The sequence below is a fragment of the Dryobates pubescens genome, chromosome 36 (genome assembly GCF_014839835.1).
Source record: "Dryobates pubescens isolate bDryPub1 chromosome 36, bDryPub1.pri, whole genome shotgun sequence".
Taxonomy (NCBI): domain Eukaryota; kingdom Metazoa; phylum Chordata; class Aves; order Piciformes; family Picidae; genus Dryobates; species Dryobates pubescens.
Window position 1 is genome coordinate 2,818,989 of NC_071647.1, and position 66,715 is coordinate 2,885,703.

Here is a 66,715-nt window from a genome sequence, read left to right on the forward strand (position 1 = left end):
GAGCAGGGTGCAGGCAGCCCTCCATCGCCAGGGGCTGGGCTGACTGGGAGCAGGGAGGCTCTGGGGGGCAGTCAGAGCCTCACTGTAGAGGAGCTGCCTTCCCCCACCCCTGCTGGCAATGACTGAAAGAAGAGTTCCCTCTGCTGGGAACTGGCTGAGCCATCAACAGAGTCCCTCTCACCCAGCACCTCCTGACTGCCTCTCCCATGGCTCCAAGTGCCACATCCAAGCCCCTCTTGAACCCCTCCAGGGCTGGGGACTCCACCACCTCCCTGGGCAGCACATCCCAGGGGCCAATCTCTCTTGCTGGGGAAGAACTTTCTCCTCACCTCCAGCCTGACCCTCCCCTGGCACGGCTTGAGACTGTGTCCTCTTGTTCTGGTGCTGGGTGCCTGGGAGAAGAGCCCAACCCCCTCCCCCTGGCCCCAGCCTCCCTTCAGGCAGCTGTGGAGAGCAGGAAGGCCTCCCCTGAGCAATGACACCAGAGGGGCTCAGTCTTCAACACAGGCCTTTAATCCAGGAGCTCTGCACTGAGAGAGCTCTTAACAGAGCAGAGAGGTTGTGCTGCTGCTCCCCCCTGGGCTCAGCCACCTCCCCCCGAGGTCCTGCAGCTGTGGCCCTTGCCTGCCTTTGGGCTTCTCTTTCCTTCCCTACAGACATGAAGCTCTGCTTTGGTCTCCTGTTAAGGCAAGAATGTTTAGTCCTGCTGCTGGGATCCAGCAGTGCAGCTGGGATCACCAGGAGGGGGGGAAACAGAAGAAGGGAAGAGAAAGGAGAAGCCTCAGTGCCACTTCCACCTCAGGCAGTTCCATGTTGAGACAATTCAGTGCTCAGCCCCCCAGCCAAAGCTGAACCAAAGGCCATCCAAATGCTCCCCCCCTGGCATTACCTATCCTGAGGCCAGCTCCAGAGCTCAGCCTGGAGGCACAAGACAATAAGTTAGAGTCCATGGCAGCTGCAGAGACCAAGCAGTCCTCAGTGGGATGTCTTCTTCACTCCCTTCCCAAATCTGGCATCCAGTCCAAGGCCTGCAGAGACACCAGAGGGGATTGCTCTGCCTGCAGGGGTTGGCTTCCCCACTCAGCTCCCAAGGGCAGGGGCTTGGAGGGCACTCAGGGCAGTGACTCACTCTGGAGGGCAACCAAGCTGGGGAAGGGGTCTGGGGAGGAGCAGCTGAGGGAGCTGGGGGTGGGGAGTGTGGAGCAGAGGAGGCTGAGGGAGAGCTCCTTGCTCTCTGCAGCTCCCTGAGAGGAGGCTGGAGCGGGGCTGGGCTCTTCTTCAGGCGACAGGGCAAGGGGCAATGGCCTCAAGCTGCCCCAGGGGAGGGGCAGGCTGGGGATGAGGAACATCCCAGAGGGGTCAGGGACTGGCACAGGCTGCCCAGGGAGGTGGTGGAGTCCCCAGCCCTGGAGGGGCTCAAGAAGCTGTGGCCATGGCACCTGGGGGACTTCAGTGGCCATGGAGGGGTTGGGCTGAAGGGAGACCCTGGAGAGCTTTTCCATCCCAAGCAGCTCCAGGGGTGACCCTGGAGAGCTTTTGCATCCCAAACCACCCCAGGGGTGACCCTGGAGAGCTTTTCCATCCCAAGCCACCCCAGGGGTGACCCTGGAGAGCTTTTCCATCCCAAGCCACCCCAGGGGTGACCCTGGAGAGCTTTTGCATCCCAAACCACCCCAGGGGTGACCCTGGAGAGCTTTTCCATCCCAAGCCACCCCAGGGGTGACCCTGGAGAGCTTTTGCATCCCAAACCACCCCAGGGGTGACCCTGGAGAGCTTTTGCATCCCAAGCAACCCCAGGGGTGACCCTGGAGAGCTTTTGCATCCCAAGCCACCCCAGGGGTGACCCTGGAGAGCTTTTCCCTGCCCTGGCTCCCACCTCACCCTGCAGAGGAGGGAGGCCTCTGGGCTCTGCCTGCCAGACTCACCCAGGAACACCAGGATGGTGCCCACCCACTGCAGGCTGCTGATGGGGTTGGCAAAGAGGATGACAGAGGCCAGGATGGTGAAGAACTTGCGAGTGGTGGTGATGATGGAGCAGGTCAGGGGCCCGAAGTACACCACAGTCATGAAGATAAAGCTCTGCAAGACACAAGCAGGCAGCCCCCTGGCTGGGAAGAGCCCCCCCAGAGCACAGGAGCCCAGCATGGGAGGGGCTGGAAGGCAGCTCCCCCACCCCAGCCCCACTGCTCCAGCAGGGCTCCCACAGCAGCCTGCCCAGGAGCCAGGGGAGAAGACTCCACAACCTCTGGGGGCAGAGCCTGCTCCAGGCCTCCAGCTCCAGGTGATAAGCCACCAAGCCAGAGCTAAATGCTGCTCCCAGCCCTGAGGAGCTGGGCAGGAACTGAGCCCAGGTCTGCTCTGAGGGGTCCTGTACAGGACAAAACCACCTGCAGGGCACAGCAGGGCCAGGGGCAGAGCAGGGGCAGGAGCCAGAGTAGGGCCAGGGGCAGAGCAGGGGCCAGGGGCAGGAGCCAGAGCAGGGGCCAGGGGCAGGAGCCAGAGCAGGGGCCAGGGGCAGGAGCCAGAGCAGGGGCCAGGGGCAGGAGCCAGAGCAGGGGCCAGGGGCAGGAGCCAGAGTAGGGCCAGGGGCAGGAGCCAGAGTAGGGCCAGGGGCAGGAGCCAGAGCGGGGCCAGGGGCAGGAGCCAGAGCAGGGGCCAGGAGCCAGAGCAGGGCCAGGAGCCAGAGCAGGGGCCAGGGGCAGGAGCCAGAGCAGGGGCCAGGGGCAGGAGCCAGAGCAGGGGCCAGGGGCAGGAGCCAGAGCAGGGGCCAGGGGCAGGAGCCAGAGCAGGGGCAGGAGCCAGAGCAGGGCCACCAGCCTTGCCCTGCCCACCCCCCAGGCTGGGCAGACAGCCCTGAGCCCCCCTGGGGGTCACCTACCTGCCCCAGGGCGCTGGTGAGGCCGAAGAGCAGGATGCTGTAGATGATGCTGGGGTAGCGCTCGGTGAAGCTCAGGAACTCCCAGAGCTCCCCAGTGAACAGAATCCCTGCAGGGCAGAGCAGAGCAGGGGCTGCAAGGCACCACAGAGACCATCCAACCCCTTCCCCATGCCCAGGGACCCCTCCCCACAGCCCAGGCTGCTCCAGGCCTCACCCAGCCTGGCCCTGAACAGCTCCAGGCAGGGGGCAGCCACAGCCTCCCCTGGGCAGCCTGCGCCAGGCTCTCCCCAGCCTCACTGCCGACAAGTTCCAGTCTCACTCTGCCCTCTCCCAGCTCAAAGCCACCGTCCCCCAGCCTGGCACCGCAGGCCCCTGTCACAAGCCCCTCCCCAGCTCTCCTGGAGCCCCCTCAGGCACCGCAGGGCTGCTCTGAGCTGTCCCTGGAGCCCTGCAGGCTGAGCAGCCCAACCACCCTCAGCCCGGCCCCACAGGAGAGCTTCCCCAGCCCCCTGCTCCCCCCTGCGCTCTGCCCTGAACCCCTGCACCAGCCCCAGGTCCCTCCTGTGCTGCCAGCCCTGAGCTCAGGGCTCCAGGCCCCAGGGGCAGCCTCGAGCCCGGGCGGTGACTCAGGTTTGCCCCCAGAGGAGCTGCTTGGAGCCAGCAGCTGAGCCCCCAGGGTGGAGAGAGCAGTATTGATCGGCAGCCATCGGCAGCGATCAGCAGCGATCAGCAGCCATCGGCAGCGATCCGTATCGATCAGCAGCCATCGGCAGCGATCCGTATCGATCAGCAGCCATCGGCAGCGATCCGTATCGATCAGCAGCCATCGGCAGCGATCGGCATCGATCGGTATCGATCGGCAGCGATCAGTAGCAATCGGTATCGATCGGTATCGATCGGCAGCGATCAGTAGCAATCGGTATCGATCAGCAGTGATCAGCAGCGATCAGTATTGATCGGCAGCGATCGGCAGCCATCAGTATCGCTCAGCAGTGATCGGCAGCGATCAGTATCAATCAGCATCGATCAGCAGTGATCGGCAGCAATCAGTATCGATCGGCATTGATCAGTATTGACCGGCAGTGATCGGCAGCGATCAGCAGCGATCAGCAGCGATCAGTATCGATCAGCAGCGATCAGTATCGATCAGCAGCGATCAGTATCGATCAGCAGCGATCAGCTCCTGGGTGATCAATGAGAGCAGCCATCAGTCACCAAGTGCAGAGCTCAGCCTGAGCAGGCAGCCCCCGGGCCAGGGCCGCAGCAGCAGCCCAGAGGCAGAGCAGCAGCAGCCCAGGGGCAGCAGCCCAGGGGCAGAGCAGCAGCAGCCCAGGGGCAGCAGCCCAGGGGCAGAGCAGCAGCAGCCCAGGGGCAGCAGCCCAGGGGCAGAGCAGCAGCAGCCCAGGGGCAGAGCAGCAGCAGCCCAGGGGCAGAGCAGCAGCAGCCCAGGGGCAGAGCAGCAGCAGCCCAGGGGCAGAGCAGCAGCAGCAGCAGCAGCCCAGGGGCAGCAGCCCAGGGGCACAGCAGGCTGCTGGGGCAGGGAGAGGACCTCGGAGCGGGGCCCCAAGGCTGGAGCGGCTCCGCGGCAGCGCCCCCTGGCGGCCCGGGGGGAGAGCCGCAGCCGGCGGCAGGGCAGAGCAGCTCCTCCCCCCCGGGCGGCCCCGGCGGCTGGGCCCCGAGCAGGGGGCTCCTTACCGGCCCCCAGGAACAAGGTGGACCAGAGGTTGACGTTGAGCATCATGTGGTTGGAGCCCGTCTGGTAGTGAGCCCTCATGTGGTCCTGGGCCACCCCGGTCAGGCCGTCCAGGGTCAGGGAGAGCAGCTGGGGACAGAGCAGAGAGCAAAGGACAGCTTCAGCCCTCACTGCTGCCCAAGAGCCCCAGGGAGCTCCCCGGGCCAGAGTCACACCGTGCAGGGGGCTGGCAGGGAGCCTCCCAGGGCGTCTTGGCCACCCCCCTGCAGGCAGCAGGGGCAGCTCCAGCCAGGGCAGGCTGCCCAGGGCCACAGCCAGGCTACTCCTGAGAGGCTGCAGGGATGGAGCCTCAGCCCCCTCCCAGGGCAGCCTGTTCAGTGTCTCCCCAGCCCCACTCTGCACAGCTCCCTCCTGATGTCCAGCCTAAACCTGCCCTGCTCCAGCTCCAAGCCACTGCCCCTGCTCCTACCCCCTCAAAGCCCAGTGGCCTCCATGTGAGCACTTCCACCCCAGCAGCAGGGCTCACCTGGGGTACAAAGGACACTTCCTTATCTGTGCTGTGACCTCCTGCCCCTCCCTGTGCCAGCAGGGCTCACCAGGAGCTGCCCTCCCTGTGCCACGAGCTCACCAGGAGCAGCTCTGCCCTCCCTGTGCCAGCAGGGCTCAGTAGGAGCTGCCCTCCCTGTGCCAGCAGAGCTCACCAGGAGCAGCTCTGCCCTCCCTGTGCCAGCAGGGCTCAGTAGGAGCTGCCCTCCCTGTGCCAGCAGAGCTCACCAGGAGCTGCCCTCCCTGTGCCATGAGCTCACCAGGAGCAGCTCTGCCCTCCCTGTGCCAGCAGGGCTCACCAGGAGCAGCTCTGCCCTCCCTGTGCCAGCAGGGCTCACCAGGAGCACCTCTGCCCTCCTGCACCAGCAGGGCTCACCAGGAGCATCTCTGCCCTCCCTGTGCCATGAGCTCACCAGGAGCAGCTCTGCCCTCCCTGTGCCAGCAGGGCTCACCAGGAGCACCTCTGCCCTCCCTGTGCCCTCCTGTGCCAGCAGGGCTCACCAGGAGCATCTCTGCCCTCCCTGTGCCCTCCTGCACCATCAGAGCTCAGCAGGAGCAGCTCTGCCCTCCAGCCCCTCCCTGCACCATCAGAGCTCACCAGGAGCATCTCTGCCCTCCCTGTCCCCTCCTGCACCATCAGAGCCCACCAAGAGCAGCTCTGCCCTCCAGCCCCTCCCTGTGCCAGCAGGGCTCACCAGGAGCAGCTCTCCATAGCCAAAGGTGTGCTCCTCAGGGGCAGCTCCCCTCTGGGGCTTGTAGAGGAAGAGAGCCACCCCGGCCACGATCAGCAGCACGCAGAGGAACTTGGCCAGGGGATATCTCTTGCGCAGCAGAGTCACTCCCAGCAGCATGACTGCAACGAAGCAACAGCACCAACTGCTGCCAGCAGCCCCACTCTGCCCCAGCACAGCACCCCCCACAGCCCACCCCCTGTCCCCACAAGCAGGGGGGAGGGGGAGGAGGCACTGCTGTGACACTGAGGTCCTGCTCCAGGGGGGAAGCAGTGCCCCCAGGCAGGCAGCAGAGGGGCAGGGCCTCACCTGGGATGGGTTTGCAGGACTTGCCCAGCACCTGCCAAAGATAAAGCACCCTGAGCCTCCAGCACAAAGCAGGCCCTCAGCTGGGTGCCCAGGCTGGGGCAGTGCCAAGCCCACCCTGCTGCACCCCCCACTCAACCTCAGCAGGCAGAGTCAGAGGGTGGTTTGGGCTGGAAGGGACCTCCCAAGGTCATCACCCAACCCCTCTCTGCAGTCAGCAGGGGCAGCCTCCACCAGATCAGGTTGCCCAGAGCCTCACCTTGAGCATCTCCACTGCCAGGGCCCCAAGCACCTCCTTGGGCAACCTGTTGCAGTGCCAGGGCCCCAAGCACCTCCTTGGGCAACCTGTTGCAGTGTTCCACCCCCCTCCTGGCAAGGCCAAAATCCCCACCCCAGGGCAGCTGCCAAGCTCACACTGAAGCCTCCCCAAACCCTCCCCCCTCAGCACCAGCTCCCAGAGAGCCACTTCCCATCGTGTCCAGGGGCTGCTGCTCCCACTCTGGAGCACTCTGAGCTCTCCCCACACCCAGCACTGCCTGAACCCAGCCATACAGCCCCAAAAATGGCAGCTACAGGAAGATCAGCACCAAAATCAGGGCTCCTTGCCCCCTCCCCCGTGTTGTTGCACCAACTGGCTCCTCCCTGCTTTTGGGGTACCCTGAGGGTTAGGGGGAGAGCAGAGGGCTAAGTTTTGAGGGCACCACCACCTCCCCCTCACTCCCCACCCCCTCCTGCCCCCCACCTGGGTGGGGTAGCTGACAAACTGCAGGGCTGAGTTGCTGGAAACCATGGCACCCAGGTAGGAAAGGGAGCAGGCAGCGTAGAGCCAGCTCCGGGTGCGATCTGCTTTGACAGCATCGAAAAAACGGATCACTGGGGAGAGACAGAGGGAGAAAAACAACAAGAAGAGAGCAGGGAGAGTCAGGAAGGCTGCAACGCAAAAAAAGCCCCCGCGAAAGGCACCGCAAAGCACAACCGAAGGCGACGCTCTGCAGCGAGAGGGACTCCAACCGACACCCCCCCGCCCCCTTCCAAAGCTCCCCCCCGGCCCAAGGGCAAGCAGCCGAGCGAGCAGCCCCAGCGCAGGACTCACGGAGCTTGGCGAAGGCAGCGTTGATCACGCACTGGATGAAGACCAGCGTCAGGGCGTACTTGAACTTCTCCTGCTTCGCTCCGTCGCCGTAGCGACCCCGTGTGCTGTCAGAGCCGGGGGGAAACGCGGTCAAAACCAGCGGAGGGCACCGGAGCAGCTTCTCCGGGGCACAACAGGGGCGGACGGGACGGGTTCCCCCCACCCCGTTCGCTCCCCGCTCCACGCCGGGTCGCTCACTCACATAGTTTCCTGCAGGATACCGTAGTAGAAGTAGCAGGCGAAGACGCCCAGGAAGCAGACGGGCAGGCGGAGGCGCTCCGGGAGCATGGCACCGTTCGCTTTCGTTCCCATAGCGGCGGCGGCGGCGGCAGCGCGGCCGCTCAGCGCCGGGGCCACGTCCAGCACCACATCCCGCAGCGAGCCCGGCGGCGGCAGCGGCGGCGGCGGCGGCGAGGGCTGCCTCATACGCCCGACCTGCGCCCGCCCGCCGCTCAGGGCCCATCCGGCCTGACCGCCGCAGTGCCGGATCCGCCGCGGGTCAGGGGTGAGTGGGCAAAGCTGGGGAGCGAGCGGGAGCCCCCGGAAGAGGCACGAAGAGACTGTTCGTGGCCACCTCGGTGCGGCCTCCCCCGCGGCTCCATCGCGGTTAGGGCGGCGGGGCACCCCTGGGAACAGGCAGCACTTGGGGCAGCCCCATGCTGGGGTCCTTCGTTGAGCGCGGCCACCGAAGTGACGCGACCCGATGTGGAGCGCGGAGATTGGCTGCGCTCCGGGGGCGGGGCTAAAAGGGGGTATGTGGTTGGCGCTCGCGCCGCCGTCAGCGACTCGGGCTGGCGGTGCGCATGCCCAGGCCTGCAGCACCCTCCAGCAGCGCCGCGCAGGTCCTACCGCCCGCCCGCCCCCGGCCTCTGCCCCGCAGCCCGGCGCTGCCGGGGGCTCCTTCCCACCGCCGCAGCTGTGCCCCGGGGCTGCGGAAGCCCGCGCCCGAGGGGCCGGAGGAAGGAGCCGCTTAGGGCTGGAGGCGTTTCCCTTCAGCCGGCGCCGTCTCCTTTCCGCGGCCCCACGGAGCAGGAGGCAGAGCCTCCCCCCGCGGGAGCAGCGCAGCTGCTGCCAGGCCCCGGGCTGGGGGCTCAGCCTGCACCCTCCTGCCCAGCCCCGGCAGCCCGGGCCGCGCTCTCAGCCCCTCATTGGCTCTTAAAGCCAGCAGCCCTCCCGCTTCCCCAGAGGCCCTGCTGCAGCTCTTCCGGGTGGAAGAGACTTTCCTGAACGAGCCCAACCACGAACCTTTGCTGCCAGCTCAGCTCCAACCCACGGCCCTCAGCACCACAGCTCCGACACCCCTCCAGGGCTGGGGACCCCACCACTGCCTTGGGCTGCCTGTTCCAGACCTTGACAACCCTCAAGGGGAAGAAATTGTTCCTCAAGCCCAACCCAAACCTCTCCTGGGGCAACTTGAGGCCATTTCCTCCCATCCTGTCCTGCGGGAGAGGAGACCAAGACCCTGCCTCCTTCCAGCTTCCTCTTGGGGAGCTGCAGAGAGCAATGAGCTCTGCCCTCAGCCTCCTTTTCTCCAGGCTGAACACCCTGAGCTGCTCCTCTCCAGCCCCTTCCCTGGACCCCCTCCCCCACCTTTCTCCCAGACCCTGGCAGGCTGCACCCCTGCTAACCTCTGCAGGCCTCCAGCCTCCCTCTCTCCAGTGAATCCCAAAGAACTATTTTGAATGCCTGAAATATTTATTTTTGCTTCCTTCTAGCTGGCAAACAAAAAGCAACCAAACCCAACCCCCCCCCCTCCTCAAAACCCCCCCAACCAACCCCTCTCTGACCACAGGAGCTCCAAAGCTGCCCTCTCTCCTCTCAGCTCTGCCCTCCAGCCACAAAATACAAACTCCAGAACAGCTGCAAAAATAGTGTCTTTGGAAGAAAATAGAGTTTCTACATCTGGGTACAAGAAAATAGGCCTCAGATCCAGCCAGAGCCTTGGCCCCACGACACAGAGCCAGAGAGCTGCTGCCAGGAGGCTTTGCAATCAACCCTTCCCCCCCACCCCCCACCATGTGCTTTGCTTCCCCCACTCTAAGGCACTGTGCTGAGCTGCTCCTCACAGCCCTGGCCAGCCACAGCTCCACCATCAGAGCCCAGTCCTGCCCTCTCCAGCCACCCTCCCACCCCCCTGGAGCCAGCCCCAGGCCACCCAAGGCTGACACAGCTGGAAGCAGCAAGGAGCTTCCCTCCAGCAGCAGCAGCAGCACCCCCCCTGGAGCAGGGATCTTTGTGCTGGGACAGTTGTGGCTGCCTCCTCCTCTCTGCAGCATGGATGAGGCACCTGGAAAACCTCTGGGAGAGCTGGCAGGCAGCTCAGGGCTGATGCCAACCTTCACCCTCAAGCTCTGCAGAGCTGATCTGTGGGCTCCTACATTTAGTCACCTGCACTGCTCGCTTCACACAGGTGCCTTGAAGCCCCAGGCTTGGCTGAGGGGCGAAGGGGAGGCCTGGTCAGGGACTCCCCACCCTGCTCTGTGCCCTGAGGGAGATGAGTTGCTGAGCAGTGCAAGAGGCACAGCATCTCCTGCACCAATATCCCCAAGAGCAGTTGTCCTCCAGGCCCCTTCTCCCCTCTTCCCCCTCCCCAGGGTTCAGCCATCCCCACGGGCTGCTGAGGAAGCCCCACCTGAACTCTCCCAGTGCAACCAGCTCAGAGAGCCATGGAGCAGGAGCCTGCTCCCCTCCCCCAGCACAACACTCCCACAGGGAACAAAGCCAGCCCAGGGAAGTGCTGGGAGCAGGGGAGGGCTCCCTGGGCTGTCCCACAGCACTCTCTGTGCTTCCCAGTTTCTCGGAGGAAGCCTCCTGCGGCTCTCAGTCCCAGCGCCGCCTCTCAGGTGCTACCTCCCCAGCTCTGCTGCCCCCAGGCTGGCAGAGATGGATGCCCTGAGGAGCCAGAGCTGCTGGCTGAGCTTTGCCCCAGGCTTCAGACCACCAGGGAGCTGTGGAAGACGACGCTGTCCTCGGGCTGGCTCCGCTTCCAGCGCTCGTAGCTCAGCGCCGGAGGCTCGGAGCCCTCGCTCAGGCTCTCCCCCACGGCATCCTGCCGTGCTCCGAGGAAAGGGCTGGGGGCAGGGGGCTGGCAGGAGGGAAAAGTGCCCATGCCAGGGCTGGCAGAAGCTGGGAAGCCCCTGAAGAGGAAGCCCACGTTTGGGAAGAGAGGCTTGACCAGGCTGACAGGGCAGAAGGCAGAGCCGGTGGGGTTGAAGTGCACTTTGTTCTTGTCGGGGCAGGAGGGCTGGAAAGGTTGCTCAGGGCTGGGGGAGCTGCAGGAGACACAGGGGGGGGGACACGGTTAGGAACACCCCCAAGGACACTGAGCACCCACAGGGAGAACACCTGGAGCTGAGCACTCTGACAGAACTGCCTGAGCTGCAGGGCTCCTGAGGTGCAGAGCAGCAGGAAAAGCCTCTTCTGGCAGCAGGCTGGGTCACAGCAGCAGCCCAGCAGGGTGGAGGTGGCAAGGGACCTCTTGGAGATCACCCAGTCCAACCCCCCTGGCAGAGCAGGGGCACCCACAGCAGCTGGCACAGGATGGCACCCAGGGGGGGTTTGGAATGGCTCCAGAGCACCTCTCTGGGCAGCCTGCTGCAGGCCTCCATCAGCCTTCAGGAAGTTCCTCCTGCTGTTCAGATGAACTTCCTAAGCTCAAGCCTGTGCCTGTTCCCTCCTCCTGTCGCTGGGCACCACTGAACAGAGCCTGCTCCCACCCTCCTGCCCCCCACCCTGGCAGTGTTTGCTCCTGGGATGCTGCCCAAGAGATTCCCCAGGGCCTGGGAAGGAGCAGGGGTGCCAGGATCCTCCCAAGCCTCAGGCTCTGCCCTTCGGCTTTCAGGTCCCAAAGCAGCCAGCAGCCCCTGGAGGCTCCCCCCAGAGGCTGCACCCAGCTCTCAGGACAGGCTCAGGGCGCAAACTGCAGCAAGCAGAGGCCCTGGCTGCCCCCAGCCCAGCCCCCCTGCCAGGGCCCAGCCTGCCAGGGGCTGCTGCCACACTCACCAGGCCTCCTCGAAGGCCCTGACCCTCTCGCAGCCCTCGGGAGGTTCCCTCTTGAAGACATAGCTGTGGTTGGGCCGGGGGGAGGCGGCGAAGGCCAGGACTGGAGAGGGGCTGCCCCCCTCTGCTGGGGAAGCAAAGAGAGCTTGAGAAGGGCCTGACAGGGAGCCACAGCAAGGCTCTCACTCAGCACACACACACAGAGCCTTCAGCCCCTGAGGCTGCAGGACCCCAAAGCCACAGCTGTGGAGCTCCCAGCCGGCCTCCTCCAGCGGAAAGCGACCGCCCGGGAGGCAGCTCCTGGAGCTGCAGGGAGCCACGGAGCTGGCAGCCTCCCCCTCACCTCAGCTGCACCTCCCAACCAACCCAGCACAGCACAGGGAGGAGCCACTGCCCAGGGCTTGCCACAGCCCTGCCCTCCAGCCCCTCTGCCTTCAGCCTTTACCTTTCTCCTTGGGGTCTGGCTGCGCCTCCTCCACCGCCGAGGAGGCCTCCGCTGCCCCCAGCCTGCCTGGGGCGTGGGGAGAGAGCTGGAGAGGCACAGAGGGGGAAGGAGAGAGGGAGAGGCTGCTGCAGCTGCCACTGCTGGGCTCCAGGCTCAGGGACACATCTGCAGAGCCTCTCTGGGCAGGTGCTGGAGCTCTGTGGCCATCTGGGACATCCAGGATCTAGGGGAGGAGGCAGAGTGTGAGGAGCGAGGAAGCTGCCAGCAGGGAAGAGGTTTAGCACCCCCAGAGAGCAGCTCCTGGGGGGGCAGGGCCCAGAGCTGGGGGGGCAGAGCCTCCAGCTCAGCAGGAGGCAGCTGTGTGCAGCCAGCAGGATGCCAGCCCTGCTGCAGCCCAGCAGGCAGCTCCTGAGCTGCCTGGGACCACCTCTGCCACAGCTGCACAGCACAAAGCAGCCTCTGGGGGCCAGCCCCAGGTAGCCTGAAAGCTGGCAGGGTGGTGTCACCCACCCCAGGGTCACAGCACCAGGATGTGCTGAGGGAAGCCAGCAGCCACTGCACCCAGTGTGGAGAGCCCCAGGCCTCAAGCTAGACCCAGAGCAACCTCCCCAGGCAAGAAACAGTCCCAGGCAGGGCCTTAGAGAGCTCCAGGCCTGAAGCTAGACCCAGAGCAACCTCCCCAGGCAGGGTCTGAGAGAGCTCCAGGCCTGAAGCTAGACCCAGAGCAACCTCCCCAGACAGGGCCTTAGAGAGCTCCAGGCCTCAAGCTAGACCCAGAGCAACCTCCCCAGGCAAGAAGCAGCCCCAGGCAGGGTCTTAGAGAGGACTTCCAAGCCCCCCCAGCAGGTCCAGGGCCATCCTGTGAGCTCCACTTACCCTCAGCAGCTCTTCCTCTCCCTGCCCCTTGACAAATGCTTCCTCCAGCTCCTGGTTCAGCCCTTCCAGGCTCCTGTGCAAGCAGGGGCTGAGCCTCCACATGGGGGATGGAGAAAGGAAGCCTGAGGGACAGTCCTGTCACAAGGCAGAAGCAAGGCAGTCAGGGCTCTGTCTGCACCAACTCAGCAGTCACAGCTCCCCCAGAGCCTTCCAGGAAGCCAAGGGGGGAGGACTGACAGCAGTGCAGGGCAGAGCACAGGGACACAGCCTCCTCCCACCAGCCCAGGCTGCCCAAGGCCTGGCCTAGGTTTCCTCCCCAGGCTTCCTGCTGCTTTCACAGGGTGCACATTCATCTCTTCCCCCCTGTTTTGGGGTCTGCTCCCCAACCAGGGTGGGATGGAAGCCACAAGCAGATGCTGAAGTCTCACACTGAGGAGGTTGGGAGGAGAACAAAACTTCTCCCTTCTCAGACTTGAGAGCAGAAGGGCTGAGAAGAGGCTGGAGCCCTGCCCAAAGGAGTTTGCCCTCCAGCTGCCCAGCAGAGGGGCTGAGGGCAGAGCAGGGGGAGAGGTGAACCTACCCTGAGTGGTGGCAGCACAGTGTGGTCACCCTGCAGCCGAGAGCCCTTCTGGGCTTTGCTGCTTCTGCCACTCAGCTTCGTCCTCTGCAGCTGCTGCCTCAGCTTGGCAACCTGGCAAAGAAAGGCTCAGCTCCAGAGCCAGGCAAGGAGCACAGCACCAGCACAGAGCCTGCCTTGGCTCTCTCCTCCCCCTCTCTCCCAGCCCACAGGGGAGTGCCACAATAGAGAGAGTCAGAGTCCCCCCAGCAGCAGCAGCTCCCCAGGGATGCTGCAGAGGCACTCCCAAGGCCTCATCACCAAGTCCCCCTTTGGAGGGTGGCCAGGAGCCCTTCCTGAGGAGGATCTGGGGTTGTCTCCTGCCTACAGAGCATGAGAAACCAGGGCCTGCCTGGCACCAGATCCACCACAGTGCAGTGGCTTCACTGGAGCCACCTGAGCACAGCTGCCTGCTGGGGGAAGCCAAGGAGATCAGCCTCTAGCTGAGCCACAGGGTGCTAGGGATGACAACAAAAGGGCTTTGGCCTCATCTTCCCTAGCATCCTGTCCTCCCACTGCCCTCCCATGCAAAGCAGGAGCCTCCTCCTGTCCCTCAGCAGCTGCCCAGAGCCTGCCCCAGCAGGGGGAGGAGGCTGCTTTACCTCTGTGCCCTCCACTGCCCTCCCATGCAAAGCAGGAGCCTCCTCCTGTACCTCAGCAGCTGCCCCAGAGCTTGCTTATGCAGCTGGGAGGAGGCTGCTTTACCTCTAGTGCCCTGCCATGTGAAGCAGGAGCCCCCTTCTGCCCCCCAGCAGCTGCCCTAGCAGGGGGAGGGGGCTGCTTACCTCTGTGCCCTGCCCCTCAGCAGCTGCCCCAGAGCCTGCTCCAGCAGGGGGAGGGGGCTGCTTTACCTCTGTGCTCTCCCATGTGAAGCAGGAGCCCCCTCCTGCCCCCCAGCAGCTGCCCCAGCAGGGGCAGGGGGCTGCTTACCTCTGTGCCCTGCCCCTCAGCAGCTGCCCAGCAGCTGGTTCATGCAGGGGGGAAGGGGCTGCTTACCTCTGTGCCCTACCTTGCCAAGCAGGAGCCCCCTCCTGGCCCCCAGCAGCTGCCCCAGCAGGGGGAGGGGGCTGCTTACCTCTGTGCCCTGCCCCTCAGCAGCTGCCCCAGCAGCCTGCTCCAGCAGTGGGAGGGGGCTGCTTTACCTCTATGCTCTCCCATGTGAAGCAGGAGCCCCCTCCTGTGCCCCAGCAGCTGCCCCAGCAGGGGCAGGGGGCTGCTCACCTCTGTGCCCTGCCCCCCAGCAGGGGCAGGGGGCTGCTCACCTCTGCGCCCTGCCCCCCAGCAGGGGCAGGGGGCTGCTTACCTCTGTGCCCTGCCCCCCAGCAGGGGCAGGGGGCTGCTCACCTCTGCGCCCTGCCCCCCAGCAGGGGCAGGGGGCTGCTCACCTCTGCGCCCTGCCCCCCAGCAGGGGCAGGGGGCTGCTCACCTCTGTGCCCTGCCCCCCAGCAGGGGCAGGGGGCTGCTCACCTCTGTGCCCTGCCCCCCAGCAGGGGCAGGGGGCTGCTTACCTCTGCGCGGTGCTCGGCGCTGCCCCAGGAGGCGGAGCGCCGGTGAGCGCCGCCCGGCCCCGCCGCCGCCCGGCCCCAGGCCGCCGGAGTCTGCAGGGAGGGGAAGGAGCGCAGCTGGCACCGCTGGCACCGCTGGCACCGCTGCCACAGCCCCGGCAGCGCTGCCCACAGGCTGCCCCTGCAGCCCTCCCACCCCCCAGGCTCACAGCACCCTCAGGGAGGTGGCACCGAGGGGCTGGGAGCGGAGCCCCGCGGAGGGCTTGGGCTGGAAGGCAGCTGAGAGATCCTCCAGCTGCAAGGCCCTGCCAGGGGCAGGGACCCCAGGCCTCATCCAGCCTGGCTCAGAGGCCTCACAGCTCCTCTGGGCAACCTCTTCCAGTGCCTCACCACCCTCCCAGAGAAGAACTTCCTCCTAAGAGCCAATCTCAGGCCAGCTTCTTCCAGCTTGAGGCCATCGCCTCTCATCCTGCAGCAGCGGCAGGGAGCTCATCCTGCCCTGTGCTCAGCACTGCTCAGGACACACCTGGAGTCCTGTGCCCAGTTCTGGGCCTCTCAGGTTAGGAAAGAGGTTGAGCTGCTGGAAGGTGTCCAGAGAAGGGCAACACAGCTGGGGAGGGGTCTGGAGCACAGCCCTGGGAGGAGAGGCTGAGGGAGCTGGGGTTGCTTAGCCTGCAGAAGAGGAGGCTCAGGGGAGACCTTCTTGCTCTCTGCAACTGCCTGCAGGGAGGCTGGAGCCAGGTGGGGGTTGGGCTCTTCTCCCAGCACCAGAACAAGAGGACACAGTCTCAAGCTGTGCCAGGGGAGGTTTAGGCTGGAGGTGAGGAAGTTCTTCCCAGCCAGAGAGCTTGGCCATGGGAATGTGCTGCCCAGGGAGGTGGTGGAGTCCCCATCCCTGGAGGGGTTTAGGAAGAGCCTGGCTGAGGCCCTTGGTGCCATGGCTGAGCTGATCAGATGGTGCTGGGTGCCAGGTTGGGCTGGATGAGCTCTGAGGTCTTTTCCAACCTGGTTAACTCTGTTCTGTTCCACCCTGGCACTCTCTGCCTTGGCCACCAGGCCCTGCCCAGCAGTCAGTGGCTTCATCACCACAGGCACTTGGGGGAGAGGAGAGAAGCCAAAGCAGTGCTGTGGAGAAGCCAAGCCCCAGGCAGGCTGCAGGCACTGAGTGCACCCAGAGGAAGAGCCCTGCCCAGGCCTGAGAGCACAGCCTGCAGCCCCCAGCTGCAGCCCCAGCCCCTGCCTGCCCCCAGCTGCAGCCCCAGCCCCTGCCTGACCTGCTGCTGCAGCCCCAGCCCCAGCCTGCCCCCAGCTGCAGCCCCAGCCCCTGCCTGCCCTGCTGCCCCCAGCTGCAGCCCCTGCCTGCCCTGCTGCCCCCAGCTGCAGCCCCTGCCTGCCCTGCTGCCCCCAGCTGCAGCCCCAGCCCCAGCCTGCCCTGCTGCCCCCAGCTGCAGCCCCAGCCCCTGCCTGCCCTGCTGCCCCCAGCTGCAGCCCCAGCCCCTGCCTGCCCTGCTGCCCCCAGCTGCAGCCCCAGCCCCTGCCTGCCCTGCTGCCCCCAGCTGCAGCCCCAGCCCCTGCCTGCCCTGCTGCCCCCAGCTGCAGCCCCAGCCCCTGCCTGCCCTGCTGCCCCCAGCTGCAGCCCCAGCCCCTGCCTGCCCTGCAGCCCCCAGCTGCAGCCCCAGCCCCTGCCTGCCCTGCAGCCCCCAGCTGCAGCCCCAGCCCCTGCCTGCCCTGCACACACACACTGGGAGAGCCCAGGGGCTGCTCCAGCCCCCAGCCCTGCCCTGCAGGGCTCAGCCCCAGCCCCCCAGCTGCTTTCAGGCAGTGCCTATCCATGGAGATCAGCAAGGGCTGCTAATCTGATCAGCAGAGGGTGTGAGCTTCCTGCCACTGAACTCAGCTCTCTCCCACAGGCTCTGGGATCTCAGCAGTCCCAAGGCACATCGTTCCCTCCCCCCAAACATCACATTTCAACCCCCTGCCAGGCCTGTGGGAGGCTCTGGATGAAGCTTCCAGCCCCAGGCTGCCAGGAGGTGCAAGGGCCTGAGAACAGTTCCTCTCCTGATCTCCCCAGAGGCTGCTGCAAGAGCAGCAGCTGCTTCCAGCTCCCCTCCTGAGTCACAGGGGTGGCAGCAGCCTCTCCTCCCCCAACAGGCTTTAAAGTCTATGTGAACTGAAGGAAGAAAGCAGGCTGGCCACAGAGCTGCCAGGTCTCCCCTCCTGCAAAGGGTCCCAGGTGATTTCCAGGCAGGATTCCAACCCTTGGCAGGCTCTGGGGGAACCCCCTCCTCACACAGTGCTCCCCACAGCCAAAGCCACTCGCTGCCTGGGGCTCCACTGGGCAGTGCCTGTCAGCAGCAGACAGCTCAGAACCTGCTCTGCTCCATTTGCAGCCTCCAGTGTGGTTGGAGAGCAGAAATCCACCTGCTGAGCTCCCAAGTGTTGACTGCAGCCATCCCTGAGCTGTCCCTCAGCCATTCCAGAGCTGAGGAACACAGCAACAGGAGGAGGAACCCCCTGGCAGAGCCCAGCCCTGCAGCTTCAGCACATGGCACAGCTGAGCTCACTTCCTACCTCCAGGACTCAGCTCAGCAACCCAGACCTCATTCTCTGGCCCTCAGCCCAAAGCACTGTGTCATTTGCTGCCCCAGAAGGGAGCTGAGGAGAAGAGGCAAAGGTCTCAGAGCCATGTCCCACACCCCTGGGGGCAGCTGAGCTCCAGCTGCTGCACCACTTTCTCCTCAGCCTGCTGTGAGCCCCAGAGCTCTGCACAACCCCCCTGGGGAGGGAGGGCTGACAAACACCACAAACCCACCCCAAGAAGGCAGTGAAGATGCAAGCTGCAGTAGGAAGGCCTGGAAAGCCCAGAGCACAAACATGTCCCACCTCTGGCAGGCAGGGCAGGAGGAAATGACAGAACCTTTTGTACTAACTGTGGCCAAACCACTTCCTCAGAGAAAGGAGGGAGCCAAAACCCCAAACCACCACCCCCCTCTGCTTTGCACAGCAAGATAAAAGCCCCTGTGGTGCTGCCACCCTCCCCCAAGCACCTGCAGTTCCAGCTCTCACTTAACCACCTTCTGATAGCCAATCTGCAGGGCCCTGCAAAGCAGCTGCTCAGCAGCTGACTGAGGAGGGAAGGGAACAAGTGCTGGCTAGCAAAGCCCCAGGTTTGGCTGAGCAGGAAGCCTGAGGAGTGGCAGAGTCCCGGAGGGTTCTCGGGGGGGGCAGGTTTGGGTCTGCCAGGCAGGGTTTCACTGCCAGCACTCAGCAGCCAAGCCAGTGGGCAGGCAGAGGGCCTGGTGTGTGGGGAGGAGGAGAGCCCTGCTCCCTCCAGGGGTGCAAGGTGAGATCAGCATTTGCAAGGTGGCTGCAGACACCGGGGCCCAGCCTGGGCCATGCCTGCAGGGCAGAGGCTGAGCTCCCCTCCTGCTGCCTGCCCCTGGGGAGGGCAGGAGGTGCTGCTCCCCTCCAAGCCTCTCCCCCAAACTGCTCAGCCCCTGAACAGGAGGGTGAAGTGTGTGCAGAGAGGAAGAGTGTGCTCCCCTGCCCCAGCAAGCCCGTCAGATTCTTCCCCTTCCTTTGCAGCACGGCCCCTGCCCTCCCTCAGCAGCGCTCCTGCCCCGCTGCAGCCCAAGCCAAAGGCAGGCAGGGAATGGCTTGGGAAAAGGACAAGGGAAGCTGGAAGCCAGTGGAGAATTCCCTGCCAGCAGCCCAGTCAGAAAGTGGGGAGCAGCAGAGATCCAACCAGCAAACTGCCCAGGGCTTGGATGTGCCAAAGAAATGGCCGGAGCCAAGGGCTGCTGCCCTCCTCCCCGGGGGCTCTCCCAGCTCTGCAGACAGGCAGCTGCTGCTTGCTGCCACACAGCAATATTTACAGGTTGCTAAGAGTTCCTCGAGGCCTGGAGCCCTTCCACCCCCTGCACTGCTCCTCTCTGACAGCAGGGCCCTCAGCAGAGAGCACCCCTGCCTCCTCCCAGCCCGTGGCACGCAGCCCGTGCCTCTTACATAAGGGCCTGGCCCAGAGCTGCGAGCCAGGGGGAGAGCAAAACAACCAGCCAGCAGCATGGAGCCAAGAGTGGAGGAGAAAGCCAGAGGCCATCTGCCTCCAAACAGGGCCAAGGAAACTCTTAGCACTGCCCCAGAGTGGAAGCCACTGAAGCTGAGAAGCAAAAAGGGGAGGGGGTAGGGGGGGGAGTAATCCCTTCCTAGAAAGTTGCAGCTGGACAGAAGGAAGCTGAACCCTCCCTGCTCACCCCTGGGGCCAGCTCTGCATCCCTCTCCTAGCCCAGAGCCCCCCAGGGCAGCCTGGAGGTGTTTGTACCTGGGTGGCTTTGTCATTCATGCAGGAAGTGGCAGCTCCTTCAGCATCCTTTGGCCACTGCCCCAGCAGGTAGGAGCCCAGGACGGTGTCGAGCGAGGAGGTGCGGCGCACCCGGGGCTGCCAGGGGCAGGAGGCCTTCTCCAGGGCAGCAGCACAGGGAACACTGGCTGGAGAAGAGGGCACAGAGAAGAACAATCAGGACCTCCAGAGCCAGCATCTCAGCAGCAGCCACCACAGCCAATGAGCCAACAGCCACTGCAAAGACGAGCAGCAGCAAACGTGGCCTGGAGGTGTTCAAGGCCAGGCTGGAGGAGGCCTGGCGGGGAGGGGTCCCTGCCCACGGCAGGGGGTTGGAGCTGGGGGGATCTTGAAGGTCCCTTCCAACCCAACCCATCCTATGATACAGCCTGGAGAAGTCCATTTGCTTCAGGGGAACCAGAGGCTTCCAACAAGCAGCCCCTGGAGGTGAGCAGCGTGTGGCCCAGGGGCAGGCAGCACAGCTGCCCCTCTTCTGCAGCCCCCTCCTCACCCTCACAGCTGAGGAAGGCAAAGAAAAGGGGGGTGGGGGGGGGGTGGGGGGTTAAGCCAGAGCCCAAAAAAGGCAAGTTGGAGCCAGCAGCAGAGGCTGTTTGCATTTCAGTTTGATTAGGCATGCAAATCCCCAAGCACATTAGGAACCAGCCCTGTGGCCTCCTGGCAAGGAAGGCAGGCCCAGAGGAACCAGCCCTGTGGCCCAGGCCCAGCTCTGCTCTCCAGGTGCTCACAGGATCCTAGGGTGGGTTGGGTTGGAAGGGGCCTCCAAAGGTCACCCAGCCCACCCCCCCTGCAGTCAGCAGGGCACATCCTCCACTAGATCAGAGCCTTCTTGAGCCTGCCTGTGAGGGTCTCCAGGGCTGGGGCCTCAGCCCCCTCCCTGGGCAGCCTGGGGCAGTGTTCCAGCAGCCTCCTGGGGCAGAACCTGTTCCTCACACCCAACCTCAATCTGCTTTTCTCTCACTGCAGAGCACTGCTCCTCATCCTGGCCCTGCAGGCCTTTGGCAGCAGTCTCTCTGCAGCCTTCCTGTAGCCCCCTTGGGGTACTGGCAGGCTGCTCCAAGGCCTCCCCAGAGCCTTCAGCCCCAAGCTGAACAACCCCAGCTCCCTCAGCCTGGCCCCACAGAGGAGGCTCTCCATGCCTCTGCTCAGGGCCCTCCTCTGGGCCCTCTCCATCAGGTCCATGTCCTTGCTGTGCTGAGGGCTGCAGAGCTGGAGCAGTGCTCTGCTTTCCCCCCCCCAAAACAAGGGCATGGCAGGCAGGCCAAGGCCAGCCCCAAAGTGTGCCACACCAGTCCTGCCTCTGCCAAATGCCTCTGCACAGAGGGGGCTGAGCAGCCACTGCAGGGACAGGGGGTGGGAGCCATCACCTTTCTGGATCAGCTGAACCAGCCACTGGCAGGGGAGGAACTGCAGCTGGAGGTGAGGAAAGGGTGGGAACCAACCCAGAGCCAGGTGGGAGGGGGAGCAGAGCTTCAGGCCCTGCCTGGCAGCCACACCTCCCAAGGCCCACACCGGACTGCAGGCTGATTGTGCTGGGGCCAGCTGGCAGCTGCAGGCCTGGTCCCAGCAGTGCAGGCTCAGCCAGACACCAGCTCGCTGAGGCAACTCCCCAGCACTTCCTCCTGGCCCCCATGGGCTCTGGGGCCTGCCTCCCCAGCAGGCATGACCTCAGCCCTCTCTTCCTCTCACCTTGCTCACCACCACTCAGCTGCTGGCAGGGGAGCTGACTGCTCCTGCCCTGGGCAGCACAGCTCCCCTCCTCTCCCTGCCCTGGGCAGCACAGCTCCCCTCCTCTCCCTGCCCTGGGCAGCACAGCTCCCCTCCTCTCCCCTCCCCTCCTCTCTCTGCCCTGGGCAGCTCCTCTCCTCTCCTCTCCCTGCCCTGGGCAGCTCCTCTCCCAGCACCCCTCTGAGAGTGCCTGCAACCCCCCCAGCAGCTCTCCCAGAGTCCCCTTTGACACAAGCAGCACCCCCTGGCTGACCTGGGGCCCCCACTGTGCTGCAAGCCTTCCATGGGCCCACAGCAGCCCAGAGGGCCCTCGAGAGCAGCCATGCCTGAGCCATGCCTGAGCCATGCCTGAGCCATGCCTGAGCCCCTTTGCTTGGAAGGGACCTGGCAGCTCATCCAGCCCAGCTGTGAGCCCAGCTCACACCAAACCATGGCCCTCAAACATCACCTCCATGGCTCTGACACCCCTCCAGGCATGGGGACTCCACCACTGCCCTGGGCAGCCTCTTCCAGGGCTGGGCAAGAAACTGTTCCTCATCTCCAACTCAAACCTCCCCCGGGGCAGCTGGAGGCTGTCTCTTGTCTTACCACTTGTTCCCTAGGGGGAGAGACCAACCCCCACCTCACCCCCACCTCCTCTCAGGGGGTTGTGGAGAGCAGTGAGGTCTCTCCCCAGCCTCCTTTCCTTCAGTCCCCCTCAGCTGCTGCTCTCCAGACCCCCCCAAGAGCCTCTCCCTGGACCCCTCAATGTCCTTCTCAGAGTGAGAGGCCCCAGACTGAAGGCAGCAGTTGAGATGTGGCTTCCCCAGTGCCCAGCACAGGGATGGATCCTTGCCCTGGTCCTGGCTGATGCAAGCAGAGGAGATGTGGCCTCCCCTGGTGCCTGCCCACCACCTGGAGCCACTGCTGGACCTCTCCAGCAGGCACAGCTCTGCCTGGAACGATTTGGCTTGCTTTCAGGCAGCACCAAGGAGCCCCAAGGGCTGGGGGGGGGGTGCCCTGTGTGAGGGGGCAGAGGCTGCTGCTCAGCCCAGGGCCTCAGGCCCAAGGAGGAGGGTGGCTGAGAGGCAGCAGGGCAGGGTGGAGTGTCCTGTTTACTGCTCAGGGCTGTTATCATGCCTCCAACACAGAGCCAGCACAGCTGCCACCTGGCCCCCAGCACTGGAGCTGCTCCAGGGCAGCTCCACAGCTGACAGAGGGGCAGGTTGTGGCCCTTGCCACAGCCCATGTGCCCCTGGAGCTGCTGCAGATAGCAGAGCCCTCAGCCTATCTCCAGCAGCCATCCCTGCAGCCCCCAGGCACAGCCTGGTGCAGCTCACAAGCAGAAAGTCACAGCCTGCAGAGGAGACTCCAGGGGGACCTCAGAGCTGCCTTAGGTTGGAAGGGACCCCAGGGATCCTCTGCTTCATCCTCCCCACCGTGGGCAGGGACAGCTCTCAAGGAGGCTCAGCTCATCCAGCCTGGCCTTGAGCACCTCCAGGCAGGAGGCAGCCACAGCCTCCCTGGGCAGCCTCTCCCAGGGCCTCACCACCCTCAGGCTGAAGAACTTCTTCCTCAGCTCCAGCCTAAGCCTGCTCTGCCTCAGCTGCAAACCATTCCCCCTTGGCCTGGCTCTGGACACCCTCAGGGCAAGTCCCTCTGCAGCCTTCCTGCAGGATCCCTTCAGCTAGTGGAGGGCAGCTCTGAGGTCCCCCTGGAGCCTCCCCCAGCCCCAACACCCCCAGCTCCCTCAGCCTGTGCTCACAGCAGAGCTGCTCCAGCCCTTGGCTCATCCTTGTGGCCTCCTCTGGACTCTCTCCAGCAGCTCTGTGTCCTTCTCCTGCTGGGGGGCACCAGAACTGGAGGTGAGGTCCCAGCAGAGCAAAGTGGACAAGAGACAGGGGCAGGACTTCCAGAGGATCCCCAGTGCCCCACAAGCCCCAGCAGGGCCTCACCCCTGATCTAAGCTCACTCCACCAGATGATACTTGACCAGAGCACACAGCCCCAAGGGCCAAAAGCACCTCCAGCAGGCAGCAGAAGTGCTGCTGGTGTCAAAGCCCCAACCCCAAAGCCTCAACACCCACAGGCAGCCTCCATGGAGCTGCAGCTTCAGCCCAGCTGCCTGAGAGGCTGCTGCTGAAGGAGGCCCAGAGACAACCCTCAGCCTTCACCCAGTGGCTTTGGGGTTTTTTCCCCACCCCCCAGGAGGGAAGAGATGAAGGGAGATTGTGCCCCCTGATTGCTGTGCTGGGCAGCAGGATTGGTGCTGAGCAGCCCCAGGCTTTGGCACAGCACTGAGAGACACCCTGCAGGGGAAGGAGCTGCCTCTCCCCAGGGCTGTGCCTTCCCCACACTCTTGTGCCCGAAAGAAGGGGCAGAGGATTTGAGAAGCCACCCTGGAGGCCAGCCCCAAGCTTCCTCCTGGCACCCCAAGGTGCTGCTGCTGCTCCAGGAGGGAGCACAGCTCCTCACAGCAGCCCAGAGCAGGGGGCAGGCAATGCACTCATTGGCTCTGGGAATCCCTGGAGGGGAGCAGGGAGCTCATCCTGCCCTGTGCTCAGCACTGCTCAGGACACACCTGGAGTCCTGGCTCCAGTTCTGGGCCTCTCAGGTCAGGAAAGAGGTTGAGCTGCTGGAAGGTGTCCAGAGAAGGGCAACAAAGCTGGGGAGGGGTCTGGGGCACAGCCCTGGGAGGAGAGGCTGAGGGAGCTGGGGTTGCTTAGCCTGCAGAAGAGGAGGCTCAGGGGAGACCTTCTTGCTCTCTGCAACTCCCTGCAGGGAGGTTGGAGCCAGGTGGGGGTTGGGCTCTTCTGCCAGGCACCCAGCACCAGAACAAGAGGCCACAGTCTCAAGCTGTGCCAGGGGAGGTTCAGGCTGGAGGTGAGGAGAAAGTTCTTCCCAGCAAGAGAGATTGGCCCTTGGGATGTGCTGCCCAGGGAGGTGGTGGAGTCCCCATCCCTGGAGGGGTTCAAGAGGGGCTTGGATGTGGCTCCTGGAGCCAGGGTTGAGCTGTCAGGAGGGGCTGGGTTGGACTGGATGATCTCTGAGGTCTTTTCCAACCTTATTGATTCAATGATCACTGGAGAGCACAGCATGGCAGGGGGTGGAAGGGACCTCTGGAGAAGCACAGAATGGGTTGGGTTGGAATGGACCCCACAGCTCAGCCAGTCCCAGCCCCCCCCTGCCATGGGCAGGGACCCCTCCCCCCAGCCCAGCTTGCTCCAGGCCTCATCCAGCCTGGCCCTGAGCACCTCCAGGGCCTACCTCAGGCCTCTGCAGAGGAAGTGCCCCACAGCTCTCAGCATGTGAAGTGCCAAGCCCTTGGCCTCTCAAGCAGCTCTACAACTGAAGGGAAGCTCCCACCCAGGCCAGGATGGGATTTCACAGCTCTCTGCTCATTGCAGGCAAGAGGAGCACAGGGCCACAGCCCTCAGAGCACTGCAATCCACTGCACCTTCTAGGGCAGAAGCAGAAGCTGTGGTTAGACCACAGTGCCCCTCATGAGCCTTGCTCAAACCCTAGCCACAGCCCAAGCAGGCACTGGCTGCTCCCAAAGCACAGCCCTGGGTGGGGGGAAGCCCACAAGGACTCTCATCTGCAGGGCTGTGTCCAGCTAAGGGACCCCCCAGCACAAGGGGGGCATGGACCTGATGGAGAGGGTCCAGAGGAGGCCACAAAGATGATCAGAGGGCTGCAGAGCCTCCCCTGCAGGCACAGGCTGAGAGAGATGAGGATGGGTTAGGTAGTCAGGAGGTGCTGGGTGGCAGGCTGGACTTGATGAGCTCTGAGGCCCTCTCCAACCTCTGTGGAGAAGAGAAGGCTCTGGGGAGCCCTTGGAGCTACCTTTCCCCACCTGAAGGGGAGCCACAGGCAGGCTGGGGAGGGACTGCTCAGAAGGGCCCTGAGGGGATAGGCCAAGGGGGCATGGCTGGGGAGTGGAGCAGGGCAGAGGTAGGTTGGACAGCAGGAGGGAGTTCTGCCCAGGCTGGGGAGAGCCTGGAGCAGGCTGCCCAGGGAGGTGCTGGAGGCCCTGCCCAGCCCTGCAGACGTTCAAGCTCAGGCCCTGGGCTGCCTGCTCTGCTTGGAGATGTCCCTGCTGACTGCAGGGGGCTTGGCTAAGGCCTTGGAGGGTCCTGTCCAACCCAGTGCCATCTGTGAACCCCTAAAGAACCCTTCCCTGCCTGACACAGGGAAGAGCAAGCCACTGAGGGGTGCAAGAGGGGAAAGCCAAGGGGAAAGAGGATCCCAGAGCAGGCTGTGGAGCTGGATTGCCAGCTGGCACAACCCAGCCCCAGGGGCTCCCCAGCTGGCCTAGGAACACAAGGGGAAGAGATTCCCAGCTTTGCAATCACTCCCCTGGTGACAAACTGTCCAGAGCACAGCTGGGGAGGGCTGCCCAAGGGACACAACATCTGCAGAGAGCACTGTGGGGAATCACCAGAGGACACCAACCAGTTCAAGCTGTCCTTTTGGGATGCAGACAACAGTTACACAGCAGCTCCCTCCCACAGGGCTCAGGGCCTGAAGCTGATGGGAGGAGAAGAGCTGAACTCTTCAACTCAGCTGACTTGGAAGCTTGGCTTTGGAACTGAAGAACTTCAACAGCCTCCAAGCCTTTGGGCTTGAAGCCCCACATTAGGCCTCACTTTGGTGGGGTCTCCTCTCTGCCCCACTGCTCCAGGCTGGGAATGCTTCTGGACTGGCTCCATGGTGTCAGAGTGAAGTAAGAACTAAAGGGGGGGAGGTAAAAGAAACCCCAGCCCAAAGCAGCTGGGCAGGCAGCCTCTGCTGAGCACTGAGTGCTTCAGGAGCAAGCAAAAACTTGTTCAAACCTTGCAGCCTCAGGACTTGTTCCCTCTGCTCCTGCAGAAGAGAGGTGACTAAGGAGAGAGCAGGATCACCCATGGCACCCCCAGCAGGAGAGTGAAACCCAAGCAATCAAGACAGAGCTGTGGCTTTGGGGGGTTCCCCCCCTCCCCCCTCTCTCCTATTGTCAGCCTTATGGAAATCAGCTCCTGATAAGCATCTCAGAAGCAAGCTGACTGCAAGAGGCAGGGCTCTCCCTCTCCAGAGGAGCAGCTTTGTGTTCTCAAGCCTTTGAAAGCCTTCCAGGGCAGCCAAAGCAAAGCAGAACCAGAGGAGCACATCCCTGAGAGTGCTGCAGGTCCAGACAAGGTGGAAAGCAAGGGGGGGGAAGGAGGTTTCCTGTCCTTTCAGGGCACAGATCACAGCAACACTTGATGGCCAAGCCTCCTCCCGTGGTCACCTTCAAGGTCAGTTGCAGGAGGGCTTTAGGTTGGACATGAGGAAGAAATCCCCTGCAGTGAGGGTGGGGAGGCACTGCAACAGCTTGCCCAGGGGAGGTGTTCAAGGCCAGGCTGGATGAGGCCTTGAGCAACCTGGGCTGGTGGAAGGTGTCCCTGCCCAGGGCAGGGGGCTGGAGCTGGCTGAGCTTGAAGGTCCCTTCCAGCCAACCCAAAGCATTCTGTGAGCCAATGAAATCTCCCTGGAGGGTCACAGTATCCTAGCACCAGTCAGGGTTGGCAGGGACCACGAGGATCAGCCAGGTCCAACCCCCCTGCCATGGGCAGGGACACCCCACACTAGATCAGGCCTGGCCAGAGCCTCAGCCAGCCTGGGCTTCAACACCTCCAGGCCTCAACCACCTCCCTGGACAACCCATTCCAGGGTCCAACCCAAAGCTACTGAAGCAACTTTGCAGCAAGGGAAAGAAAACCAAACCAACATCAATCACAACATCTAACAAGCCTTCTGAGTCCCTCCCTGGGGCCTCCTCCAGCTGGGAAGCAGCACAGAACAGAATAGACCAGACCAGGTTGGAAGAGACCTTCAAGATCATGGTGTCCAACCCATCAAGCAATCCAACACCACCCAACCAACTAACCCATGGCACCCAGCACCCCAGCAAGTCTCCTCCTGAACACCTCCAGGGCTGGGGACTCCAGCACCTCCCTGGGCAGCACATCCCACTGGCCAATCTCTCTCTCTGTGTAGAACTTCCTCCTCACCTCCAGCCTAAACCTCCCCTGGCACAGCTTGAGACTGTGTCCTCTTGTTCTGGTGCTGAGTGCCTGCCTGGGAGAAGAGACCAACCTCTGCCTGGCTACAACCTCCCTTCAGGTAGTTGTAGAGAGCAACGAGGTCCCCCCTGAGCCTCCTCCAGGCTAAGCAACCCCAGCTCCAAGGAGCTGCTGGCAGCCCTGGGTTACAGCTAAGCCCTCAGCAGTGCATCCAGTGGTGGCACACAGCAGCCTCAGGCTCCAGCAAGCCAGGAGCTGAGCAAACTCTGCACTTCCCATTCCTGAGCCCTCCCAGCCTGAAAGGATGGGCACAGAGCAGGAGAAACTCAGGCATGGGGAGGGGAGGCAGCCTCCCAGAGCCACCCAGCACAGCCTCCTTGCCAAAGGATGCCTGAAGCTCCCAGGCAGCTCAGGTGGATGCTGCCCTTTCAACACCTGAGCTTTGCAGAGGGAGAGCTCAGAGCACCTGGTGCTCCAGGTTATTTCTCTCACAGGCTTAGGCCAAGGATTTGGGTTTGCTTTTGCAGCCAGCCAGTGATCCCCACAGCCAGAGCAGAGCTGCTCAGAGAGCTGCTCCTGTTCCCCCAGCTCCCTCCTCACCCAGCACATGCTGAAAGCTTTGCCATGCTCCATTCAGTGCTCTCAGGTAAGCCCCAGGCTGAAGGAGTCACCAATGAGAACCCAGCCAGGGGCAAGTTTCCAAAGAGCCTCTGCAGCATTCTGCTGTGCACAGGGCTGGTCAAAGAGCACAGCACTGGAATCCCAGCATGGGGAGGGTGGGAAGGGACCTCTGGAGCTCAGCCAGTCCTACCTCCCCACCTAAAGACACCCACAGCAGGCTGCCCAGGGGCACAATGGCCAAGCTGGCTCCCCTTGCACCTTTCCCTGGATCCCAGAGAGGTAGAGGTGGGAAGGGACCTCTGGAGCTCAGCCAGCCCAAGCCCCCTGCCCCAGCAGGGCTCCCACAGCAGCTTGCCCAGGGGCACAATGGCCAAGCTGGCTCCCCTTGCACCTTTCCCTGGATCCCAGCATGGGGAGGGTGGGAAGGGACCTCTGGAGCTCAGCCAGTCCTACCTCCCCACCTAAAGACACCCACAGCAGCTTGCCCAGGGGCACAATGGCCAAGCTGGCTCCCCTTGCACCTTTCCCTGGATCCCAGAGAGGTAGAGGTGGGAAGGGACCTCTGGAGCTCAGCCAGCCCAAGCCCCCTGCCCCAGCAGGGCTCCCCCAGCAGCTTGCCCAGCAGCACAATGCCCTGGGAGGGGTTGGAAGCTCCCCACAGAAGGAGACTCCACAACCTCTCTGGGCAGCCTGCTCCAGGCCTCCAGCACCCTCCCACCAAACAACTTTCTCCTCCTGCTCAGATGGAGCCTCCTGGGTGCCAGTTTGTGCCCACTGCTCCTTGTCCTGTTCCTGGGCCCCAGGTGAGCAGAGTCTGGCCCCAGCCTCTTGCTCCCCCAGCCTTTAAGCTCTGTGCTGAGCACTGCTCAGGTTCCCTCTGCCTGCCCTTCCCCAGCTCCCCTGCTGCAGAGGGAACAAGTCCAACTGACTGCCCAGTCCTATCCCTTCCCCCTGCAAAAGCCTCTTTGCAAATGCCATCCCCAGCGTTTCCAGGCAGGGGGGAAACTTGTTTCACCCACAGAATGTCAGCACAAGCCAAGATCAGCTAGAGATGTGGCCTTTGTTTCCCCTTTCCCACACCCCTATCCAGGGGCTAACAAACTGGGAGCAGCAAGTTTGGGCTGCAGGTCTGATCTGGATCAGCTGAGGGCTGCGAGGCCCTGAATGGGCTCCAATTACCGGGCCAGAAGCTCACTCCCCGTTAAACAAAGCCACCTGCAAAGCTCTGCCTCCAAACCTCAGCCACCCACTGTGCTCTGCACAAAGACTGAGGGGATTCCAGGGGACAGAGGCAGGATGCTTCCTGGCCAGGGCAGCAGCAGGACATCTTCCAAGGCTTTTCCATCCCTCCAGGATTGGTTTTCCCCTCCCCCCCACCTGTGTTTAACCCTTCCACCTCCTCTCAGCCTGCTCACACACAGCAGGAGCTCCAGGCTAAGGCAGGATGAGGTCCTGATGATGGATCCCATGGGGCAGCAGCACCACCTTCCTTTCTCCTGAAGGGCTTTGCTCCCCTCTCCAAACTGAGCAGCTCCTTCTCCAAGGGGGACTCTCTCTCACCACAAACCTCTGTGCCCCTCCTCGCCTCAGCACCCCCTGGAGAAGTGCAGGAGTCAAAACAGCGCCGAAAAGACCTCAGGAGCAGACACCACAAACATCTGGATCCTGATGTCAGTAACCAAAGCCCTCAGGCCCTTTCCTCAGGACACAACCCCCCCATTAAATAGCCACTGCTGAAGCAGAGTGAGGCCTGGAGCCCTAAGCTAAGATGGAAGGGGAGGGCAGGGGGGAGACCTCCACACTCAGCAAAGGGAGTAACAAAATGGTTTGGGTTGGAAGAGACCTTAAGGATCATCTAACTCCCTCCCATCCCCCTGCCATGGGCAGGGGGCACCTCCTAGCAGCCCAAGCTGCTCCAACCTGGCCTTGAGCACCTTTCTCTGCAAGGAGCAGAGAAGACACTGTGAGAGCTCTGCTGCAGCCCTGCCATGCAGGCAGCAAGCCCACAGCACTTCCAGGAGCAGACAACTTCAGCCCTAAAGCCACACTGCCAACAGAGCCCACTCATCTCCCTCCCCCACCAGGCCCAGGACTCATCCAGACACCAAATAAAGATGTCTGGGCAGCCTGCTCACCGAGGGCCTCTAGCAGGAGGCACACAGCAAACCCCCCCTGGACATCTCAAAAGCAGGCAAGTTCAGCAGGCAGGCAGGCACCCAAATCCCATCTGGCTGAGTCAGCTCAGCCAACAGCAACCTCCTGAGCAGCTAAAATGCACCCCAGAGTTGTGGGGAGAGTGGTGAACTCCTCTGGGTTCTGGTCAGGAAAGCTCTGCTGGCACAGAGGCTTCATGTGAAGCCCATGCAGTGCAAGACCAGAGCAAGCCACTCAGGAACCCCAAGTGCCCACAGAGGCTCAGAGCTGAGGACTGCCATGCCTGCACCTCGCTGCTCCTCCTCTCCTGTGCCACATCATCACCCAGGCAGTGTTTGGAAGGCAAACAGACAGTTGGCCTTCCTCCTCCCACTCTGTTCAGAAGGCAGTGGGTAGGTGGCTCCTGGTGCAGCTCTTCATCCCATCTTCACCTACATCCCATTTAGTATGGAATGAGGAGGAGGAAGAGGAGGAGGCTCAACTGATGAAGTGTGCCACAGCTTGGCTTGTCCACCATACTCCATCTTCTCCCTCTCTGAGCCAATGCAGATCACCAAGACTCAGAGCATCCCAGAATCATCATGGTCAAAGGAAGAGCTCCAAGGTGGAGGCCAACTGTGGAACCAACCCTGCCAAGCCACCACTAAACCACACCTACCCAGCCTTTAAATCCTTCCAGGGATGGGGCTGCCCTGGGCCAGGCCTTGATGAGGAGAGAATCTGAGAGGAGGGAATTGGTCCTAACATCCAACCTGAAGCTCCCCTGGGGCTGCAGCTTGAGGCCACGTCCTGCAGTCCTACCACTTGTGCCTCAGGAGAAGAGACCAACCCTTAGCTGGCTCCAGCCTCCTTCCAGAGAGCTGCAGAGAGTCAGGTCTGCCCTCAGCCTCCTTTCCTCCAGACTAACCAACCCCAGCATGGAAGCTCCCTGCCCAACATGTGCCTCTTCTCAGTGGCTTTGGAGGAAGCCACCAAGGCCCCCAGCAGCAGGAGCATTGCCCTTGACCTGTTTAAACCTCAGAACCACCCCCCCAGCTCATCCCACCCCAGGGGACACACAGCAGCCCCCCTGCCAGCCTCCTCTGCCCACCCCAGCAGCTGCCTTCAACCCACCTGACACAAACAGATGGGACAGGGACAGGCCCAGGCTGCACCTGAGGAGCATCAAATGTCAGCACTGTACCTGCTTCATCCCCCCCTCAAACCACATCACTGGAGAGAGAGAAGCAACTCAAAGACCCCCCCCTGACCCCAAAGCCACACAGCAGGCTCACCACTGAGCTGACATCTTGGAGCTCTAAGCAGCAAGTCAAGCCCCTTTCAAACATCCTCAGGCCTCTTTCCTGGCACCCCCCAGCTCTTCTTCTGAACAGAAGCCCTTTGAGAGACTCAGCAGCTGCTCCTCATCTCAATGGGATCCTCTATTATCAGAGCAGCTGCAGGATCAGACCCTGGATCACCCCTCAACTCCCCCCTCTCCCCAAGCCAAGCCAGAACCACAGCAACCCAGCAGCTCAGAGGCAGCAGAGCCAAGCTGTGGTAGAGCAATGGATTTCCACTCTGAGCTCCCCTAAAGGTAGGAGCAGCAGTGTCAGAGGATGACTCACCACCAGGAGCCCAGTTTTCACTCAAACCCTGCCAGTTCACTGCTTGCAGCTCCCACACACACAGGCAGGGAGCAAATGGAGGCTTCCACACAGCAAGGAGGCAGAGAGCAGGGGAAACTTCAACACCTCCCAGAGTGTCCATGAAATGACTATGATCAGGAGGGGAAAAACAACCCAACCTCCTAGAGCCTGAGCAGCTGGGGGGGAACAGAGCCAGGAAGAAATGAAGAGCAGCAATGCTGGTTCATCTCAGCACAGCTCTGAGGGGTTTGCCCTCAGTAAAGCTGCAGTGGTCTTCACCAGGCTCTGGAGCAGGTACAGCCCAAAGCTCTCACACAGCCCAGAGAGCCCTGGCAGGCCTGGCTCTCCTTCCTTTGAGAGCTGCTTCACCTCCTGACATCTGAAGCTCCTGAGGAGCTGCCCTGTTAAGAGCAACTTCACCTCAATTTGGCCTGGCTGCTGAGAGGGGAGCAGCGAGTGGCCCTGGAAAGGATGTATTTCATTAACCTGTTTCAAGTGTAAATGCAGCAAGAAGAAAGCTGTTTAACAGCTTCTCTGCTCAATACCGACCCCGCCAGGGGCAGGAAGGGTCGTACAGCTCAAGCAGTGACGTTCGGGATGCTTCGGGAAGGGCCATTAATCCTCACCGCGGGCCGGGCTGCAGCGCTGCCCTCTGCAAAGCGACCTAAGCGGCTCCTGCCTTCCAGGAGAGCCCAGCCCTGCAGCTGCCACCCTCGCCATCGGCCGGCCCAAAGCTTGTCCAGCGTTTCTCCATGCCCACAAGCCTGTCTGATCTCACGTTTAACCCCCAAAGTCGTTTCACTCGCTAGCTGAATTCCTCCTGGTGATAACGAGCGGCCAAGCAAGGACCTGACATCCAAAAGCAGCCCCGCGAACAGCCAAAGGCAGTTAAGTACCTCAAGAACAGCCAAAGGCAGTTAAGTACCTCAAGAACAGCCAAAGGCAGTTAAGTACCGAAAGAAAAGCCAAAAACTATTATTAGCTCACCCCCCCCCCCCCCCCCCCAAAAAAAAGAAGTTATATTTAAAGAAGCATTCCTGAAGGGGTCAGAAAAATCTCAGTAACGTGATCGAGGGCCGATTGCTATCAGCAGAAATCAAACTATTGCTTCCCGATCAAGCCACATCAGCTGCAGGCAAGCCAGGGCTCGGGTTTTTCGGTGAAATCGCCTCCAAACGGCCAGCTCCTCGCCACAGGAAGCCCCACGCAGCGGGCCAGGGCCAGCCCCGAGGGGAGACCTGGAAGCCCACGGGGCGGAGATCAAAGCCCCTGCCTCGCGTGGGTGACCGTAGCCCACGGGCAGCCTTGTGCGTGGCTCGGCTATTCCGGGGCCGCGTCCCACCGTGTGAAGTTTCCCTTCGCTCATTGTCTTCGGTGTCGTGACCCGCTCCCTCCCAGGTTCGTTTCCCCCCCTCCCCTGCCCCCGGTTCTCGCATTTCTCTTTCACTTCTAGCCAGGTAAGATGAAGGAGGGGAAGCCTCCCGAGCACGCAGCGCTTTTCGCCAAGCCCGGCACTGCCTCGACAGCCCCGAACAGGAGGGAGGTGGTGTCGGTGCGCACAGCACCAGGTGAAGCAGAGCTCAGCCCCATCCCAGCCATTGGGCCCCAGGGCGAAGAGCGCTTCCCGGGGGAGGCACGCTGCGGAGCGGGTCGCACCGGGCCCGGGCCCTAGTAACCAGCGAGGTGGCCCTGGGTGCTGGTTCGGACGCCCGGCCCGGGCCCGTCCATCGACACCGGGGGCAGGGAACACGCGTGTTCCCCACAAACCCGGCTGCGCACCGGCGCTGCCCGCCTCCTCCCGCCGTTACCTGCCCGACCCCCGTCTCCACGGCGCTGCTGGAGCTGGAAGGGGACGGTGGCACGCAGCGGCTGGGGCCCTCCCATCCCGCCGCGGCAGCAGGAGCCGCCGCCCGCCCCCGCCATGCCCGACCCGCACCCGACTCGACTCCGCCGCACTGACCCCCCAGCCCCGCCGCGCCGCTTATCAGCGCTCCGGGGGCGGGCCGGCAAGAGGAACCCGGCGCTCATTGGGTGTCCGCAGCCAACCGATCCGCCCCCCCCGTTACCGGCAGCCAATGAGAGCGTTCTACAAGCACCTCCCCCCGCACGCGCTGCTACAGTAGCTAATCACGAACGCGTTAAGGATTAACAGGCGTCACCCTCCGCGCCACAGCCAATCCCAGAGGAAAGCACCGCCCAAGCCTCGCCCTCTCTCCCGCCCCCGTGGGGGTGGCAGAACCAATCGGAGCAGCCGACAAGCCGACTCTAGTGGGGGAAACCAATCATAAGCCTCCTTAGCACCCCACCCCTTCACCGCGAACACCAATCAGAGGGGCCCCACAGTGGCTGCGGCCCGGTTTCTCTTTCACCTTGGGAGGGAGGAGGCAGGGGGGAGGGGGCGGGGACAGGGACGGGAAAGCTCGGCCCGGTGCTGCCGGTCCCGATACGGCACGGCCCGGCCGTGTCGCCACTCGCCTCGCCGCGGCCTCTTCCCTCCCCAGGGTACAGCAGCAGCAGCAGGAAATGCAAGGCCCAGCCGGCCCAGGCCTTTTTCGGACCCCCGGGGAGGCAGCTAGGCCGCGTTCTGCCCTCCTTCCCCTTCCAGAGACGAAAGAAAAGGGCAGAAAGAAGCGAAACGGCTCCGAAAGAGTCGAGGTGAAGGCGCAGGTCTGCAGCGCTGAGCTCTCGGTCTCCCCTCCCAGGGCCTTAAAGAAGCTTTGGCTATTTTTACAGGTTTCTCCCCCCAGACGTTCTGCCCTAGGCCAAGTGAACGCTGGCAGCTGCTTGCCTTTGAAAGCGAAAAACCTGTTCCAGGAAGTTCTGCTGCAGGTTTTAACTGCGCAAACTTCCACTTTCTGTACCCCTCAGACGCCCAAAATGCAACATCTCTGACCACAGCCCCTCCTGGCCCGAGTTTGGTGTGAAACAGAGCTGGGAACAGGAGAATAAAGACGTTGGGTTTGGTGCTGGGCACAGCGGTGAGCAGCTCTGCCACACACAGGCCTGGGGTGGCAGATGTGGTTCCCTGGGTGGCTGGGCAGGTCCAGGCCCCCTGCAGGGTCTGACCCATCCCCACCAGCCTCAACAGGAGGGGGATGGAGAGCTGGCTTGGGTTCCCTCTTGCCTTGGGTTCCCCACATGCCTCTGACCCAAGTGAGCTTTGCTGAGCTCATGTTTCCAGAACATTCTGTTCCCTTCAGCATCTTGGAGAGGGACCTTTAATAATGGCTTGGAGAGACAAGCTGAGGGCTGATTCAGATTGGAGGTCAGGAAGAAGTTTTTCCCCAGGGGGGTGGTGAGAGCCTGGCACAGGTTGCCCAGGGAGGTGGTGGAAGCCTCAGCCCTGGAGGTGTTTTAAGTCCAGGCTGGATGTGGCTGTGAGCAACCTGCTGTGGTGTGAGATGTCCCTGCCCATGGCAGGGGGGTTGGAGCTGGCTGAGCCTTGAGGTCCCTTCCAACCCTAACCATTCTGTAATGGCTTCAGACTGGAAGAAGTTTGATTTAGATTGGCCCTTAGGAAGAAATTCTTCCCCATAAGGGTGGTGAGGCACTGGAAGAGGTTGTCCAGAGAAGCTGTGGCAGCTCCAAGCCTGGAAAGTGCTCAAAATTGGGCTGGATGAGGCCTTGAGGAAACTGATCTGGTGTGAGGTGTCCCTGCCCAGGGCAGGGGTTGGAACTAGATGATCTTGAAGGTCCCTTCCAAACCCAACCCATTCTGTGGTGGTGTTAACCTGCAGGATTCCCCTGCTGTTAGCAGAGAGGGACAAAACCCCAAGCACACAGGCACAGCCCTGGCTGTGGGCCCAGAGAGGAGGCTGCAGGGGAAGATGGCCTCAGCAGTGATGGTGGTCAAAGCCCTGGACAGGGCCATGGGACAAATGGAGCACACAGGATGCGTGGTCACCACCAAACCATGGCCTTCAGCATCACATCTACACAGCTCTTAAATCCCTCCAGGGATGGAGACTCTACCACTGCCCTGGGCAGCCTGGGCCAGGGTTTAGCAAACCCTTTTTGAGCAGGAATTGTTCCCAGTGTCCAACCTAAAACTGCTTTGGTACAGCTTGAAGCCATTTCCTCTTGTCCTGTTCCTTGGGAGAAGAGACCAATCCCCACCTCACTCCAAGCTCCTTGCAGGGACCAATCCCCACCTCACTCCAAGCTCCTTGCAGGGACCAATCCCCACCTCACTCCAAGCTCCTTGCAGGGAGCTGTAGAGAGCCAGAAGGTCTCCCCTCAGCTTCCTCTTCTCCAGGCTGAACACCCCCAGCTCCTTCAACTGCTCCTTCCCAGCCCTGTTCTCCAGACCCTTCACCAGCACTGTTGCCCTCTTCTGGACCCACTCCAGCCCCTCAACATCCTTCTTGGAAGTGAGGACCCCAAAACTGAACCCAGCACTCAAGGTGTGGCCTCCTCACCGGTGCTGATGCTCTGCCTCCAGGCATGGTAGCTCCGTGGGGCTTGGGAAAGGAAGCCTCTGCCCAAGTGCAGAGGGTGGGGCTGATCTATCTAGCCCAGGAGCCTGGGAAGCTGGGGCACAGGAGATAAGAAGAAGGGGAAAGGCCTGAGGTGACAAAGCAGCCTGGGCTTCAAGCCAAGCTGTGTGGAGAGGAGGGGACAGTTGGTGTCCCCCCAGCAGCTATCTCGGCGGAGCAGCGCTCCCCATCCTCTTCCTGCATCGCCTGCGCTGCTGGCTGCTGCTGCCCACGTAATCAGGCACCAGATGGGAGCCTAGACAGGGCCATCTTCTGCCTCTAGAGACAGCCTAGGGGCAGAGCTCCTGGTGGTGTGCCCTGCAGTTAGGGGAGGAAGAGACAGAATGTTCCTCTTGATGGAGGCAGAGATGAGCCCAGAAACCGCAGCTTTGGTTATTAGATCTCGGCAAGCAAACAAACGCCGCCCGTGGGACCCGGCAGCCTTATCTGCCCCAGCAAGGAGTGCTGCCACATCTCTGATAAGCTGCAAACCCAGCCACGCAGGGAGACACCAGCAGCTCTGCCCTGACTGTCCCTCAGGGTAAGGGAACCTTCCAGAAGAGCAGCAGTGCTCAGGGCACCTCTGAGAGTCGGCAGCAGTGCCCAGAGGGCAGCTGAGGGATTGCGCTCTTCGCTTCGACCTTACCAATCCAAAGGGAAGCTTTAAACTCCAGAGCCCATCCTTCCTGAAGGGATCCAGTGGATCTCAAGCCAGTTTGGTGATCTGGCAGGAGTGGCTGACAGCCCATCAGGCTGTGCTGCCAGTCTGAGATGTGGGCAGAGGGGAACCTCATGAGATTCAAGCAGGGCACGGGCAGTGTCCTGTCCCTGGAGAGGAACAGCCTCCTGCAGCAGGCCAGGTGAGAGGGGACCTGCTGGGAAGCAGCTCTCTGGGTAAGGACCTGGGGCACAACAAGTTCCCCATGAGGCAGCAGTGTGCCCAAGAATGGTGCCCTGAGGTTCACTCAGAAGAGTGTGGCCAGCAGGTCAAGGCAGGTTCTCTTCTCCCTCTCCTTTGGCCTGGTGAGGCCTTCCCCAGCTCCCACTGCTGCCACAGGGTAACAAACCAAAGCCAGCTGACCTCTGAAGCCCCTCTGCACACAAACACTTCTCCAAGCCAAAGTCTCTGCCTGACAACATTTTCTTCCCAAGCTCCAGAGCAGCTCTGCACCTTGGGAAGGGAAGGAGGTTAGGAAGAAAAGGGAGAAAGAGCACCAGGAAGGGAACTACCACAAGAGGTGCTGAGGAGAAGAGAAAGCTGCACTGGAAACCAGAGAAGAGCTCTGACCATGTTCTTTCCACCCCCCACCCCCCAAGTCTCTGACCCAGCTCAGCTCTTCTGGGAACCCTTCCATTCAAATTCACCTTTCAGTTTCTCTGCCACACTGTGAGCTGAATCCAATACTCACAGCTGGAACACACTAAAAATAGTCCCTCCTCTGCCCTGCTGTGTTTCAGCGTGCAGGAGGTCACACAGCTGGGCCTCTGCCTGGGCTCAGCACACCTCCTGCTTTACATACAGCCAGAAATACTGAACACCCCCCCCCCCCCCCCAAAAAACCCACCCAAATTGGTTCAGCACCACCAAGCCAAGCACCAGCTCTGTCTCAAGGCCAAGTTTTGCTGTCACCAGATGCTTCTCCCAAGGTTTAACACCCCCCCATTTTGCTGTGGCATGTAGGAAGACACAAGCAGAGCAGCAGCTGTTACCTATCAAGTGGGCTACAGCCATCCTGGCACAGCTGAGCTGCACATTATCAGCCAGCCAAGCCCAGCTGCACCCCAGAGCAGGCCTTCCTGGCTCCTTCCCCACCAAAGCCACCCAGCACAGCTGGGAGCACTGGAAAATGAAAGTTGCCCCAATCCTGCAGGCAAGGCTCCAGCCCAGGCTGTGCAGCCACCCACCCCCACTCCCAGAATCAGGATTCCTAACCATGTGCTGCATAGTGGCAGTCACCACAGCCTTTTACAACCACTCAAGGGCTGCAGGTCAAGGAGCCAACCTCTTATCTCATTGCCATCCCTTCTGCAGCAGCCTCTGTAGCCTTCTCACCCTGCACAGGAGGATTCCTGACCTACCAGAGTGCTCAGATAGCCAGGCATGTCATCCCTGCTGGCAAACATCACACCACAGTGAGCTCATGTCTCCCCTCTCCTGCAAGGGCAGGCTAAAAGAGCTGGGGTTGTTCAGCCTGGAGAAGAGGAGGCTCCAGGGAGACCTTCTGCTGGCTTTTCAGTACTGAAAGAGGCAGATCAGAAAGACAGGGACAGGCTTTGGAGCAGGGCCTGTCGTGACAGGACAAGGGCTGGTGGCTTGAAACTGAAAGAGGGAGAGAAGGGAGAAAACATTTGACCCTGAGGGTGGTGAGAGCCTGGCCCAGGCTGCCCAGAGAGGTGTCCCAGCCCTGGAACCATCCCAGGCCAGGTTGTATGGGGCTGTGAGCAACTTGGCTGTAAGCTGGGGATGTCCCTGCTGACTGCAGGGGGGGGTGGATTAGCTGACCTTTAAAAGGTCCCTTGCCAACCAATGACTCCATGCACTCCATGGCTAAGGACCAAGCTCTTCCCTGTGCTCCCTCCAGTCACCTTTTCACCCTGGCCCACTCCTCCCATTCACAGGCACACAGGAGGAGGGTTTAGAGGCCAACCCTTCCCCACTTAGACCCCTCTGAGCCCACCCTAAGCACGCTCCCAGCAGTGCCACCCACCCTGCTTTAGCTTTATGCCAGTGTCACCTGAGGAAGTGACAGGCAAGTAGGAACCATGTAAGGCTCAGCAGTTGCCACTGCCACTGCCATTCTGGTCCAGTGCTCAAGTCCTAAAGGAGATTACACTGCTGGCTGTTGGCTATGGGTAGGAGGGAGACAGAGCTCAGATTTAAAGGCCCTGACCAGCTGAGCATGAACGTGGAAGATCAAAGGGTCATGCAGCACACAAGCTAAGCTTTCCCTCATTGTCCTTGAACAAAATCCCTCTCCCTCTAAAGCTGTGGAGTGAAATGCCTGCCTGTCTGCCTCCCACTCTTAGCCCCCAGAGAGAGGTGGCTGCTTTGCACTGCTGGGCACTTTCTGCCCTCAAATGTTTGGAGATGAAAAGCCCCTTAAAGGGCAGCAAGATAAACAAACCTGCAGTTCATTAGAAGAGACCCAGCAGATTATTCAGCAGGCCAGCCAAGCTGTTTCCACAGGCTGGTCATGCTTGCAGTGAAAACAGGGTGGGGGGAGCTTTGGGAGCAGAAGGAGACCTTCTGAAACAGATCATTTCCCTCCCCCCCCCCCAAGTCATGGAGAGGCAGGAAGCCTCCACCAGAGTGAGTCACCAAGAGAGCAGAAAGAAAAGAGGGGCACTTCAAAGTGATCCCTGGTGCCCAGCATTGCCAGCATCCCAGTGAGGCATGCAAATGAGTGCAAGGAGAGCAAGGCAGGCAAGGGCTGACAAATCAATCCACAGCAGGCAAGAGAGGCTCAGAAACAGCCCTGACAAAGGCTGCCTCCTACCTGCTCCTCTGCTGCTGGGCTTCCCTCTCCTCACTGCACCACCCACTGTGACCCAGCAAGGATGGAGCTGAGCATCTTTAGGGGGATCCCTTTCATCCTCCACTTGCAGAGGGCTTGGGACAAGGTTTCCTTAGTTTATTTTTAGAGCAGCATGAGAGCTGGGGGCATGCAGGGCAACCCTCTGCTTTCAGGGGAATCATAACAGCATCTGGGTTGGAAAAGCCCTCCAGGATCATCCACTCCAACCCTTCTCCACCTCTGGCAAGGCTGCTGCTAAACCATGGCCCTCAGCACCACATCTCTGCCTCTCTGAGACACTCCTGGGGATGGGGATTCAAGCACCTCCCTGGGCAGCCTGTTCCAGGCCTTGACAACCCTTCTGGGGAAGAAATTGCTCCTCATGCTCCACTTCAACCTCCCCTGGTGCAGCCTGAAGGCCATTTGCCCTCATCCCATCACTTACTAGGCAGGACACAAACCCCCACCTCACTCCAGCCTCCTTTCAGGTTGTTTGTGCAGGAGCTGCCAGTTGGCTGTTCCAAGTGACACACAAAGACTGGCTGCAGGAGGACACAGCACATCCAGAGGACACCAAGACCTGAGCTCTATGCTGGTAGCTCCCCCTTACCCTAAGGGATGATCCTGTTTCTCACCCCATGCCCAACCACAAGGACTGAGGAGTTAGCCAACACCAGGGACTCAGGAAGATTCCCCAGCACAACACAGGCTGCACAAGGTGCCAGACATTGACCACACCACAATGCCAGCATGCTCAGGAGGAGGTGTTCAAGGAAGCTTTGTGTTTCCAGGAGAGGCAATCACTTGGATCCCCAGCTTGCACACACTCCCAGCACAGTGAGGGTTGGAAGGGACCTCTGGAGCTCCCCCAGCTCAACCCCCCTGCTACAGCAGGGCACCCCCAGCAGCTTGCCCAGAGGCACAATGAGGGGGTTGGACTCTCTCCAGAGAGGGAGACTCCACAACCTCTCTGGGCAGCCTGCTCCAGGCCTCCAGCACCCTCACACCAAAGAATTTTCTCCTCCTGGGTTCCAGTTTGTACCAGCTGCCCTTATCCTGTTGCTGGGCACCACTGATAAGAGTCTGGCCCTATCCTCTTGCCTCCCACAGGCCCTTTAGCTCTTGCTGAAGCATTGAGCAGGTCCCCTCTGGGGCTGCTCTTCTCCAGGCTCACAGGGATGCTCCAGCAGAACCTCAGCCACTAGAGCTCTAGTTCAGCCACCAGCTCCAAGCCTGGCAAAGCACAGAGGCTGTCTCTCCAGTGCCTGCACCCAGACTGATGAGGAAGTGTGACAAATGTGATGCAGGGGGGGGGAAAAAAACACCCAGTTCACATCAGGGGCTGTATTTGGCCCCAAGAATATTATTCCCTCCCAGCTGGGAGGAAGAGCCAAGGCAACCAACCTCCTGAAGCAGTGCTGCTGGACTTGCCCAGAAGACTGGGAGCTGTGACTGTGGAAGCACAGGTAAAGAAAGCTGGGTGGTAACAACTGGCACAGTGTCATGGGGAAAAAATGCAGACACTGAAGAAAATAACCTACTTGGCTCAACTCAGAGCTCAGAAGAACCTTTTTTTCCCCCCCCTCCCCCTTCTGTGAATAATTACAAACCCAGGAGTTTCAAAGGAAACCAGCAGTTCCAGCTGGCACCTTACCCTAGGCACAGCCATCCTGCAGCAGCAGCACATTCTGAGGGGACACAGCCCCCCTCCAAAAGAGCAGACAAACCTCTCCAAGGCAGGCAAACTGGGCTGAGGGAGAATGATCAGAGCACAAGCTGACAGTCACTGCTCCCAGCCTCTGCTGGCCTTCCTGCAGATGGGACCTCCCAGCCTCCACCCAGCTTCAGGTGCACCCTTCCCTCCATTCTGCATTGGGAACTTGCCCTCAGTTTGGGGTTCCTTTGGCTCTTTCAGTGTGGAGGCACAGAGCTAATCAGCCTCCTTGGAAACCAAGGGAGAGACAAGCCTCCCTGAACAGGGAAGAAGCCAAGTGGATGCAGATGTGGTGCCAGAGCCAATCCAATGCTCCCAGCAGTGGTGTTGCTCCAGGTACCAAAGTGGTAGCAGTTTGATCTTCTCCAGATCCATTTGCACAGCTCTGCTTCTCTTGCTTCAGCTCTGGAGTCTGAGGGCTGCTGCTTTTCCTGGGCTCTGGCTGAGCTTCCAGGCACACTCCCCCCTGTACTTCTGGGTGACAGCTGGGTTCTCTCTTACCTACTCCCTGTTTTCACTGTGGAGCTCAACATCCTGGAGATACTGAAGGTGAGGCTCACCAGGGCTCTGGGCTCTGATCTAGTGGAGGATGCCCCTGCTGACTGCAGAGGGGGTTGGACTGGATGAGCTTTGGAGGTCCCTCCCAACCCAGGCCATTCTGTCATTCTGTGACCCCAAACTGCCCCTCTGCTGCAGGCACAGAATGCAGTGCTCAGGGCCCACTCCTCAAGGAGTCTGTCCCTACCATACCCACACATCAGCTGTTCCTAACACAGCCAAACTCTTCCACCACCAGAGAGATTCCTGGCAGCTGGGAACTGAGCCACCAAGCCTGGGGCTAGTTGCCCACAGTCAGCTTCATGCCCCAACTGCCCACAGGGTGGGCTCAGGAGTGCCAAACAGGATCAAGTTTCCCCTTCACTTCCCACACCCTGTCAGCTTTGGTGACAGATGCTCCTTACACCTGTGGAAGCCTGGGGTCATGGGGCTGGACAGCAGGAGGAGTTTTCCTTTCAGGAAGCATGCAGTGGGCCTTGATTGATTGATTGATTAGGAAGGGGAGGCCTGGACAGCAGTGCCAGGCAGTTGGAGAGCACTGCCTAGACTGGAAGGAATGCACTGAAGGAGCAGATCCCAAATCCAAGAGCAGACAAGAGAACCCCCCTCCCCCCCCCCAAGAGAAAACACCCCAAAGCAACAACCCCTTTGGGCAGGAACAGGATGCTGATGGCACCAAAATATCTGCCCCATCAATAGGCTTCAGTCCTGCCAGGGGAAAAAACACACTTTGGCTGCAACTATTTAATCATCAGATCAGAGGATGAGACCCAGGGGAGGGAGGGAGGGAGGGAACCAGGAAGTGTGGCTAAATTCAGCTGGAGCTCTGTGAAAACCTTCTGCTTGCAGCAAAGCTCAGATTGGATCTTTTCTTCCATTACAATTTAAAAGAGAACCCAAAAGGAGGGGAGGAGGAGGGGGGGGAAGAAAGGATGTAAGCCAAACTGGCTTGACCTTGGTCCTGATGCCAGGAAAACACAGACTCCACTCAGATGTCTGCATGCCAGAGCCCTGGGGAAAGAGTGAGCACATGGCCTGGGTTCAAGTTTGCTGAAACACCCCTGGCCAGCTACAGCTGGGGGTGTCCTGGCAGACTGGCAGCTCAGAGCATGGTGCCTGGCCACAGCTCCCCACACAGGGGCTTGTGTGGCTGCATTGATGCTGCAAGGCAGCAGCCTTCAAACCCAAAGCAGCTAAGGGCCTGGAAGAAATGAACACACACACACACACTCCCCCCCTGCCCCAGCTGTTTGCTGAGCTGCCTGCACACACAGCCTCTCCCAGCTGGGCTCCTGCTCTGCAGCAGCTGAGGAAGACTTTGCTTTGCATGGGGAATCACAAAGCACTGCCCCAGCCTGCACATAAACCCCACAGGCTACAGCTGCCTGCCTTCAAACACCCTCACCACTGCTGGCTTGGGCTCTGAGGTGGCACCAAGGGAGAGCTGCACACAGAAGGGAAGGCTCCAGCACACACACAGGGCCAAGCTTGCTGCCAGCCCCAAGCTCCACAGCAGAGCTTCTGCCACCTTACATTCTGTGCCTTGCCCCCCCCAGCCCTTGCCCACATCCACCTGCACTGAAGCTCTGTGCACATCAGGAAGCAAAGTGGAGCTTCTCAGCCAGTGACAGCCCAAATAATTCAGGCTCCAGCCCCCCTCCCCCCCCAGAGAGCCAGGCCAACACAGATCAGGTTGCTCAGGACCTGTCCCAACATACAGGCAGCAAACAGCAGCAAGAGTTGAAGTGCCCCTGAGAGAGACAAGGACCCCCTGCCACCTGGGACACACCAAGCTGGGGCAAGACTTCAAGCTGTACACAGAATCCTAGAATGGGTTGGGTTGGGTTGGAAGGGGCCTCCAAAGGTCACCCAGCCCACCCCCCCTGCAGTCACCAGGGCACATCCTCCCTAGATCAGGTTGCTCAGAGCCTGACCTGGAATATCTCCAGGGCTGGGGCCTCAGCCCCCTCCCTGGGCAGCCTGGGGCAGTGTTCCAGCAGCCTCCTGGGGCAGAACCTGTTCCTCACACCCAACCTCAATCTGCTTTTCTCTCATTGCAGAGCACTGCTCCTCATCCTGGCCCTGCAGGCCTTTGGCAGCAGTCTCTCTGCAGCCTTCCTGTAGCCCCCTTGGGGTACTGGCAGCCTGCTCCAAGGCCTCCCCAGAGCCTTCAGCCCCAAGCTGAACAACCCCAGCTCCCTCAGCCTGGCCCCACAGAGGAGGTTCTCCATGCCTCTGCTCATCTTCATGACCCTGCTCAGGCCCTCTGCAGCCTCCTTGCAGGCCCCCTTCAGGCTTAGGTCAAGAATCCCTCTGATGTCACCCAGAGCTCACTCCCTAAACCCTTCAACCCAGGAAGCTGTTAGCCAAACACACAGGGCTCCACCTCTGCTCACCTTCTGGTGGCACAGCAGCAGCCAGTCTGGGTCTCCATGCCTGTGGAACTCTGCTCTGGATGCTTGCAGCACTTCATCATCACCCTGGGCTCTCTGTCACTCCAGCCCCCTCCCAGAGCTGGGCTGAGGGGACACCTAAAAGCAAGAAGCAGAGCACTTGAGGGAGTTTGCTGGGGGATTTGCATCGTGGGGTGGGTGGTGGTGGGGGTTGGTTTTGTTTCCCTTGCTTTCAAACACACTTCAGCAGCTGAAGCAGCCCTGCAGGAATGCATCCTGGTGAGTAACAGAGGAGGCAATTCAAGGGAATGCTTTTACTGTTTACAAAGCTCTTAGCAACTGAGAGACCTGAAGTGCTTCAGCAGCCCTTGCTCTGCTTTGTAACAGCTCCCACAGCCAGCAGGGCTGCTTTGCATCCTCATTCCCACAAGCCAAGGCTGTGCTGAGGTTCCTGCAGGCAGCTCACCCAATGCTGCACCTCCAGAGCAAGCAGGACCCCAGGAGGTGAGAGGTTTAAAGCTTCATTTGAGCCTAGGGACGTTTGGAGCTAGTTGTAATGATTGGTCTGGGTGAAAAGTCTCTTCCCAGTGCCTGTATTTAATTAGGCTCACAGAATGTTAGGGGCTGGAAGGGACCTCCAGAGATCACCCAGGCCAGGGCAGGTCCCACAGCCATGCAGCCTGGGAGGGGGTTGGAATGTTGGCAGAGAAGGAGACTCCACCACCTCTCTGGGCAGCCTGCTCCAGGGCTCCAGCAGCCTCACAGCTAAGTGGTTTCTCCTTATGGCACCTCCCCTGCTCCAGCTTGCCCTCACTGCCCCTTGTCCTGTCACTGGACATCCCTGAGCAGAGCCTGGCTCCGTCCTCCCCACACTGCCCTGCACATCTTTGTCCCCAGCACTGAGGGCAGCCCTCAGGCTCCTCTGCTCCAAGCAGCCCCAGCTCCCTCAGGCTGTCCTCACAGGCAGATGCTCCACTGCCTGCAGCATCTCTGTACCTCTGTGCTGGACTCTTCCAGGCAGTTCCCTGAGCTCCTTCTTGAACTGAGAAGCCCAGACCTGGATGCAGTATTCCACTTGTGGCCTCAGCAGGGCAGAGCAGAGGGGGCAAGAGAACCTCTCTGGACCTACTCACCACAGCCCTTCTAACCCACCCCAGGATGCCCTTCTTGGCCACAAGGGCACATTGCTGGCCCCTGAGCAGCCTGCTCTCCACCAGGACTCCCAGGTCCTTTTGCCCAGAGCTGCTCTCCAGCAGCTCAGCCCCCAGCCTGTGTTGGTACCCTCAGCAAGAGCTACCTCTTGGTCACCTACAACAGTGACTGTGCCCTAAGCCTGGGCTCCAGAGGGCTTTAATGAGAAAGGCCTGGAGAGATTCCAGCAGATGCAGGGAGACCTTCATGGCCAAGAGCTTTCAGGTAGCAAAGTGCTGACATCAGTGGCAATCCAGCACCTACACACACTCAGTAACCAAGGAGCTGATCTGGTTGAGGAGGTCCCTGCTCACTGCAGGGGGGGTTGGAGTAGGTGACTGCTAGAGGTCCCTCCCAACCCAGCTGATTCTATGATTTGCTCCCTTGTGCCATCTGACCTGGAGTTCAAATCCTCAAGCACCTGCTAAACCTCCTTCTGGGGCAGCATCAAGAAGTCCCTCATTGGCCACCAGGAAGATCAGGCCAGGGTTAGAAGGCTGCAAGCCTGCTGTAAAGACCTGACTGAAAGGAGCTGAACTCCACCGGAGCTCCCTGCAAGCAGAAGCCAGCCCAGCTCTGCCCCCTGCAGAAGCTGCTGCCTCTCTCCCCAAGGCAATTCCCCACCCCAGCAGCTGGCAGGGGGTGAGGAAGCGTTTCAGGCACTGACATCTAGCGGCCACGCAGCCAGGCAGGCGCTCGGCAGCCTCTGGGGTTTCACCTCCCTTCCTGCTCTCCCCTGGAGCAGAGCAGTTTCACTTCCCACAGGAGCCAGGGCTGCAGGCTCCCCAGGGCTGAGCCCCGGCTCATGGCCAAGGGCTGCACACCCCTCACACACAAACTCATGGATAAACCAGAGCTTAACTTCTGCCATAAGCCTAACTCTGGGCTGGGGCTTGGACTGAAGTGGAGCAGCAGTAGCAGCAGCAAGTGAAATCCTTGCTTCCTGCTCAGCTGGTAGGGAGCACACAGAGAGAACAGCTCCTACAAGCTTTGCTGTGCTAATAGCATGGGAAACCTTTGCACTGGGGGGGGCCCGGGGGCAGGGGGGCTGCTGGAGGGCCCCTGGGGCAGGCTGCCCAGAGAGGCTGTGGAGTTTCCTTCTCTGGAGCCATTCAAAACCTGCCTGGATGAGGCCCTGTGTGACCTGCTCCAGGTGATCCTGCTCCATTGGATGACCTTTCAAGGCCCCCTGCATCCCCTAACGCTCTCTGACTCTGACTGTTGCTCTTCCAAGAGCATGAGCCAGCTTAGCAACTGCACAACCACCTCCCCTCCTCCTTCCCCTGCACACTGAAGCCTCCAGAGCTGTGTCAGTTGGTGCTCCCAGCACACAGAGCACTCAGGCTGCATTACCATCTCAATGATCAGGAGATAAGCCAGCAGGAGGAACTGGATCCTTGGCTCCCATTCAAGCACTGCCACCTCTAGGAAAAGTTATTCACCACCAGCACCACCACCCACCCACTCACTCCTGCTTGCTGTGCTTTCCCACCAACATCCTGCTCCTGGGAAGCCACACAAACAGTTTTAAGTCACACACAAGCTTCAAGGAGCTCCAATGAATGCTTCAGGCCTTTATCTGAGCACTCACAGAAGGCAGCTGGGTAAGGGGGAGCCTTTAGCCCTCATCAACAGGCAGCTGTGAGATGTGCTCAAGAGCAGCTTTTCACAGCCTGTTCTTCAGCCTCTTTCATGCAACCAGCTCTGCAGCTGAGTTTGGGCCCTGGCAAGGCCCAGCTGGGTCCTGTCAGAGCCAGGCTTTAGGCTCAATGTCATCTTTCTGCCCCAGGCAGGTTCCATTTCCTTCCAGCACAGAGAGAAGGGGAAGGGTTGGCAATCCACAAGCTCTTTGAAATCGTTATGGCTCCTGCCTGCCCCACACTTGCATGAGGGCCCTTCAGCAGCTTGCAACAGATTCCCTCTGGGGAGAGCTGAGCTTTGCCTCACAGGAACTGCAGGAGAGTTGAGCAACTACCAGGTGCTCAGGCTCACCCCTCCCTTTTCTTTCCACTCTCCTTTCTTTCAGGGCTTTGTTCCCATTCCTCTTGACCTTTCAGGGGATGCTCCCTCCCCAGAGGTATTCAAGGCCAGCCTGGATGAGGCCTGGAGCAACCTGATCCAGTGGAGGTGGCACTGCCTATGGGCAGGGGGATTTGAACTGGATAATCCTTGAGGTCCCTTCCAACCCAACCCATTCCATGAATCTATGATCCAGTTCAGCCCAAACTGACCTGAAATGTTTCAAGTGACTCTACTGGCTTCAGAGCATGAAGGTCATCAGCCCAGCACTAGCTGTTGGGCTGGAGAGCATCAAGGGCATCAGGCCAGCACTAGCTGTTGGGCTGAGAGCATCAAGGGCATCAGCCCAGCACAAGCTGTTGGGCTGGAGAGCATCAAGGGCATCAGCCCAGCACTAGCTGTTGGGCTGAGAGCATCAAGGGCATCAGCCCAGCACAAGCTGTTGGGCTGAGAGCATCAAGGGCATCAGCCCAGCACTAGCTGTTGGGCTGGAGAGCATCAAGGGCATCAGGCCAGCACTAGCTGTTGGGCTGGAGAGCATCAAGGGCATCAGCCCAGCACTAGCTGTTGGGCTGGAGAGCATCAAGGGCATCAGGCCAGCACTAGCTGTTGGGCTGAGAGCATCAAGGGCATCAGCCCAGCACTAGCTGTTGGGCTGGAGAGCATCAAGGGCATCAGCCCAGCACTAGCTGTTGGGCTGAGAGCATCAAGGGCATCAGCCCAGCACTAGCTGTTGGGCTGAGAGCATCAAGGGCATCAGGCCAGCACTAGCTGTTGGGCTGGAGAGCATCAGGGGCATCAGGCCAGCACTAGCTGTTGGGCTGAGAGCATCAAGAGCATCAGGCCAGCACTAGCTGTTGGGCTAGAGAGCATCAAGGGCATCAGGCCAGCACTAGCTGTTGGGCTGAGAGCATCAAGGGCATCAGCCCAGCACTAGCTGTTGGGCTGGAGAGCATCAAGGGCATCAGCCCAGCACTAGATTTTGGGCTGAGAGCATCAAGGGCATCAGGCCAGCACTAGCTGTTGGGCTGGAGAGCATCAAGGGCATCAGCCCAGCACTAGCTGTTGGGCTGAGAGCATCAAGGGCATCAGGCCAGCACTAGCTGTTGGGCTGAGAGCATCAAGGGCATCAGGCCAGCACTAGCTGTTGGGCTGGAGAGCATCAAGGGCATCAGCCCAGCACTAGATTTTGGGCTGAGAGCATCAAGGGCATCAGCCCAGCATGAGCATGAAGTTCATCAGCCCATCTGCTTATTTGCACCCAGCATGCCACTTCCCACTTCACATACCACACATATTGCTTCCCATTCCTCTCTGCTTGGGCAGAAGCAGAGGTATTTCATCTTGACTTCTTCAGAAGCTTTGCCTTTCCACATTTCCCAGCAGACTGGATGGATCTAGGAGCAATAACAATTTGGAATGAGGAAAATGGTGTTATTTGCATGACTAAGGATGACATGCACTCACCAGGATTATAGGATTAGGCCCTGAGCACTTTGTAATCCCTGAAGATAACCAGTTGGTAAGAAATCATGTGTTCAACTCAAGGCCCTTGCTTTCACCCAGCCTTTCACATAGAGCAATTCACTGTTGCTCACAGAGGGTGTCATCACATGAGCATTGTTGGTACAGAATCAGAGAATCACAGAGCTGTCAGGGTACATCAAAAAGGAAGAGCTCAGCTGGGGAGAAGGAGCAGCAGTGCTGAGCCTGTTCCTGGAGATGTATAGAATCAGAGAATTGTTAGGGTTGGAAGGGAGCTCAAGGCTCAGCCAGTTCCAACCCCCTGCCATGGGCAGGGACACCTCACACACCACAGCAGGTTGCTCACAGCCACCTCCAGCCTGGCTGCAAAAGCCTCCAGGGATGAGGATTCCACCATCTCCCTGGGCAACCTGTGCCACTGTGACCGTTTGAGGCTGTGCCTTTAAGAAAGGGACATTCTGGCTGAACATTAGGCTCTCACCACCCTCCTGGGGAGCAACTTCTTCCTCACATCCAATCTCAATCTCCCCACTTCTAGTTTTGCTCCATCCCCTCCAGTCCTATCCCTCCCTGACCCCCGCAGAAGTCCCTCCCCAGCTTCCCTGTAGCCCCCTTCAGATCCTGGAAGGCCACAAGGGGATCTCCTGGAAGCCTCCTGTGCTATATTTAACCACTCCTCACAACCAGCCAAACAGCTCCCGCAGAGCTCGGCCTGCACAGGGACCACGCAGGGGTGAATTTGCTGCACTCCAGGCCAGCCTGAGGCCCAGGCAGCAAAAGCCACCCCGGGAACTAATGGCTGCCTCCTCAGCCCAGAGCAACGACGCCACCGGCGAAGAGGGCTTGGCCAAAAACAAATAACGTCCCCCCGAGCGGTTTTGTGAGAGGGGAAAGCTGCAGTAACGCCAACAACCCCTGCGAAGGAGAGCCCAAGGCAGCGCAGCCCTGCCAGGCCCGCCCAGGCCCGTTAGGCCCCTGCCAGGCCCGCCCCGGCGCCGAGCCCAGGCCGGGGAAGGCCTCTCCTCCCTCCAGCAGGCCGCACGCAGGGCAGGCGGCGGCGCCCCCCCCCATCAGCAGGCAGGGGGCCGGGAGCCGGAGGCGCGGCGCTTCCCGCCTCCGCCTCAAGTGCAACGGGGACTTACCGCCTTCCTCCACCCAATCACTCCGTGGACCCGGCGACGCGCCTCTGCCCGGCCCCAAGATGGCCCCGGCGGGAGGGCTCAGGCTGCCCGGATCCAACATGGCTCCCAAGGGCGGGGGAGGAAAACGCCCGCTCCGGTGCCCAGGCGTCACCGGCAGCCTGCTGACTTCACACCCGGATTCAAGATGGCCGCCGCCTCGCCAGCTCCCGCCAAGAGCCCTCAGCCCGAACCCAAGATGGCCGCCGGTAGCTTCACAGTCCGCGGCGCCGCCGGGATACCTGTCCGAACCCAAGATGGCGGCCCCCGCTGGCGTGAGGCTAGCTGCGGGTCACGTGACTGGGGGGTGTGGACCGTGTCCCGGCGGAAGCGTGAGGGACCGAGCAGGGAACAGGGACTGGCGGAGGCGGCGGGAGCGGGCTGGCGCCGCCGGAGCAGAGCTGCCGCAGGACGGGAGATACGGCTGTCACCACGGAGCCCGCAAGCGCTAACACGGCGGCGAACGCCGCTTCGCGGGCCGGGGGTGCCGGGGATCAAGCAACCTCGCTGCCCCCGCCCCCGCCGAGGATGCCGCGCAGGAAGGTGAGCGCGGCCGTGGAATGGGGGAAGCGCCTGGCGGGGGGAACCGGCGAGCTGGGGCCGCAACTTTCTCCCTTTTCCCACCTCATCCACTACCTCTCATGGGCACAAAACCGGGGGGAAAATAGCGGCCTTCAGCCCCCAGCGCCCGCCCCTCTCGGTCTTTGACTGGCTCCCGCACGTCCATGCTGGGCGTTGATTGGTTCTTTTGCTTGTCACTCATCGCCCCCAACGGTTACCGTTTCCCCTCCCCCGCGCCTGCACGCGGTCCGCCTCTTGGCTCCTCTGATTGGGCACGCCGTTGGAGAGCCCGTCATTTAGTGGTTGGACTGCTTTGCCGGGCTGGACGCTGATTGGGTTTTGCGGTTGCCCATCTACGCCCCCAACGGTCACCTCCCCGCGCGTGCCTTGTTTCTCCCTCGCTCCCTTCCCCCATCCCACTCCGCTCCCCCCGCGTTGATGTTGCTGTGGGAGCGAGGCTCTCGCTGATAGGCTTCCGCCTGCCGTCAGTCACGCCCGGCGGGCGCGCCCTTTCAGTCCGCGAGCTGTCATTGGCGGGTTCTGCTTTTCGGCCCCGCCCGCTCGCTTTGTGATTGGCCGGCACCGGCGAGTCTCCGCTGGGTGCAAAAACAAAGCGGCGCGGGGGCCGCGCTCGCGCCGCCGTGCGCGCGGGGCCTCCGCAGCCGCCCCCGCCCCTTCCCGCGGGCGGGCGCCGGCACGGGCCTGGGCTCCGCCGCGGGCCTGGGCTCCGCCGCCATGGCCTTAGGGCTGGCGGCCCCCTGGGGGCTGCCTCCCCCCGCGCTCCGCCCGTCCCAACGCCCTGACAGCGACCAGTCGGCTACCCTCGACTCCCCCCCACGCAGGCTCTGGCTGTCCCGTCAGGGCCGCCGGGCAGGGGCGGGATCTCCGGAGGCCTGGTGGCTGCCCGCCAGCTCCTGGGGCCTGCTGCCCTCCGAGAGCCTGCGCGGTGCCGGGGGGCCGGGATGGAGGGAGAGGAGGAGGTGAACGAGGAGCGGCTGAGGGAACTGGGCTTGTACCGGGCACCGGGTTCAGCTTTGGGCCCTTCACCCCCAAGAAGGACATTGAGGGGCTGGAGCAGGGCCAGAGAAGGGCAACACAGCTGGGCAAGGCTCTGCAGACCAGGGCTGGGGAGCAGCAGCTGAGGGAACTGGGGTCGTTTACACTGGAGAAAGAGAGGTTGAGGAGAGACCCTTCTGGCTCTCTGCAGCACCCTGAAAGGAGGAGGTTAAAGTGAGGTGGGGGAGGGACAAGTGTTAGGAGAAGAGGAAATGGCCTCATGTTGTCCCAGGGGAGGTTTAGATTGGCCATGATGAAAAGTTTCTTCTCCAGAAGGCTTTTGAAGTCCTGGCATAGGCTTCTGAGGGCTGTGGCTGAATGCTCATCCCCGGAGGTGTTTGAGAGGTGGAGAGACGTGGTGCTGAGGGACATGGTTTGGTGGTGACCTGGCAGTGCTGGCTTAATGCTTGGACTTGCTCTGTAGGGTCTCTTCCAACTGAACCACTTCTCTGATCCTATGAATCCAGCTGTGTTCACTGCCTCTTTTTCCCCCTCCCCCCCCCCAGCCTCTTCTGACTGCCTTCATTTTCTCTGCCTTGCTTCCACCCTGCAGCCCTGACGCTGCCCTGGGTTGCTGAGTGGTGAAGAGTCAGTTTGGCCTTTGCTGGAGCCCATCTGTTTCTTCCACCACCTGCTCCCGTGGTGCCTTGTGCTCTGCTGGGCTGCCTCTGCTGGCTGGGAGCAAACAGATGGTGTGGGAGTGCTGTTGGCTTGGTAGGGTGAGCTGAGAATGGTCAGCTTGGATCCTGGCCAGCCTTGAAACCTCCTTTGCTTTCTGCTTCTAAATAAACTCAGGGGGCATCCTTCCCCATGGAGCAGTTGGCAGAAGCTTTTTGTTAGCAGGGGCACTGTCTGACACTCTGCCTGTGTTAAAGCAGGGTTAGAGTGTCACCCTGCTCCTCTCTGGTGAGACCCTACCTGCAGACCTGGGGCCAGCTCTGGGCTTCTCAGCACAGCACAGACAGGCACCTGTTGGAGCAGGTCCAGAGGAGGCCACAGCAATGATGCTGAGGATGGAACCTGTCTGCTGTGAGGCCAGGCTGAGAGAGCTTGGATTGCTCAGCCTGGGGAAGAGAAGGCTCCAGGGAGGCTTTCTTGGTGGCCTTTCAGTGCTGGAAGGGGCCAAGGAGAAAGCTGGAGACAGAGTTCTGAGCAGGGCCTGTTGTGCCAGGACAAGAGGTGATGTGACAGGACAAGGTTTGAACTGGAAGAGGGAGATTGAGACTGGAGAGGAGGAAGAAATGTTTGACCCTGGTCAGGCCAGGTTGTTTGGGGCTGTGAGCAACCTGCTCCAGCTGGAGGTGCCCCTGCTGGCTGGACTAGATGAGGGTGGGGAGAGCCTGGCCCAGGTTGCCCAGAGAGGTGGAAAATTGCCTATCCCTAGAACCACTCCAGGTCAGGATGTTGGGACTGTGAGCAACCTGCTCCAGCTGGAGGTGCCCCTGCTGGCTGGACTAGAGGAGGGTGGGGAGAGCCTGGCCCAGCTTGCCCAGAGAGGTGGAAGAGTCCCCATCCCTGGAACCACTCCAGGTCAGGTTGTTGGGGCTGTGAGCAACCTGCTCTAGCTGGCTCTAGCCCCTGCTGGCTGGACTAGATGAGGGTGGGGAGAGCCTGGCCCAGGTTGCCCAGAGAGGTGCTTGAGGCCCCGTCCCTGGTGACATTCAAGGTCAGCCTTGCTGTGACTCTCAGCAACCTGCTCTAGTTGGAGACGTCCAAGCTGGCTGCAGGGGGGGTTGGCCAAGATGCCCTTGGAGGGTGCTGGCTGTGATCCTGTGAGCTTTAAGGGTGCGGTCTGCCCCCACCCAGCTCCCTTCAGCCCCTCAGTCGGGCTCCCGGTGCCCTTTCCCCGGCCTGGGGGGCTTCGCCCTGAGGCGCCGCGGGGGGGGGGCGGGGGCCGCGGCGGCGCTGAGCCCCCCCGGGCCTGCGGTGTTGCAGAGGAACGCGGGCAGCAGCTCGGACGGCACCGAGGACTCGGACTTCTCCACGGACCCCGAGCACACCGACAGCTCGGAGAGCGACGGCACCTCGCGGCGCTCCGCCCGCGTCACCCGCTCCTCCGCCAGGCTCAGCCAGAGCTCCCAAGGTAACGCACCGGGGCAGCCCCCGGCGGGCAGCGGGGGGGACAGCCCCCGGCGGGCGGCGGGGAGAGGGCAGCCCCCGGCGGGCAGGGGAGGGGGGAGGGGGCAGCCCCCGGCGGGCAGCGGGGAGGGGGCAGCCCCCGGCGGGCAGCGGGGAGGGGGGCGGGGGCAGCCCCCGGCGGGCGGCGGGGAGGGGGCAGCCCCCGGCGGGCGGCGGGGAGGGGGCAGCCCCCGGCGGGGAGGGGGACAGCCCCCGGCGGGCAGCGGGGAGGGGGCAGCCCCCGGCGGGCAGCGGGGGGGAGCAGCCCCCGGCGGGCAGCGGGGAGGGGGCAGCCCCCGGCGGGCAGGGGGGAGGGGGCAGCCCCCGGCGGGCAGCGGGGAGGGGGCAGCCCCCGGCGGGCAGCGGGGGGGAGCAGCCCCCGGCGGGCAGCGGGGAGGGGGCAGCCCCCGGCGGGCAGCGGGGAGGGGGCAGCCCCCGGCGGGCAGCGGGGAGGGGGCAGCCCCCGGCGGGCAGCGGGGAGGGGGCAGCCCAACTAGCAGGGTTTGGCTGGGTGCTGTGCTTGGCCCAAAGCAACCCCAGGCAGCGCCACAGGCTGGAGAGTAGCCAGGCAGAGAGGGACCTGGGGGTGCTGGGTGACAGCAGCTGAACAGGAGCCAGCAGTGTGGCCAAGAAGACCAAGGGCATCCTGGCCTGCAGCAGGAAGAGTGTGGCCAGCAGGAGCAGGGAGCTCATCCTGCCCTGTGCTCAGCACTGCTTTGGCCACACCTGGAGTCCTGTGTCCAGCTCTGGGCTCCTCAATTTAAGAAGGACATTGAGAGACTTGAAGGTGTCCAGAGAAGGGCAACAAAGCTGGGGAGGGGTCTGGAGCACAGCCCTGTGAGGAGAGGCTGAGGGAGCTGGGGTTGCTTAGCCTGCAGAAGAGGAGGCTCAGGGGAGACCTCCTTGCTCTCTCCAACTCCCTGAAGGGAGGCTGTAGCCAGGTGGGGGTTGGTCTCTTCTCCCAGGCAAGCAGCACCAGAACAAGAAGACACAGTCTCAAGCTGTGCCAGGAGAAGGTTAGGGATCATAGTATCAGTCAGGGTTGGAAGGGACCACAAGGATCATCTAGTTCCAACCCCCCTGCCCTGGGCAGGGACACCCCACACTGGGGATCAAACACCATGAGTCTGCTTTGCACTCCAAATGCATTTTCCATCGTTACAGCTGGAGACAGGGTGTTTAGAGGTGAAAGCTGCTTTTGTTGGTGGTTTTCTCTACTGCAAGGGCTGATACTTTCATGCCTTGCTGGTGCTGACCCTGCTCTGCATGAAATTCAGGCACCACATTGCCAGTTTGCTTCTGCTTTGACACCCAGGTAGTGAGAGGAAGCACTGAATGTGTCCTCCTCCTCCTCCTCCTCAGTGTTAGTGTAGCCATTCCTTGGCTGTTGGGTGCTAAGTTGCCATCTGGCATGGAGGGGAGGAAGTCACAGCAGATAAAACTTCTGCCATTGCTCCTCTGGAGAAAGAATCTGCTCTGTGACAAGGGGTTTCGTACAGGTAGGAAACACAAGCTCATGATCAGCTGGTAATTAGAGCTCAAAACCAAGAGGGAAGGTGCCTTGGGTGTGTGTGTGGGCTGCTTGTGATATTCCTGGGTTATGAAAGCCTCATTTCAATGCAAAGTAATTGTTTGGGAGTCTCATGAGCAGTGTAGAATCACAAACCCACACAGAGGATCAGCTCCTCACCAGAAGCAGCCCTTCCCTAGGGTTATCTAACACTGATAGTTCTTATCTAAACTAACAGTTCTTTAGCTTTCAGAATAGGAGTTGGCTTGTAATTACTTGTTAATGAAGTGATTAAGTCCAGAGAAAGCTGATCAAACTCAGTGATGAAAGTTCCAAGTATTTATGCTGGGACAGAGCTGTGTGGATCTGTGGGGCTGGGACCATGGCAGAGTGAGTGGGTCTGTGTGCTGGGACAGAGCTGTGTGGCTGGGAAGAGCAGAGTGGATCTGTGTGCTGGGACAGAGCTCTGTGGCTGGGACAAGGGCAGAGTGAGTGGCTCTGTGGGGTTCTGTGGTTGAGCAGAGTGTGTGGATCAGTGTGGCTGGGACAGAGCAGGGTGGCTGGACAGAGCAGAGTGGCTCCGTGTGGCCGGGACAGAGAGAGCAGAGTGGCTCCATGTGGCTGGGACAGAGCAGAGTGGCTCCATGTGGCTGGGACCAAGCTGTGTGGCTGGGACAGAGCAGAGTGGCTCAGTGAGCTGGGACAGAGCTGTGTGGCTGGGACTGAGCAGAGTGGCTCAGTGAGCTGGGACAGAGCTGTGTGGCTGGGACCGAGCAGAGTGGCTCGGTGTGGCTGGGACAGAGCAGAGTGGCTCGGTGAGCTGGGACTGAGCAGAGTGGCTCGGTGTGGCTGGGACAGAGCAGAGTGGCTCGGTGAGCTGGGACCGAGCTGTGTGGCTGGGACTGAGCAGAGTGGCTCAGTGAGCTGGGACTGAGCTGTGTGGCTGGGACAGAGCAGAGTGGCTCAGTGAGCTGGGACAGAGCAGAGTGGCTGGGACAGAGCAGAGTGGCTCAGTGAGCTGGGACAGAGCAGAGTGGCTCTGTGTGGCTGGGACCGAGCTGTGTGGCTGGGACTGAGCAGAGTGGCTCAGTGAGCTGGGACTGAGCTGTGTGGCTGGGACAGAGCAGAGTGGCTCAGTGAGCTGGGACTGAGCAGAGTGGCTCGGTGAGCTGGGACCGAGCTGTGTGGCTGGGACCGAGCAGAGTGGCTCAGTGAGCTGGGACCGAGCTGTGTGGCTGGGACTGAGCAGAGTGGCTCGGTGTGGCTGGGACCGAGCTGTGTGGCTGGGACAGAGCAGAGTGGCTCAGTGAGCTGGGACCGAGCTGTGTGGCTGGGACAGAGCAGAGTGGCTCAGTGAGCTGGGACAGAGCAGAGTGGCTCTGTGTGGCTGGGACCGAGCTGTGTGGCTGGGACTGAGCAGAGTGGCTCAGTGTGGCTGGGACCAAGCAGAGTGGCTGGGACTGAGCAGAGTGGCTCAGTGAGCTGGGACCGAGCTGTGTGGCTGGGATAGAGCAGAGTGGCTCAGTGAGCTGGGACTGAGCAGAGTGGCTCCGTGTGGCTGGGACCGAGCTGTGTGGCTGGGACAGAGCAGAGTGGCTCAGTGAGCTGGGACCGAGCTGTGTGGTGCCTCCCAGCTCTCAGCCTTGCAGCCTTGAGGGTGGGCAGGAGGCAGGCTGGGGCGGGGGCAGCGGTGTGACCGTGTTCCCTCCGCGGGGGCAGACTCCAGCCCGGTGCGGAACCCGCCGGCCTTCGGCGCGGAGGAGCCGGCGTACTCCACGCGCAGGGTGACGCGCAGCCAGCAGCAGCCCGCGCCCGTCACCCCCAAGAAGTACCCCCTGCGGCAGACGCGCTCCTCGGGCTCCGAGACGGAGCAGGTGGTCGACTTCTCTGACAGAGGTAGGTGGGGGGCGCGCAGTGAGGCCCTGCTGCACGCAGGCAGCTCCCTTCTCCCGGTGGGTGCCGGGTTAGAGTGTGGCCAGCAGGAGCAGGGAGGTCATCCTGCCCCTGTGCTTGGCCCTGGTTAGGCCACACCTTGAGTCCTGGGTCCAGCTCTGGGCCCCTCAGGTTAGGAAAGATGCTGAGATGTGTCCAGAGAAGGGCAACAAAGCTGGGGAGGGGTCTGGAGCACAGCCCTGGGAGGAGAGGCTGAGGGAGCTGGGGTTGCTTAGCCTGCAGAAGAGGAGGCTCAGGGGAGGCCTTCTTGCTCTCTGCAACTCCCTGCAGGGAGGTTGGAGCCAGGTGGGGGTTGGGCTCTTCTCATAGGCACGCAGCACCAGAACAAGAGGACACAGTCTCAAGCTGTGCCAGGGGAGGTTTAGGCTGGATGTTTAGGAAGTAACTCTTCCCAGCCAGAGAGATTGGCCCTTGGGATGTGCTGCTCAGGGGAGGTGGTGGAGTCCCCATCCCTGGGAGGTGTCCAGAAAAGGCTTGGATGTGGCTCTTGGAGCCGTGGTTGAGTTAGTCAGGCGGTGCTGGGTGCCAGGGTGGCCTTGCTGATCTCCGAGCTCTTTTCCACCCTCACCGTGTGGCTCTGTGGTTGCCTGGCTCCTGCAGACACCAAAGCCGCGGCGGATCAGGACGAGTCTCCCCCCAGGACCCCCACGGGGAACGCCCCTTCCTCCGAGTCCGACATCGACATCTCCAGCCCCAACGTGTCCCACGACGAGAGCATCGCCAAGGACATGTCCCTGAAGGACTCGGGCAGCGACCTGTCGCACCGCCCCAAGCGCCGCCGCTTCCACGAGAGCTACAACTTCAACATGAAGTGTCCCACGCCCGGCTGCAACTCCTTAGGTACCTGCAGCCCGCGGGCTTGGGCTGCTGGGGGCTCGGCCTCCCTGCCGGCCTCTTCCGAGTGCCCTCCCTAGGCGAGGCAGGGCGTCCCGAGGGCAGGCACTGGAGGCGTGGTGAGAGGTGCTGGGGGCAGAGTGGCTGAGAGCAGCCAGGCAGAGAGGGACCTGGGGGTGCTGGTGGGCAGCTGCCAGAACGTGAGCCAGCAGTGTGGCCAAGAAGGCCAAGGGCATCCTGGCCTGCACTAGGCACAGTGTGGCCAGCAGGAGCAGGGAGCTCATGTCCTGTGCTCAGCACTGCTTTGGCCACACCTGGAGTCCTGTGTCCAGCTCTGGGCCCCTCAGGTTAAGAAGGACATTGAGAGACTTGAAGGTGTCCAGAGAAGGGCAACAAAGCTGGGGAGGGGTCTGGAGCACAGCCCTGTGAGGAGAGGCTGAGGGAGCTGGGGTTGCTTAGCCTGCAGAAGAGGAGGCTCAGGGGAGACCTTCTTGCTCTCTCCAACTCCCTGAAGGGAGGCTGGAGCCAGGTCAGGGTTGGGCTCTTCTCATAGGCACCAGAACAAGAGGCCACAGTCTCAAGCTATGCCAGGGGAGGTTTAGGCTGGAGGTGAGGAAGAAATTCTTCCCAGAAGGAGAGCTTGGCCATTGGGATGTGCTGCCCAGGGAGGTGGTGGAGTCCCCATCCCTGGAGGGGTTCACTGACCTCTGCCAGAAGCAGGTTTTCAGGAACAGAACTTCTTGTAGCCCTCTGCTCTCCCTGGCTGCTGGCATGCAGTGCAGCTTTGGAGCCTGGCTGCTGGCCTGCAGTGCAGCTTTGGAGCCTGGCTGCTGGCCTGCAGTGCAGCTTTGGAGCCTGGCTGCTGGCGTGCAGTGCAGCTTTGGAGCCTGGCTGCTGGCGTGCAGTGCAGCTTTGGAGCCTGGCTGCTGGCATGCAGTGCAGCTTTGGAGCCTGGCTGCTGGCGTGCAGTGCAGCTTTGGAGCCTGGCTGCTGGCCTGCAGTGCAGCTTTGGAGCCTGGCTGCTGGCCTGCAGTGCAGCTTTGGAGCCTGGCTGCTGGCCTGCAGTGCAGCTTTGGAGCCTGGCTGCTGGCCTGCAGTGCAGCTTTGGAGCCTGGCTGCTGGCCTGCAGTGCAGCTTTGGAGCCTGGCTGCTGGCCTGCAGTGCAGCTGTGGAGCCTGGCTGCTGGCCTGCAGTGCAGCTTTGGAGCCTGGCTGCTGGCCTGCAGTGCAGCTTTGGAGCCTGGCTGCTGGCGTGCAGTGCAGCTTTGGAGCCTGGCTGCTGGCGTGCAGTGCAGCTTTGGAGCCTGGCTGCTGGCCTGCAGTGCAGCTTTGGAGCCTGGCTGCTGGCCTGCAGTGCAGCTTTGGAGCCTGGCTGCTGGCCTGCAGTGCAGCTTTGGAGCCTGGCTGCTGGCCTGCAGTGCAGCTTTGGAGCCTGGCTGCTGGCCTGCAGTGCAGCTTTGGAGCCTGGCTGCTGGCCTGCAGTGCAGCTTTGGAGCCTGGCTGCTGGCCTGCAGTGCAGCTTTGGAGCCTGGCTGCTGGCATGCAGTGCAGCTTTGGAGCCAGCATGAGCAAGGTCTTCCTCCTTTGTTCTGTGCTGTGCACCAGGCTCCTTCTGCCACCTTGGTGACAAACTGAGCATGCTCCTTGAGGAGCTGCTGGGGGGCTCTGCCCACCTGCCAGACCCTTTAAGCCTCTCTGTGCTCAGAAGTTGAAAGGCTTTTGTTTGTGATCCTTTGCAGGTCACCTGACTGGAAAGCACGAGCGCCACTTCTCCATCTCAGGATGTCCTCTCTACCATAACCTCTCAGCAGATGAGTGCAAGGTAAAGGAGTCCTCTTCTCTGTGGGCCTTTGTGGAGCCAGCTGGGGGTTGGTCTCTTCTCCCAGGCACCCAGCACCAGAACAAGAGGACACAGTCTCAAGCTGTGCCAGGGGAAGTTCAGGGAGTTGGACAGAGCAAGGAGGTCTCCCCTGAGCCTCCTCTTCTCCAGGCTAAGCAACCCCAGCTCCCTCAGCCTCTCCTCCCAGGGCTGTGCCCCAGACCCCTCCCCAGCTTTCTTGCCCTTCTCTGGACACCTTCCAGCAGCTCAACCTCTTTCCTGACCTGAGGAGCCCAGACCTGGACACAGTACTCAAGGTGTGGCCTAACCAGTGCAGTGTACAGGGCCAGGATGAGCTCCCAGCTCCTGCTGGCCACACTGTTTCTGATGCAGGCCAGGATGCCATTGGCCCTCTTGGCTGCCTGGGCACACTGCAGGCTCATGTTCAGCCTACCATTGACCAGCACCCCCAGGTCCCTCTCTGCCTGGCTGCTCTCAGCCACTCTGCCCCCAGCCTGTAGCACTGCCTGGGGTTGCTGTGGCCAATGTGCAGCCCCTGGCACTTGGATGTGTTCAGTCTCCTGCCCTTGGCCTCTGCCCATCTCCAGCCTGTCCAGGTCCCTCTGCAGAGCCTCTTTCCCCTCCAGCAGCTCAACTCCTGCCCCCAGCTTAGTGTCATCTGCAAACTTACTGCTGATGGTCTCAATGCCCTCATCCAGATCACCAATGGAGATGTTAAAGAGCACAGGGCCCAGCACTGCTCCCTGGGGCACACCACTGGTGCCTGGCTGCCAGCTGGCTGTGGCACCATTCACCACCGCTCTCTGGGCTCAGCCTCCAGCCAGTTCCTAACCCAGCTCAGAGTGCTGCTCTCCAAGCCAGGGGCTAACAGCTTGGCTTTAGCTGCAAGACAGCAGCATTGGTGGGGCAGCCCATCAGGGAATTACACACAGGCAAGGCCATGGTGGAGGCTTGCAGGCAGCTGGCTGCAGCCCTGACCGCTGAGCTTTGGCTTGCAGGTGCGAGCCCAGAGCCGGGACAAGCAGATCGAGGAGAGGATGCTGGCTCACCGGCAGGATGACAACAACAGGCATGCCACCAGGCACCAGGTAGGCCCCCTGCTGCTCAGCTGAACCTGCAGAAACCTCAGCTGGTGGTTTCCAGCCTCTTGGCTTTAACCTGATCTCCCCTCTTCACACAGCAGCTGAGCTCTTGTGGCCAGTCCTGATGCTCCCGTTTGACCTCTCCAGTTTGTTCCAGCCAGGGCAGTTTGCTTGTGGCACTTAAAGGAGAGGCTGGAGCAGCTCCTGAGAGCAGAGAGGTGGCTTTGGCCAGTGGTGCTGCAAAGGAGGCTGGAGCTGCTCTCAGGAGGAGCTTTGCTCTGTGCTTTGATGTGTAGGACAAGAGAATTCCTGCTGCAGGACTGCAAACTACACTTTGCACTCTGACTAAACAGGAAAGACTCAAACCAGGGGGATTACATTTTTCAGTTCATGAGTCTTGGTCTTGAGTCAAGATGACTTCCCTGAGTCAGCTTGGGAGCTTCTCCCAGTGGTGAAGCAGTGCATGAGGAGTCCCCTGTCTGTAGGCCTGAGCCTCAGCAGAGTCAGGCTGTGCTCAGGAAAATTTCCTCCTTGCATACCTGTGTGGTACCTGCAGTGCTCTCTCATGAGCACAGTGTTGGCTTCAGAGGCAACAAACCTGGCAGGAAAACCAGAACCAAGGCCCTCTCATGAGCACAGTGTTGGCTTCAGAGGCAACAAACCTGGCAGGAAAACCAGGACCAAGGCCCTCTCATGAGCACAGTGTTGGCTTCAGAGGCAACAAACCTGGCAGGAAAACCAGGACCAAGGCCCTCTCATGAGCACAGTGTTGGCTTCAGAGGCAACAAACCTGGCAGGAAAACCAGGACCAAGGCCCTCTCATGAGCACAGTGTTGGCTTCAGAGGCAACAAACCTGGCAGGAAAGCCAGGACAAGGCCCTCTCATGAGCACAGTGTTGGCTTCAGAGGCAACAAACCTGGCAGGAAAGCCAGGACAAAGCTCCTTCAGGGTGGGAAGGTGAAGAGCAATGCTTGGAACAGGTAAAGGTTTCCTCCTCTGGTTTCTTTCAGGCACCAACAGAGAGGCAGCTGAGATACAAAGAGAAAGTGGCTGAGCTCAGGAAGAAAAGGAACTCAGGACTAAGCAAGGAGCAGAAGGAAAAGTACATGGTAAAGAATCCTAGACTCCAGAAGGTGGGAGAAGACCTCACCGCTTCAATCCCTGCTCCCCTCCTGCCTGCACTGAGGCCACTAAGCAGGAGTCTGCCTTTCCCCAGGCACCCTGCAGGGCTCTCAGCTGCCAAGCTGCAAGCTCCAGCAGCTGGGCTAGCAGCACAGCAGCAAGTCCTCCTGTCACTGTCCTCTTGCAGGAGCACAGGCAAACCTATGGCAACACCAGGGAGCCCCTGCTGGAGAACCTGACCAGTGAGTACGACCTGGAGCTCTTCCGGAGGGCGCAAGCACGAGCGTCGGAGGACCTGGTGAGGCTCCTGCTGCACCTCATTGCAAATGGCTTTGTTTAGAGAGGCTGAAGGAGTGCAGGGTTTGCCAGAGGAGCAGCCACAGCCTGGCCAAGCAGCTGCAGCTTTCAGGGGAGGGTTAGGTTGGCTGTGAAGAAGGATTTCTTCCCTGCAAGAGTAGGAACAGGCTGCCCGGGGAAGGTGGTGGAGTCCCCAGCCCTGGAGGGGTTCCAGAGCCTTGTGGCCATGGCACTTGGGGCCAAGGTTTAATGGCCATGGTGGTGTGGGGTTGATGATCTTAGAGGGCTTTTCAAACAATGCTGTGATTCACACTGGGGAGAACTTCTGAGTGCTAGCTGCTCAGGGGGGTTGCTGAGAGTCCAGCTGGAGCTAAGTGTTTGCAGTCATGAATGCTGCAGTGCCTGCCAGAGGAGTAATTAGTAGCAGTGTGTAATTAGGTGTGTGCTGTCAGTGAGTGGCCATCTTCACCTGCTGAAAGGATGGCTAAAAAGTGGTGATAGCAAAAGGCAGAACCCACCCTGGCAGTAGCCAGTGGCTGTGGAATGGAGATCAAAACCTTGCGTGGCTTGAGGCTTCTGTAGATGCTTTCAAAGCTGCTTTCCATCTGCAGAGATGAACCAAAAGGTACTTGGATGCTTTCCAGTGACATCTGGGCTGCTTGAGGCAGGGCACTGGGCTCCTCTCCCTACAGATGAAGAATGAAGTGGCAAGGAGCTGCTGTTGTTTTCATGACTGAGAGCATGATCCTGTGTTAGTGTGCTGCTGAGTGCTAATGCACAAGACATCTGCTGAGAGGAGCAGTCAGGAACTGCCCTGCTTGAGGCCAGGGCTGAGGCTGAGGAGAGATCTGTGGGATTGGAGCCCCAGGGAGAAGACAAGGGGTGAGGGGGACAAGGTACCCCTGGGGAGATTCCAACAGTTGAGAACAGTTGCATGTTGGAATCATAGAATAGAAGTAACCAGGTTGGAAAAGACCTCAGAGATCATCAAGTCCAACCTATCACCCAGCACCATGGCACCAAGGGCTTCATCCAGGCTCTTCTTAAACACCTCTAGGGATGGGGACTCCACCACCTCCCTGGGCAGCACATCCCAAGGGCCAATCTCTCTTGCTGGAAAGAACTTTCTCCTCCCCTCCAGCCTAAACCTCCCCTGGCACAGCTTGAGACTGTGTCCTCTTGTTCTGCTGCTGCTTGCCTGGGAGAAGAGACCAACCCCCAGCTGGCTACAACCTCCCTTCAGGGAGTTGTAGAGAGCAATGAGGTCACCCCTGACCCTCCTCTTCTCCAGGCTAAGCAACCCCAGCTCCCTCAGCCTCTCCTCCCAGGGCTGTGCTCCAGACCCCTCCCCAGCTTTGTTGCCCTTCTCTGGACACCTTCCAGCAGCTCAACCTCTTTCCTAACCTGAGGAGCCCAGAGCTGGACACAGGACTCAAGGTGTGGCCTCAGCAGTGCTGAGCACAGGGCACAAGGACTTCCCTGCTCCTGCTGGCCACACTCTTCCTGCTGCAGGCCAGGATGCCATTGGCCCTCTTGGCCACCTGGGCACACTGCTGGCTCGTGTTCTGGCAGCTGTCCACCAGCACCCCCAGGTCCCTCTGTTTGGCAACTCTCAGCCACTGTGCCCCCAGCCTGCAGCACTGCCTGGGGTTGTTGTGGCCAAAGTGCAGCACCTGGCACTTGGATGTGTTGAATGCCATCCTGTTGGCCTCTGCCCATCTGTGCAGCCTGTCCAGGTCCCTCTGCAGAGCTCTCCTACCCTCTAACTGACCAACATCTGCCCCCAGCTTGGTGTCATCTGCAAACGTGCTGCTGACTGACTAACTGCCCTCATCCAGATCATCAATGAAGATGTTACAGAGGCTGGGGCCCAGCACTGACCCCTGGGGGAGGCCAGTTTGGTTTTCACTCTCACTTTTCCCCCCTCCTAGGAGAAGCTGAGGCTGCAGGGGCAGATCACAGAAGGCAGCAACATGATCAAGACCATCGCTTTCGGCCGCTACGAGCTGGATACCTGGTACCACTCTCCCTACCCGGAGGAGTACGCCCGCCTGGGCCGCCTCTACATGTGCGAGTTCTGCCTCAAGTACATGAAGAGCCAGACCATCCTGCGCAGGCACATGGTGAGGGCTGGGCCTGGGCCTCCTCCCTGCCCCCTGGCTCTCCTCTCAGCAGCCCAGGAGGCGTCCTGGCTGCAGCAGGAGGAGCGTGGCCGGCAGGTGGGAGTGTTCCGAGCCGGACTGAGCAGCCCCAGCTCCCTCAGTCTGTCCTCATGGCACAAGGGTCAGCTGTGCCAAAGCCAGGCAGAGGGGAGCTCTCCAGAGCTACCTTCCTTCAGGTTGCCCACAGCCACCTCCAGCCTGGCTGCAAACACCTCCAGGCAGGAGGCTTCCACTGGCAACCTGTGCCAGGCTCTTACCACCCTCATGGGGAACAACTTCTTCCTCACATCCCAGCTGAATCTCCCCACTTCTAGTTCTGCTCCATCCCCCCCAGTCCTACCCCTCCCTGACACCCTCAGATGTCCCTCCCCAGCTTTCTTGGAGCCTCCTGCAGATCCTGGAAGGCCACAATGAGGTCTCCTGGGAGCCTTCTCCTCTCCAGCCTGAGCAGCCCCAACTCCCTCAGTCTGTCCTCATGGCACAAGGATCAGCTGTGCCCAAGCCAGGCAGGGGGGAGCTCTCCAGAGCTCCCTTCCTTCAGCTTGCCCACAGCCACATCCATGCCTTAATAACCTCCAGGGGTGAGGCTTCCACCACCTCCCTGGGCAAGCTGCTTGTCCAAGCTCAGCCTGCAGCTGGCTGTGTGACCTTGGGCAAAGTCACTTCTGCCCTTGCCTCACTTCACAGCGTGCTGGAGGCTGGAAGGGGCCTCTGGAGATCACCCAGAGACTCTCTGCAGTGAGCTGGGGAGACACTGGCACAGGTTGCCCAGGGAGGCTGTGGATGTGCCCTCCCTGGAGGTGCTCAAGGCCAGGCTGGATGAGGCCTTGAGCAAGCTGTGCTGGTGGGAGGTGTCCCTGCCCATGGCAGGGGGCTGGAACTGGCTGAGCTTTAAGGTCCCTTCCAAGCCAACCCATTCTGTGGGGAGAGGGCATCCTGCCCTTCTGCTCTGGTGAGACCTCCCCTGCAGTGCTGTGCCCAGCTCTGGGGCCCTCAGCACAAGAGACATGGACCTGCTGGAGCAGGAGGTCACCAGGCTGATCAGAGGGCTGGAGAACAGGCTGGGGGAGCTGGGGCTGTCAGCCTGGAGAAGAGAAGGCTCCAGGGAGACCTTAGAGCAGCATTTCAGTATCTGAAGGGGAGTTAGAGGCAGGCTGGGGAGGCTCTGTTCAGAAGGGCCCTCTGGGGACAGGCCAAGGAGCAGTGGTTTGAAACTGGAGCAGTTTGAGGCTGGGCTTCAGGAGGGAGCTCTGCACAGTGAGGGTGGTGAAACACTGGGACAGGGATGTGGTGGAGGCCCTGTCCCTGGGGCCATTCAAGGGCAGACTGGCCTTGGCCCTGGGCAGCCTGCTGCAGCTGGGGGTGTCCCTGCTGCAGCTGGGGGTGCCCCTGCTGCCTGCAGGGGGCTTGGCCAAGATGCCCTCTGGGGCTCCCTTCCGACCCGACTCAACCTGCTAATCCAAACATCTTCAAGCATCTCTGTTGTTAGCTCAGCTGCTGGAGGAGCTGAGAAGCCTGCACCTTTCCTGCTGCCTCTGGGAGCTGTTGGGATCTCCTCCACCCTTGCAGCAGCAGTTTCAGCCTGACTTTGTCTTCCCCTCCTAGGCTAAATGTGTTTGGAAGCATCCACCTGGGGACGAGATCTACCGCAAGGGCTCCATTTCGGTGTTCGAGGTGGATGGGAAGAAGAACAAGGTGAGCAAAGGTGCTCTGCACAGGCAGGCTGCTGAAATCCTGCAGCAGCTTACCCAGGGAGGTGCTTGAGACATTGAAGATCAAGCCTGATGTGGTTGATGTCCCTGATGACTGCAGGGGTTTGGACAAGACGACCTTGGAAGGGTCCCTTCCAAGCTGGTGCAATCCATGAAGCTGCCAGCCCAGGCCGGTCCTGAGCGTGGAGTCTGCCTTCCCAGTGTGCCAGCTTCTGCTTTCCCTGCAGAGCAGGAAGTGGCCCTTTCTCCCTGCTCTGCCAGCAGCCCTGTCTGCCTTTGCATTGTGCTTGTTCCTCAGCACTGCTGGGCTCCACCAGCTCCCCCTTGCTGCCTCAGGCTGGGTTTGAAGAGACCTTAAAGGTCATCCAGCTCCAAGCCCCTGCCGTGGGCAGGGACACCTCACACTAGAGCAGGCTGCTCAAGACCTCTCTGAGGGTTAGTGAGGACAACTCTGTGCTCAGCCTCAGTAGATTGCTGCTGCCCATCTGCCAGTACTCAGTCAGGTTTGGGTTGGTGGTGAAGCAGCCTGAGGGTGACCTCCTTAACCCCAAAGCATCTGCAACTACAGTTTCAGTGCTCAGTAGCAGCACCATGCTTGTGCCTGGCTCTGGTTGTGTCCAGCCTTGAAGGAACCTCTGTCCAGCTCTTTCCTTCAGAGGACAGACCAAAGAAACTCAGAAGCTAAATCCTGTGCTGCCAGAAG

The 66,715-nt window shown here is 61.2% G+C and overlaps 3 protein-coding genes across 3 annotated transcripts in view; 1 reads left to right on the forward strand and 2 right to left on the reverse strand.

Moving 5' to 3' along the window:
* Positions 1–502: 502 nt before the first annotated feature.
* Positions 503–7,722, reverse strand: SLC35B1 (solute carrier family 35 member B1). Its single transcript, XM_009900131.2, has 9 exons — positions 7,489–7,722; positions 7,248–7,351; positions 6,897–7,027; positions 6,158–6,188; positions 5,813–5,970; positions 4,574–4,700; positions 2,879–2,985; positions 1,926–2,079; positions 503–1,028 (listed from the first exon to the last, which is right to left on the reverse strand). The coding sequence occupies exons 1-9, from the start codon at positions 7,710–7,712 to the stop codon at positions 976–978; spliced, it is 1,089 nt and encodes a 362-aa protein (XP_009898433.2). The 5' UTR covers positions 7,713–7,722; the 3' UTR covers positions 503–975.
* A 2,284-nt stretch (positions 7,723–10,006) lies between these two features.
* On the reverse strand, positions 10,007–33,177 carry FAM117A (family with sequence similarity 117 member A). Its single transcript, XM_054176653.1, has 8 exons — positions 33,046–33,177; positions 19,049–19,215; positions 14,731–14,820; positions 13,187–13,297; positions 12,607–12,741; positions 11,731–11,953; positions 11,289–11,409; positions 10,007–10,558 (listed from the first exon to the last, which is right to left on the reverse strand). Exons 1-8 carry the CDS (start codon positions 33,158–33,160, stop codon positions 10,219–10,221), a joined length of 1,302 nt encoding a protein of 433 aa, XP_054032628.1. The 5' UTR covers positions 33,161–33,177; the 3' UTR covers positions 10,007–10,218.
* A 16,919-nt stretch (positions 33,178–50,096) lies between these two features.
* The window catches only part of KAT7 (lysine acetyltransferase 7), a 21,120-nt gene continuing 4,501 nt past the window's right edge, over positions 50,097–66,715 (forward strand). The window contains exons 1-10 of the mRNA XM_054176652.1: positions 50,097–50,308; positions 53,318–53,465; positions 56,730–56,906; positions 57,564–57,803; positions 59,536–59,618; positions 60,635–60,724; positions 61,730–61,828; positions 62,029–62,139; positions 64,070–64,261; positions 65,906–65,995. Of these exons, the coding sequence (XP_054032627.1) occupies positions 50,294–50,308; positions 53,318–53,465; positions 56,730–56,906; positions 57,564–57,803; positions 59,536–59,618; positions 60,635–60,724; positions 61,730–61,828; positions 62,029–62,139; positions 64,070–64,261; positions 65,906–65,995 (1,245 nt within the window). The 5' untranslated portion in view covers positions 50,097–50,293. The remainder of the gene's footprint in view (positions 50,309–53,317; positions 53,466–56,729; positions 56,907–57,563; positions 57,804–59,535; positions 59,619–60,634; positions 60,725–61,729; positions 61,829–62,028; positions 62,140–64,069; positions 64,262–65,905; positions 65,996–66,715) is intronic.

Coding starts and splice junctions, on each gene's coding strand:
- SLC35B1 (XM_009900131.2), bottom strand. CDS start 7,712: ATGAGGCAGCCCTCGCCGCCGCCGCCGCCGCTGCCGCCGCCGGGCTCG. Junction 2,986..4,573: donor CACCTTGTTCCTGGGGGCCG/GTAAGGAGCCCC, acceptor TCTGCCCTGCAG/GGATTCTGTTCACTGGGGAG. Junction 2,080..2,878: donor TCACCAGCGCCCTGGGGCAG/GTAGGTGACCCC, acceptor TGTGTCTTGCAG/AGCTTTATCTTCATGACTGT.
- FAM117A (XM_054176653.1), bottom strand. CDS start 33,160: ATGGCGGGGGCGGGCGGCGGCTCCTGCTGCCGCGGCGGGATGGGAGGG. Junction 13,298..14,730: donor GCGCCGAGCACCGCGCAGAG/GTAAGCAGCCCC, acceptor TTTCTTTGCCAG/GTTGCCAAGCTGAGGCAGCA. Junction 10,559..11,288: donor AGGGCCTTCGAGGAGGCCTG/GTGAGTGTGGCA, acceptor TGTCTCCTGCAG/CTCCCCCAGCCCTGAGCAAC.